At 40.2% G+C, this 50686-nt stretch overlaps 1 protein-coding gene across 1 annotated transcript; it reads right to left on the minus strand.

Moving 5' to 3' along the window:
- Nucleotides 1-762: 762 nt before the first annotated feature.
- On the minus strand, nt 763-35392 carry DIDO1 (death inducer-obliterator 1; the record flags this gene model as incomplete). Its single annotated transcript, XM_079543553.1, has 17 exons — nt 763-4133; nt 9810-10005; nt 10678-10767; nt 11431-11584; nt 12454-12997; nt 13128-13263; nt 13485-13592; nt 13813-13929; nt 14587-14746; nt 15574-16030; nt 26687-26912; nt 27639-27851; nt 30464-30782; nt 31090-31987; nt 32291-32401; nt 33750-33945; nt 35228-35392. The coding sequence occupies 17 exons, from the start codon at nt 35390-35392 to the stop codon at nt 763-765; spliced, it is 7461 nt and encodes a 2486-aa protein (XP_079399679.1).
- Nucleotides 35393-50686: the final 15294 nt, after the last annotated feature.

Raw genomic sequence — 50686 nt, forward strand, 5'->3', positions numbered from 1 at the left:
TACGGGTTTGTAAATACGTGGGATTTAAAACTCCTCACCCTCGTGAAAAGTATGAATTGCTTCTTTGTTGTACACTTAACAGATGGATTTCAAAACACAAAATAACTGTATAGAGAAAGGAAAATAGTGCACTTTAAGCTCATAACATTCCATTTCCAAATCCTCTGTCAAATAATAACACTGTTCTTCTGCAGCCTTTTCCTAAACACACAATCTTTGCATTGTAAAGAAAGACAGCAATATTGGACTCCTTTTTTAAAGCGTGTGCTGTAGGAACAACTTGGACATCAAAATACCACATAAATGAGATGTAAAGGTATGGCTCCTAGGATTTTGATTAAATTCTCTTATAAAATTACAATTCAAGTTACTGGAAAACATAACTTTATAATTTTAAAAAGCAATATGCTCTTCTTAGACTTTTCCCATTTCTGTACTGTAAATGGAAATTTTAAGATAAAGATGCGAGTAGAAAAAAACAAAATTTCAGAACAGGTAACGCTGTGAATCTTTATAATAAAAACGCTATGCACAAAATGCAGCAAGTGAAAGTCCAGTATGTTCTTGCCGTTTACATCTTCGAGTATTTTCATTCACAGTTCTTCAAAAATTACTCATTTGTCAGTACATTGTATAAGGCTAGATTTACAACAGCACTTTTGCAAAGGTGAGAATATACAGTATATACAGAAGACACTGACTCGGTCCTTGCTATGTTGTAAAAGTGTCTTATTTATGGAAAATACAGTAGCAGCCATACTTCTATGACTGAGCAGTGGACGATGAAGCTTCTGCCTCTGTTGGTTTCTGGCTTTCCTTAGGTGTTTCTGGCTTCACCTCTTTACCAGTGTCCCTGGTTTTGCTCCGATCTTTCCGATCTCTTCCTCTCTCACGATCCCGATCTCTCTCTCGATCTCTTTCTTTTTCCCTGCTTCGATCCCGGTCCCTGTCTTTATCTCTGTCACGATCTCTGTCTCTGCTCCTTGATCTCTCCCTGTCACGTCTTCTGTAGGATTCTCTGTCTCTAGTTCTGGCTCTGTCTCGGTCTCTGCTTCTTTCCCAGTCCTTAGCATGCTCGGAATCTTTCTCTCTATCTTTGTTTTGGTTTCTGTCTCTGTTTTTATCCCATTCCTTGTCCCTGTGTCTCTCCCAGTCCCTGTCTCTGTTCCAGTTTCTGCCACGGTCTCTTTCCCAAGGTCTGCCATGTTCACGATCCCTTCGTCTTTCCTCAAACGGTCTACCTTGTCGATTATCAGCTTGCTGAGGCTCTGGCTGATCTAAACCCTTGTCTTTATTTCCTCCCTCGTATCTGTCTCTCTGCCTCCCTTCAAATGTCTGGCCTCTATATTCAATATTTTTGCCTTCTCGGAAGTCAGGTGCTGACCACTGTCCTTCTGACTCATGCCCTTGTCCAGAAACATTGGAAAGAGATGCAGATGGTCCAGCCTCCTCCCACATGTCTTTTCTGTGGGCTGACAGATGGCCTGGAAGGTCTAGGAGTGGTCTTGGGGTTGACTTCATACTTTGTTGTGACTGACCTTGGAAATGAAATCTAGAAGGAGGTTCATTTTGCTCTGGAAACATTGCAGGCGAGGGTCCTCTTGGTCCTCCGTACTGAGGTGGTGCTGGACCTCTCTGGTTGGCAAATCTGGGAGGGGGACTCCCTCTCCGTTCTTCAAATGGCTGTGGCAAAAGTCCTCTTGGGCCAGGTCCGTGATTCGGAGGTGGACCTCTTTGCCCTTCAAATTGATTTGTGTGAGGCCCTCTTGGTCCCCCAAAATGACTAGGGGCCGGACCTCTTGGCCCTCCAAACTGAGGGCCTCCTCTCTGTCCCTTAAACTGAGCTGGTGGAGGTCGCCTTTGACCTCCAAAAGGAAAAGGTCCTCTGTTTCCCATAAACTGAGGTTGATCAGATCCTTCAAATGGTCCTGGAGGCCTAATCATCTCATTGTATTGGGAATCTGAGAATTCCCTTTGTTCCATGTGAGGTTCCATGTGATCTTCAAACTGAGATGGTGACATTCCTCTTGGAACACCGTACGATGGGGCAGGGCCCCTATTATCACCAAAAAGCGGAGATCCATGCTGTGAAGAAAATAAGGAAGGGATGGGACCCTTCTGACCTCCAAATCTTCCAGGGGCAGATCCTCTTTGCCCATCACTGTTTGGAGAACCGTGCTCTTCTGAGAACTGTGGTGCCGGCCCTCTAAAGTTAGGTCCGTGAGGTCCTCCAGGTGCATTGTGTATCGGTGGTTGTGGAGGTCCTCCTTTCTGCCCAGACAAAGAAAATGGAAGTCTGTTTTCCTCAAAGTGCTGTGGCAGAGGGCCACCCTCACCCTGAATTGATGTAGACTCAGTTTGTTCTACAAATTGATGAGGCTGAGGGTTTCTTTGTTCTTCATATTGCAGTGAAGACAGACCTCTCTCTGGTTCATAGTGACCACCTGCATTTTCCTGAGAAGTAAACATTGCATTTGAAAAAGAATCTCTTCCTATTCCTTCCTTTGGCTCATTTGACCATGGTACTTGATGCATATCTTGCAAAGACTGACTGTCATTTGATGTGGAGAAATTAGGCTGAAAACACGTAGTCGGAGGTGTTGGAAGCAGCACTTTGCGTAAGGGTTTGGATGTGGAGGGTTCGCCAGGAACTGTTTGACTTACATTCTCCAAATTAACTTGAGCGGTGTTTTCAAATTTGCTACTAGGTGCCTCTTTCTGTGACACCGTACAAGCCTGTTCACTTGAAACCCAGTTACCAGCAGTATAACTAAGCTGAGGAGCAGACATTAAGGTATTATCTTCCTTACCAAGTGAAGCTGACAAAGCACTTGGAAAACTTGCTGAAAGAATTTCTCTTGCGGGTGTTTCATTCTGTACTGCCTGCGGCTTTATTCGAGCATCAGTATTGTCGTTTATTTCTGTTGCCATTCTTCGGGCTTGTCGAGGATCTCTAGTCTGCCGTGGGTCAGAGCCCTGGTTTAAAACTTGTGCTTGTTGACTTGCAGATGAAGGTAAATCTACTTTTTGTACAGCTTGCTGGCCCTGTTGGAACAATTCAGTCTTTATTAGGGAAGATTTTGGTGGTGGTGACATTAAAGCATCAGACACTGAAAAATGAGCCATTGAAACGCCAACAGCCGCTCTTTGTTGTCTGAGGGCTTCTTCTTGCTCCTCTAGTTGCCTTTTCTGTTCTTCTATTTGTTTGTTTAATTCTTCCAACATTTTTTGCTGTTCCACTAAGGATGAGGATGCAGATAAGTCAGGTACGTATGGAGCAGATGTTTCTGGAGCACTGCTTTTAGCATCCGTATACATTTTGTTAGGTAAATCATCAACAGCAACTTTTGCTTCTTCCAAGATAGTTTCATCTTCCGGATCATAGGCCTCATCCTCTAATACTGCTGTATTACTTGGCTTTTCCACACTGTAAAGTTTTTCACTTTCACCTGTCTGCATTTCGAAAGCTTTCTCTGGATCATATTCTTCCTCGGGATCATATGGTCTGTCATCTTCCTCCTCCTCTATCGCTTTGTCTTTCGACATCTGTCCAAACTGCTGTACAATGGGATCTAACAAAGGAACAGCTGCCACACCTCCCTCAGCAGCTGCCTGAGCTTTCTGATTTGAAGACTGGGCAGTTTCAGAATCCTTAGCAACAGGTTCGAAAGATTTCTTTTTTCCAAACAGCGTCTGCAGGATGTGCTCGAGAGGTGTGGCAGTTTTTGAGGACGAAGAATGCGTAGCAGTAACACTTGGAGAAGCAGCGGCTGAGATTGGAGGCGGTGCAGTAGTTGTGGTTCCACTTTTAATCGAGGACAGTATTTTTAATACTGAAGGTGTAACTGCTGAGCTTTCTGGAACGGGAAGTGGGGGTGGAGGCGGCGGAGGAGACCCAGGGGGTGTTGTACTCACAGCTGAATCTCCAGAATAAAGCCCGTATTTTGGGGTTTTCTTTTCTTGAAAAGAAGCTACTGGCCCCTTCAAGAACTGCGATGGTTCTGCTTCCTCCTGCAACTGAATCCGACTTCGCTTTTCCTCTATTTTGTCTGTTTCCATGCCGGTAGCAAGACGTTTCCCTTTCTGACAGATAACCAATCCAAGAATTAAATTTGGACGTGATGATTCAAGACCTGAAAGAAAACACAAAGACTGTATATGTAAAAACCATTTTTATCAGTGCTTTCAATAGAAATTTATTCCATTTTACAGTGGTAGCTACAAATGTCATAACAGTAAGTTCTCCTGAATTTCATGCGATGACTTATTGGCAATTCTATTAGTCTGCACATGTATGTATCTACATTTATTTACTATTTATATATGTATTCATATGTGAGAAGAAATATTTTAATCCCTTCTTTGGTACTCCTTTAATATTGTAGTAACAGGAAACTTTGCTAATGTTGCTACTGTTCAAATACTAAAGAAAATTGTCATTTTTGTATTACTATTTTATTCTTGTCCACTCCCACTCCCTACTCAAACATCTCCAGTAAAATAGTTTGTAATAATGTTGTATACACAGGTATGTTGGACAAGCAATCTACCTTTCTGTAGGGCTAAGCCAGAATTTAAGAAGCACAGCTGAACAAAAGTAAGTTCTAACGCTATTAGAAAACCTTCCTTTGTTTTTTTCTTACAGATAAACCACATGGCACTATTAAACTTCACAACAACATCCTCAAACAGGCTGTTTGGAAACAATATTAAAGCTTGTAACTGACTCTGATTCCTTTTTCTGTTGTTGTTTTTTTCCCCAGCTAAATATCATTTTTAACACACATTGAGAAGTAGGGAAACTGTTAACTAACACACCAAACCAGCACATGAGCCCTTAAGCAGATATGAGTTTAGCATGTGGGAGAAAAGGACACTGGGTATGTCTGCCTTCTCTCCAAGAAAGCATTTATTTGGGTATGAATTTGGCACGCTTGGCAATTTGGCAGGTTGCTTTTTAACCCTCTGGTGTAGGATTCAGATTGATGCTATGGGCACTGGGAGCAGAACTGCTCTGCTGTGAAAGCTTCTGACTCGAATCTCTGGAAGCGTTTATCTGAAAATGACCGGAAAGTTCCTGGAAAGAGGGAAAACACAAATATCCGTACGTCTGCTTCATGTGATTGTGCTCCTTCCCCTTACATTCACAATTCCCACTGGCACTTGTGGAAAATAAACATGACTAGAACAAAGGGCAGGGAAGGAATCCTTTAACATACATTTAAAGGCAAACATAGAAAAACTGTACAAAGAAAGGCTTTCTTAACTTCTGGATTTAATGACTTCAAAGAATCCCTTTTAGAGTCCACATTAATTCTATCTGCAAGCAGCTAGGAAGCAGAAATACAAAAACACAAAACAAAAGGCCAAGTAACATAATATTCAGTGCGGTTAAATGGCAAGGAATCTAAAACCTACACTGCTCCTTCCACTCATGAACCTGCAACAGTTTTAAAAGCTAAGATACTAATTTACGTGCATCTTTGGTCCTACTAAACAAAACCCTCTGCTCACTAAGAACAGTTTACACCACCAAAAGCTTCTAGATAACAGCAATATATGCCTAAATACATAAAAATCCCACAGATGCAGATAAATACTATTTGTGAGTCATTAAGTAAGTACTTTCGGCGAAACAACGGAATGCAAAGCTTTAAAGGGACTCCTAAGTTCACTAAGTAGATACTAATTGTATCAGCTGCTTTTGTTTATGTAGCTGAACTTCTATTTGTGTTCAACAGAATTCATCTTCTCCAAGTTATGGTTGCTATGATTAAACTCAGAAACCATTAAAATGAGATTAGCTATTTTTAACTGAAGCTTTCTAGGTGAGAAGATTCCATTGCATACAGATGAACCTGAGTTACATTTTGACCAGGCAAGTCAAAATTTCTTCTTCTGTGAAAATTTGTACTGCAAGAACTACATACAATCTGCTAAAACACTGCAAAACTACCACTGCTTTAAACCTAGTGTTGCCAGCACTTACTGTATATTTCACTAAGCCCTTCTTTCTGTCAACAAAGCCTTGCCCCATCATCATCAGTGCTTGCATTTCTTATCCTCAATTCTTGCTCAATTTAAGCCTCACTCTCCAAAAACTTAACTGTAATTAACAAGGCCTGGAAATTTTTTCGAATAAAGTAAATTAACTTGAAAGTCTGATGAGATCTCTTCATAGCTGAGGAATAATCTCTCCTCTGTAATTGTGTTCTTCTGATGGTAACTGGTAACAACACAGTGAGTCTGTTTTCCCCATGTAATGGGGAGAGCAGCAAAATCTGCAGAGGCACTAGAAGTAATCTTTACAAAAGGTCAGAAACAAATTGAGACCGATCTGAATTTCACTCGAGACTTCCTATCAGAAATAGCTCTCGTTTTAAGTACAATGAGAAACAAGAATAATTAAATTTGACTGAATGTATTCTAGATATCCATAGCTGATTTTGCAGTTCAGTGTTTGAGTTTGACGTAGTTCTGTGGTTGAGAGGGTGTTGGCCGTGCTGCTTTCTGTAATAATTCCCAATCTGCAATGTATGTTATTTCCTATTTGTACATTTAAAAATTCAGTGCTCTCTTTATCCTCCAGAAAAAACGTTTTGGTGTTCCTTAAGTGTTGCCAATTTTTACTTCCTTTCACAGTTAGAAAAATTTATATCAAAGTAGCAAATACAGGAAGAAAGTGAACTGGCCATCTGAACCAGAACTAAGACTAGCTAATAATGTAGTACACACACAGCTCTGCCACCATAAGGGAGCAGGGATGGCGAGATGAACAGTGAAAGCAGGCAGGACAGGAACTAAACAAATAATTATCTTCAGCGAATCCAAGATCATCTGGAAAGCACCATATGAATTGTTGGCTCATCCAATTACAAATTCATTCGCATCCTTTGCCTGAAATCAGCTCCAGCCGTTCTGATCACAACGTATTACATGCACATTATGTTATAATCCCAAGGCATAGTCCAAAAGACAACTTCAGTGGGAAAAAGACCAGCCACAGCATATAGTCTGAATGGACTCAGTAGTGAGGTATGGTTCACACTGAGTGAATTTATCAGTGAGTAATGACTCCACACTTCAACACTTGGTCAGTGTTGACCACTGCAGAGCAGCTCACAAATCCTCCCAAAATTCCTAGCAGGCATTCACTGTTCTTCTGTCATTAATATATAGCTCATTTACAGAGAGACTCGTGATTTACACAACCGATCACAACACGCATCTCAAACACTGAATTACTGAATCAGGCAGGTTTCAAAAATCCATCAGACCATATCTCTAAAATAAACAACAACAAAAAAATCATTTCTGAATCCTGGTTAAGAATCAGAGATTAAGAATCACTAAATAGGGTAAAATTTAAGTACACGTTCAAGACAAATTCCAGTGGTAAGTTAATAACAGCTGTAACTGAATCTGTTTTGTTCAGCCAGAGAACAAATCACGTTTTAAAATGTTGAGACTGTAATTTTACATGAATATTAGAAGCTTGGCACAACCCACTATCTGCATTCATTCATTCCAGAGTGAGCAAACAGGAAGAGCTTATTTTGGATGGAAACACAGAGCAGAATGCTGATCTACCTCTATCTCCACATCCATAAACAGGGTTCATGACCCATAAATAGGCTGAACGCCTAATTTTAGGTAATACTGAAAATGTTGGCTGAAGTCTCCAACTACTGCTCAGTAACTCTCTCTCACAAGCCAGCGTTTTAAGTGCTGCAAGCTAAGTTGGCAGAGCTTTCAGTGCTAAATTAGTTATACAATATTTAACTCTTTCTGATTTGAAGTCCATGTGCTGGTTTTATTGCAACTAAAGCCATTAAAGCATTATATGCTAAATATCAGCACTGGACATATATTTGCTTTTCTTGTCCTTGAATACATCCTTTCATAAGATCAGTTTTGCCACATTTACATGTATAATGGCCACATATTCTATCTAGTTTGTTTGTTGTTGGTTTTTTTTTCCATTTGTTGCAACTTTAAGAGCATTCTAAATAGCACGCAGATATTTCAGGCCTTCATTCTGTAAGAAAACCCACTGCCAGTTTTAAACTGTCAAAAGAGACAACATTTGTGGAATCTCCTTTGCTGAGAAAAGGGCTTTCATTACAATTAGTCTATTTTAAATATGAGGTCCTTGTGAGATTTGCAGTACTGCCAATAAAGCCCTCACTCAATACATCACTCTTTCTATTGATAACCGCAATTGATCTTTGTTTTTTCCTTTCTCTCCACGAGTTGCTTTGACATCCACACGTGAGAAGTGCTAAGTAACTTCAGCGTGTATGTGAAACAGTAAAGTAAATTCACATACAGGAAACTATCACACAATGTAGAGTATCCCAAACACACATTACATCCAGTGATAAAATATTTGAGATGACGTAAATAAATGTGAATTTTCTTCCATTTTCCTCTCTTTTTAAATCACCCATGTCAATGTTTTTGGAGATCTTCTATGTACTACAGCAGTTCAGAGGTCCTCAGTCACCTTCCAAATCCAGTTCACCAAAGAACAGGAGAAATTCATAATCTGTGTGTGCCTGATGGAACTGGCTGAGACAGCAGGAATAAATATTAACCAGGACTTCTGGAGTGACAGGGTTTTATTGTCCTCTCCCTCCTCCCCCCTCCAGCCATATTAATCAGCACATCTTACACTGTCTACAGCATAATGCTTTTAAAGTACTTTCAAGTCTTCTGTTAGAAGGCACACGATTAAATTTAAGGAGACAATGACCACTTTGTACAAAATACTTTTATTGAGTATAAAAAAAAAAAAAAGGTGAATTCCATCAGATGCCATTAAAGAGTATGGATTACATGTATTTTATGCTATGGTTTGAATACATACACAAAAAGCAAGAACAGCTTACCTGGTATTTTTTCCCCCATGTAGTGGACTCTGGTTTTAAAGTACGAATACAACTGAGCACAACTATGAGGTAAGGCCTGCTATAGAAGCTTCCAAAAAGAGTGAAGACTAAGTGGGTCTTCCATTAATTAAAGGTGGCTATACCTTTGGAACCTTGCCTCTATCGTAGTGCTCTAACACACTTTGCCTAACAAATGTGGATTTCTATTTGCCTCAAACACACAGAAAATTCAAGCCAAATATTACTTCTGATAATTTTAACTATAAATAGAATGGAATGTAACTCACCTACACCAACTGCTGTCTACTGCCTAACCGAAGGAATATGATTTCCCCACTCCCAACAAACCGACTTTCAGAAGTCAGTGATTCATCTGGTTGGCCCTGCCAAGCATGGAACACTTCAAACAGCTTGTGCATATGCATTGCATGAAGCACAATGCAGAGCAGCCCAGCAGCCAATGTAGTGAAACCACTGTCAATATTACCTTTGTCTTCATACACTTTGACTCCTCTGAAGGCTGAGTCCTGCTTGATGCAAGTGACAGTGCACCACTTGTAGGGACCTAAGGCTTCGCGGATTTGTGGGTTGCCGAAAGTAGGGTGAGTTTGTTGTTTTCTTTGTTTGTTTGCTGTCACTGTTCGGTTGTTTGTTTAATGTGGCTGTTCTACATAATCAATTTTATAGCAAAATCATCCTCCTAATAGCACTTATGCAACTTGGTAGAAAGGCTATGTGAGTTTCAAACTATTTTACTTTGAGACGGTTGACTTTGCAACTTTTCCCTGTATGATCTGTAAAAATGTTTTTATATGAAATATATACTTTTAATAACACGTCAAACATTCAACAACTTGTTGCTGATTCTTCTTTTGTGATTTTACCTAGCGCTTAATCTCCCCTATGTTTTGTGCTTACCTGGTCCCTCAAAGGGCAAGAGTTTGGAAGGTATTGGGTCCTTAGAACTCAGTGGGATCAGGTAGAGATCCTTGACATGTCTGTTGTTATTAGCTACAACACCAAAACGACCACGACTGCTAAAATAGGAGTAGAGAGAGATATAGGCCACTTCTTCTTCTTCTGTGGCAGGATGGAAACGAATCAAACACAATTCCTGTAATACAAAAGCAAAGTGGAAAAATTCAACCTGTAGCATATCAGCAAATAAAAAACGGCAAATTCCAGGGTTAAAAATTAGCTGTGTACTTATTGATCTGCTATTTCTTCAAGGGATGCTCTATCTTTAAGACAGTGCTGTTGTTCAATCAGCAAAATTAAAACAGAATTAGGCTCGGCGTTTCACAAATCCCAATTACTTATGTATCTCACTTCAATCTATTCCTATTGAGGTTCTGAATACTCGATTATGAAGGAAATGGGAAAATCTTAGTTTCATAATTATATCTACATGCTGTGCTTAAGTTGTACCACTTCTAAAGTGGTTTTAATGGTAAAACTAAATACAGACACTTAATGATAATGTCCTGGTTTTTAACATTTGAGTTTCCGTCTTCGATACTGAATATGTAATTGTTTACAGTTAATCATTAAAAAACAGTAAGTAGTATGAAGTCTTAACTGCTGTGTAGGGGAAAGATGACCAGCACCTTAATAGGCAAAGTTTTCTTCAATAAATCAAAAATTTCAAAGTAGTAAGTGGTGTCAGTAGTTTTCTAAGTTTGATCTGTGCCAGTATTTCCTGATTATTAACTTATATTATCAAAAGTTGTCATTTTTCATTGCTGCATATTTCTTCTGTATTTTGCAAAGGATTTTAAGTGAATACCTTAGAAAGCGAAGATTTGAGTTTGCCAACATAATCCCAGACTGTCTTCGGTGAGATCCTCCCACCAATATGAATTGTATCTGGTAAATCCTAAACAAGAAGTATTACATGGTAGTATAAGCCAAGAGACTTTAGCTTTAACACAGTGCAGACTGCCCCATCCCAGTAGCCCAGGGGATAATGCATTATTCTATTTTAATGAACTTGCACATACACATTTCTGATTTCAGACATTCCAATTTCCAAATTTCGAGGTGTTATTGCCAAACAATGACAGCAGTGGAAGGCCAAGTACTTTTATTCACCCATCAGCTATAGTTCTCAGCTTTGTCTTATAGGAAAGCTGTCATTTATAAAAGCCAATAAATTAAAGACAAGATTTTTAATAAATGGCTAAAGAAATATTTTTAACAGATCACAACAGTGATCCAACTGGTTGCGAGCAGAAGGTGGCACCTATTTTAAAACACTGGCTATAAAGCTTCTTTTCAAAACCTGAATCTGAAATAAAGCTGTGATTCCATGGTAGATACTCACATATACATATACACATTTAATAAAAGATGTGAGACTTCTTCACAGATTTGTGAGGAATTTTTTAAAGGCTATTTTTTTCCTTTAGCTACCATTCCCCTACCACACCATGCCCATTCACCACTGTCAGACTTCCAATATAATATATATAGCGACCATAGCTTTCCTAGCAACTGGAATTGCAACGTATTCTGAACACACAAACACGTCAGTGCTAACCTCACTAAGATAATCAAAGCACCCGGAGACAGGATATGCTTTAGTGACAAATTTGGCCACACTTTGCATGTTAATAAATCCTTTCCAAATGGTGTTGAGTCGAGAGAGGAAGAGGGAAGTGTCGCTGTCTTGAGGTGAGCGTGGCTCTGCAACGCTGTAAAACAAATCCAAAACAGAAAAGTTACAGATCACAGCAACAATGCTGCTTTCCTTTTTCTTCTCTTGCCTACTCCTAAATAACAGAATCCTTTGTAATTGTTTTGTTAATGTTTTCCATTAACTAGGGATTAATGGGAAATGTCAGGAATAATTGAAAATATACTTGTAGCTACAGACAAGCAAAATGATGCTGAAAGACATGATGTTTATAGAACTAGGGTTAGCACTGTGAGCATTGTGATCCTGAGAATGTAACAACTAAATTGAATTACGTAACTTCCACTAAGCGAGACAACAATATGCATCTGAAAGAGAATCTTATATATAGGGAGTGGGTATGAACAAAACTATTTTAACTGCAGTTCCATAAGCATATCCTTAGCAACACTTATTTTTTCTATTTTATATATATATATATATATTCAGAATACATTAACAATGTGCTTCCTTCCAAGCTGATCAAATGGTTCATTTTAATTTATATTCATAAAGTGAGACGTAACTGTTCTGTGTTCATATACTTATTTTAATAGGTGAAAATCTCAAGTGCCTTTAAACCATCTCTCATATACGCTCACTTGCTATATTGAATGTATATGGAGATTTTACCACCAGTTACTTTTAAGTTTTATTTCTCTGTTAAAGCACATTGTAGTGTCTCTGCTGTCAATTTACAGTGATGCTCAGAAAAAATTTACCAACGAGAGAAGGTAAATGAGATTATCAATTAAAATTCTGAATCAAGTTATTTGAAGCCTTTTGATTATTGGCAGAGGGGGAGTGAGAGGAAGAGGAGGATAAACCAACTTTGAAGGTGACTAGGCTAAAGATTCAGTAACTTAGCTTGCTATTAAATATACGCACTTGATACTGGGTAACTGATGAACAGCTAAGTATCTTGGATCTGGTGAAGACGATGGTTTTGTTAATATTGATTTGGGGACAGTCATAACTGGCTTTGATGTTTCCTGCTTTGATTCTCCCACTGAAACTTTCTCAGATGCAGGACCAGATCGTGGGGCAGTTGCTGCAGTACCAGAGGAGGTACCCAAGGCTGTCCTTGGGTCTCTACCAGAAACTGTTACAGTTGTGACAACTCCACCAGCACAAACAGCAGGAAGAGCTGAAGCTTCTTCAGGGACAGAGGAGTCAGCATTGTTCTGGACTTGAGTCGTAGGAACATAAGATCTTTCTACATTTGACTGGGAAACCACTTCTGCTGCAGGTTCAACATCAGTTTCCATTGCATCTTCAGCTACTGCCTCTTTGGCAGGCTCTGCTGCTGCTGGTGCAGAACTTTCGTACTTTGGCTGAACTTCTGGTTTTGATTTTGTCTCCACCTTTTTAATAGAAGCCGCTGACTTTGACTTCTTAGCAGGTACTTCATCTTCAGATGCTGAAATCTGACCTATAAATTCATTTAAAATGCTTTCGGTCACTATTTAACACTGAAAATGTTCTAAGAGAAAAACAAATAAACATGCAGACAAAGCTCTTAAGAATTCTTCTAACATCACACATAGTCAACATGTAGGTACCTGTACAAATTTTGCAGTTTAAATCAAAAAGATGGGCTCGGTGCTGACTTGTTGTATCCTTCAACATACTGCTAAAAACATCCAAAGAAGGAGCACTGTTTGATTTCGGTACACTTCGTGCTGACTCTTGCTGCTCCTAAAAACAAACAAACAAACATTCTGGCTGATCACCAATTTCAATCACAAAGAAATACTTTGGGAATGTAATTACAGGAAAATGCTCACAGCACACCTACGAGGTAATGCTCTTACAGCTCAGTGAAACAGGTCACATTTCTGAGGAAAAATGTGAGGCCCTACTTAGTTACCACTGACCTCCTTTGAGGTCTTCATGCTAAAGCAACAGCTGATACTTACATCGGAATCAGACACTGGTGGAGAGTCTTCCATATTAAGATCAGGTGCATGTTCCCGTTTCACAGGTACTTTCTTGACCTCCTGTGATTTTTTTCTCGACTCCATCACCTGAGAGAAACAAAATCACTTCAATAAGAAGACTGCACACTTACTTTATAATTGCATTCTGTACTTTCTTACTAGTTGGCTAGTGGAAGAGAAAAAGCCTTAGAAACTTAGAATTATTCCTACTTCATTATGAAGAAAACAGTAACAGGAGTGCTAAGGGCTGGTGAACTTGCTTTTAATTCATACCTAAGCACATACTGGAAAACTGTACATCACTTACTGCTTTGGTTGGTTTCTCTTTCCACACAGACAGTTCTTTAGATAGAAGTTCTTCTGGTTTCATTCTCACAAGTTTTGACAGAGAGATTTCCCCATGAAGAACACGATGAAAAAGTCCCTATAAACAAAACACACTGTTGCTATGCTGAAGATAACAAAAAAGATATGCAGTGTTGAACTGTCAAAACACGTTTGGATTTATTAATTCCCTATTAAAAATATTAATTAATTATAAGCGAAGTGGGAAAGGTGCAGCAACCAGAAAACAAGGATGAAATAAACATCAAGTACAAATTGTCCTGATTATCATAAAAAAGTCAACTTAACTGAACAGTTATTTCAGAAGTTGAATGGCCACTTCTGTTTTAAATCTATTGCAGAAATTAGAGGGAAAAGTCCCACAAAGTTTGAAGTGTTTTCTAGTATATATTTCCACCTACAAAAGGTTTTCTTCCTTTTAAAACAATCACGTACAGAAGCAGTATCTGATACATACTGCAGAATGTCACAGGAGGAAGAATGAAGCCTATAATTAAGAATGCCATTCAGTGAATATTCCACTCCAAAGGCCCAGACTGAATAAATACACATGATCCAACTGAAGTTCAATTCCTACTAGATTTTGTTAAAGAGATTTGGAAGGATTTAAAATAATCTTGTATTGTATAACTCATAAATTGCTATCTTGAAACTCACAATTTTCAGGATAGATCTTAACATATTAAAAAAATATTAATGTATTTCAGTACATTTACTGCTTAAGGAAATTCCAAACCTGGTTTTTTGGGTCCTTGAGATTGAACATGATGCTGCGGTATTTGCTCTTGTATCGGTTGTCCGTAACTTGAAACAAATTAAACATCTCCTTCTCAATATTTAGCGCTACTTTCCCCACTTCACTCTCTGTCATGACCAGATCATCGCTATCGTTGACTCTGTTAAAAACAAGATGTCCATGCATTTATGTTAGGCACGAATCTTCAGGTAGCATTCATTAAAAAATAACCTTCCAGAGGAAGGAGCGAAACTGAGCTCCTCTGCACCCAGCAGGGACTCAAGTCTCTTTTAAGACATCTCAAAATCAAAGCGTATTTCAGGACCTCAAGCTGAGAAGTAGGGCAGCCTCTTGTCTCTGTCTACAGAAGACAGGAAAGACAGCCTGGATGAGCTGAGGTCAGCCTCTGCGACCGCTCCTGGCACCAAATGGAGCTTTCTGCCATGAGCTACACAGGAAGCCTAAGCTCTTGAGTTTTAAGCTCAGACTTCCCGCTGTGAACATTTCTAGTTCAGAGACACTACCACAACGCAGTGGTGCACGCCTTGACAGCCGACCACAGCTTTAACAGCACTTGTGGGACAACATTTCAGCATTCTTTTTTTATTTATACATATAAGTGCTACAGTTCCTAGCTTTTCACTGTGACATTCCCAATACTATTTTTGTACCACCTCTACATCTGCAAGCACCGCCATCGCCAGATTTTAACTTCAGATCACTGCACCTCAAAAGCTTCTGTGCTGCGGTTTAATTCTTCAGATGTCACTGTCTCAGCAGAAATGGGGTAGGGGCTTTGTGGCTTTTCTTTAAAAGCCTTTTCACCTGCACATTGATTTTAGATCCGGATTTTTTAATAAACCTGAAATGCTAAATGTATTTTCAGTTTCTAGTATATATACCAGTTTCTAGCATAAGTTAAATCCTTCAATTTTGCTTATTTTCAGATATAGCTTCCTATACAAAAGAAGTGCTCTGAATTCCCACCTCTTCCACAAAATTTCTTTTAGGGATCGCCGAATATTTTGTCGAATCTGAGAGTTGGGCTGTGACTGGATAGGAACAGCCGATACTTTCACTTGACTACTTCCAGATGCAGTGGGAACAGAAGATGGAGCAGGCCTTTTGAGTCCTGCACCCAAACTGGACGATGCAACTGGCTTTTTGGGTAGCGATGAGGCAGGAGGAGGAGCGGAAGGCTTTGAAGGAACGCTGTCTGATGAAGGCCACGGCTTCTTGGGAATTACGCCTTTGAAACTCCCAGTAGAAGACTTCAGTGGCTGTTTGGCTAGTGACAAGCTAGAGAAGGTTGGGGCCTTCTTGGGAAGAAGATTTTTAGTGAGAGATGTCTGTTTCTCTGCCACAGATGTTGAAGCAACAGCTCTCTTTGATGCCACAGTGTGCTCTGCTGCTTTGTCTTCCTTCTTTTTATCTCCCTTTTGAGCTGTCAAAACAAAGAACAGTACAATACTAAATACTTACATTTATGGCTTGCTGTTTACAAAGACCTTTTATCAATCTATAAGGAAGTCTGTGAAACGACACTTCTAGAGAATAACTACCAAGGTTACAAATATTGGGAGAAGAAATTTGCCTTGAATGCAAAATAATATATCTTGCCAGACTGAAGAGTTTAACAGCTCCACTTCAGCTGTGCAGACTGCAAATCTTATTCACACACTATACAAAAAAAGTCTGACAAAGGCACCACCTTCAAAGATTCCCTAGCTGGATTTCATGATCAAGCTTCAAAACTCCACACTCACACAAAGTCAAAACAACCCATATCTTATATTCAAACAGAAAAATTCTCATAGTAACTTGTAGAACTGTTTCACTGCGGAGGTTGACTAGATTCCACCAGTTCGTGGCTGAATTAATGTCACCCCAAGCTTAATACTCTTGAAGTTCAAGAAATCCCTTCTACAGACTTTTTAAGGAGCAAGGAAAGAGAGCCAGGTTACATAACACAGAAGTTGCTGAAAGTTTTAACTGCATTCTCCATCTACTTGGTCATTACCACAATTAAATTATGATTAGATCTTCCTGTTCAGTTTCCAGCTAAACTCTAGATTTACAGAATTAAACATTAAAAGCTGTGGCCATCTAAATGCCATCATGTCATTCACCATATCCTAAACTTGCTGTTTAAACTAATTATCCTTTCTACCGTTACTAAACAGATCAATAGCCATAATCTCACGTTTAAGTTAAACTTCAGTGGGACACAAAGCCAACCATTCCTTCAGTTTTTCATCCATTCACCTTCTGGCATCAACAGAAACAATTCAGAATAACAAAATAAGCCAAAAACAGCCCCTTGTACAGCAAACAAGATTTGTTCCACCTCAGCTTACCAGTAATATTATGTTTACAGTGGGCTAGCACTAACACATGCATCACAACAGTTCAAACAACGATGGGCTCTGAGTGAACCTACCTACTGAAATACAACACTTCCAATTAGAAAAGTCAAACTTACTCCCTCAAGTCTTTTTTCCCCTCTCACAAACCTGCAGTTAACTACCAACCAATTAACACACTAATTTTTATCTGATGCTTTCAACTAGTAAGGATTTGTCAATGGAAGAATTGGCCCTGAAGCTCTAGATGCAAAAAGCTGTATGCTTTCTGGAAAGGATTCAAAAACTTGAGATAACTTCACTAAAGACCAAATAAGTCCCTCTTCATCTTCCACACCTGCTACAACAAGAGCAGCAATTATCAGGAAGGGTCTGATGCATCCAATTCTCATGGGTTCTGAAATAGATTTGGAACGGACAAAGGTGGAAGCACCTTTGTAAAGCCTGATCCAAGAAACGCCAGGCAGCATAGATTTCGAATGGAAATACAGCCACAAAAGGGGAAGGCTTGAATTACTTAAGAAACATGCTGCAAACACTCCTTTTGTGAATGAAACCCCAGATGAAACAGCCTCCTGACTTTTTTCTACAACCCAGATCTAAATGACCCTGAACACTTGTACACTCCTCCAGCAGAAGGAATGCTTCCAACAGCTTTGCTATGTTGGCTCTTATCATCGTAGTTTCACTACAAATACAGAAACTGGTGGTTCAGATCAACTAAAAATAAACGCTGCACCTGAACTTCTACAAGGCAAAGTGCAGAAGTGTGTCTAAACTGGAACACAAAGCAAAGAAGCTGGAAGAATCATTTATCCCGCTTTCTTTTTAGTGTGTTTGTTTGTTTTGGAAACGTGTATTGCTTCAGTTTTTCAGAGCGAAATTTATCTGAGGTGTAAAATGAGACAGCTACCAAAATATATTGAAACCTTCCAAAGAATGTGGAGATCTTACTCTAAAGTAGATCGCTGTTCTCAAGCTACTCCCTAGAGGCTGTCCCACTCACTGTCAGACTGACCATGGAGCTGGGGAGAGCCTCAGCAGGACCCACGCTGACTTTTCTGATGCTCCCCCCACGTTATTTGTCAGGAGGTCTTCAGCCACCCCAAGAGGGATTAGAAACTATCGCTGATGAGTTTGGTTTGGTCAAATGAGGCACCCAGAGCTAAAAGAGGTAAAAAGGCAGTATTAACGTTATTGAGAAGAGAGAAGATGAATATCCAGAATGTGTGCATGATAAGTCTGCAGGAATTTCTGTTTCCCAGCTTACTGCATCTTCTGCACAGACTTGCATCTCTTCAGTCAAGTGGGACAGCAGCACCTTTCTGTGACACACTATGGAAGGCAGGACAGCACAGCTCAGGTTTCAACAAAATGACCACAGTACAATCCAGTCCTCAGTGCTAAGAGCTTTAGTTGTGCACAGTATAATTACAAGCCATTAAATACTAAAGTTATATTTAATACCCTATCCTCTCCAGTCATTTGTTCAAATTGGTTAACAAGAAACACGCTGATAAAGTTAACTACAGCACTGCCAAGATGTTGTGTTAATCAGATGATGTATATGTTATAAAAAAATAATACATCCATACTCTAAACCTTACGATCCAAATAACTACATCATGGGTAAGAATACGTACATGTAATGTACACAAATGGCAGTAGTGCAAAGGTAGATTGAAATTCCCAGTACAGAAACAGGTGCACTGAAAAGGTTTCCAGCACAACGTGTGCTATTTTAGCCAATAGAGAACGTGCAAATATTTCAGCTTTGTGAAAGACTAATGGTTTCCACAAGTCAAAATATTACCTTACACCAACTGTCTACCTAATAGTACTTGATGGTAGTGATTCTGTGAACATCTCACTGTATTTGAAGATTATTAAAATGGTGTGTGCATTGACAACAAACCAGGGGTACTTAAATCCTTCATATGCTAATAACCTGCAATGTCAGCAGATGAGCCTCATCTTAAAAGAAACCCGTATCTCGTAATGACTTTGAGAAAGCAAGTTTGACCTATTGAGGTTTCAGTTCCACTTGCAGACAGTCCAGCCGCACCAACTCCCTCTGCCTTTGGACAGGTCTTGCAGTCAATGCCCAGGAGGCAGAAGCCGCAGCCGAGTGCAGGGAGGGAGCAGGACTGCCTCTTCAGCCAGCAGCTCTCTGCCCTGTTGCCTTGTCACAGTGGCAGCACAGCCCCAGGACTCGTGCTATCACCACAGCACGTTTGGGAAACTTGTACAGTAATGTGCACTCTTTCCAGCGAGCAGAATGTCAACATTTGTGGAATTTAATTTCTGAACAGATGTCACCGTTGCTCAGCAAACTGATGGAACAAAAACAACCCGGTATTTGTTTGGACCACGAGTTTCAAATCACTTCGCCTTGTGGATCACGAACAGCTTGAAGACACAGTCAATGCCTACCACTCACAGGGGCTGCTGTGCTTTGTGCTGTGATGCTTTCAGTCCTTTTTTAATCAGCAGCTCCAGCATACCTACAGTAAATGCTCTTAAACCAATTTTAAAATAAAGACTACTACAGAACATCAGCTTAACCAGCCTGAATGAGGTTTCACCAGACAAAAGATCAGTGCCAGAAGGAAGCATCTGGTGACTCTTCTATCCAACACTTCCGAATCCCTGGGCTTGATGTTAAGGATACTTGAAACAGAACAACTCCCCCATCTTCCCCCATTAAATTCCCACATTACCCGTTCTGTCTTGTGAACCACTCAGACAGCAACAGGATTCTTTTTGACCAAAGAGAGGCATAGGCTAAAAAAGACTGAGGTACAGATGGAGCTAATGAGTCTGCTCATTGCCAGTGAGACCCAGTGAGCACAAAGCTAGAAAGGTGGGTTTGTTGCTTTTTTTTCCTCTTTTTGTTTTTAAGGCTTATGAAACAGCATTACTGTTATCTTAACTACAGACATTACTACAATCTCTCCCACTAGATGTCATCAGATAGAGAATACCTCCCCTAAGGAAATTCTTGTTAAAGCTAAGCCAAATATTGCAACACGCAGCTAAGAACGAAACTCCTTTAAGTGGTGCAGAACTGCCACATTATCTGCTGTGTTACAGATGAGCCGGTTGAAAGTTAGATGTTCAAGCATACTTCTAAGGTTCAGCATTGATGCTTCATATCATAACACGGGTTAGATCCAACTCAAGAATGATTTCCACAACGTAGCACCGATAATTTTCGGTGACGGATTTGCAGGATGCATTTGTGCTGTAATCTCTCACCTGCATGGAGAAGTTGTGTTTTGCACCACCACCACCAAAGCTATCCACAGGAAATTTCGTTCTTCCCCCAGCCTCTTCAATAATTTTTCTGCAGAGATAACGCTGAAGCCTATTTCAGGTCTCTCTTCTTCTCCTCCCAGTCTTTGCAACAGTCGCTTTAAAAAGCCATTTCAAGATATCACATCACAGAATTGTAGGGGTTGGAAGGGACCTCCAGAGATCATTGAATCCAACCCCCCTGCCAAAGCAGGTTCCCTACATGCACCATCCCCTCACAGCTCAAATTTAAATTATTTCATTTGTGACATTATTTTGCTGGAGACATCTAGTTACTCCAGTATTTAAACATCTGGAGAAGTGTGCTATATTTTAACATCAACTGGATCACAGCTAAGATTGCCAAATTTCTTGCTCAAGTTGTAAGCTACGCTTTAGATGAACCACGGGTGACTGAAAAGTGTTTTGCAATCAGTTTGTAAGGCTTAGATTTAAAACAAAACCTCACAACAACGAAGCATCACAACTAGCAGCCCAGAACACTACAGAAATTCTGGTTGTGAAAAGCATCTTGCAGTCATGGAAGTTATTTGCTACGGAATTGAAAACCTTGGCACAAGGTTGCTCATGCACAGAACTACTGCCTCTTCTACCATCTATGCTGTCTCTTATTAGATGTGCTCTTCCTCCTCCCCTGCCTACACTAATGTTTTGGGTTCTTTCCCCTCCCCTCTATGGTAAGAGCTCCCTCAACAAAGCACAGGGAAGATGGGATGAGGGGTGCATGTCGTTCAGCTTGCTTAGAACTTTTTACTGTCACAATATACTGACAAGTGAGCAGGACTTCACCAACGCAGCATTACCTTGCAGATCAGTGAGCCTTTATGCGCCCACAGTGCAAAGATTGGTGGAGCATGCATGGGTTCCATGGATACTCTTAATTCTCCCTGCTCACCAAAATAAAGGATTTTAGAAAAAAGTGTACAGCTACTTGGGATCCACCTTTGGAAGTGGATTGGTTGTTATATCCAAAAGGATTTGGCATCCTTTTCAGAAAAAAAAATAGAGCAAACTCACAATATTAGTGAAGTTTTGCAGTTAATAAAGCAAGAATATCTATATCAGGATGTATTCTCTGAAAACCTGTGTGAAGATTACCCTGAGCCGAGTAATCACACACTGTCTCTAAGGGCCGGACACAGCACTCGCCTTAACCACAGCTTAAATGTCTGATAGAAATTCAGTTGTGAAAAGAATTATTTAAGAATTTAAAAACAAAAAACCACAACGTACACCAGCGTTAGCCTATGGAACAGTGAACCTGCAGATGGTCGTGCTGCTCCTTGTTCAGAGGAAGGCAGCAGCAGCACCATCAGTTTTTGTTGTATCACTTAAGTACTGCAGCTGTCCAGTCTGCATGTGGCTCCGCGATTAAACGTCTCACCCCTATTTATCGATATTTAAGAGCTCAGGAACAGCAAGTTTACCTTTCTAAAATGCTCAAATGGAAGATGGGAAAAAAAACTTCCCCAGCCTCATTTGGAACTACTGTTTTCCTAGAAGCTTCTCTTCATTCATTCTCTTCATTCAGCCCACGTCTTGCACAGACTTGGCTCATGCAGTTGTAGTATGACTGACCCCTTTCTGTATGACTAGTGACAGAAGCAATCTTAGAGCAGAATGTCAGCTCTGCACTCCAATGCAGTGGCTGTTACAGAGCTTTAACCCATGAGTTTAGGTGAGATCTTCCGATGCATTATCTAACTAAAGACTGAACAAAACACATGGGTGAGCTGGTGCTTTAGATGTCAATTATAAAGCACTCTACAACGGGAAGTTACTTACCAGTCAAGAAGCACTCCTCATGTGCAGCCATTGCAGTCACACTGCTGGGATGCATGCCTGACATCTGAGCCTCAGAAACTCGTCGAAGAGTCAATCCTGTTAGGTGCCACTGAAGCACCCTCTTGTGGCACTGAGCACTCAATGCCCAAGGCTGTGAAGGTGAGGTGTAGCTTGTAACAGCTTCTATTACAGGGCTGTGCAATTGCTGCACTCCTGAAGCTTGGGGCTTTTTCAGGTCTGCTTTTTTTTGGCCTTGTCATTTCTCTCAGATAGCTTAGGATTAGTTTCAAGTCATTCAGAAGATCTGAACTATTCTTAAGCAGGTTTGGGTGTTAGTTTCCACTGTTAATTGCCTCTGAAACAATGTGAACTCTGCCCATTTTCACTTTTAAGATCAAATCAAACCTCATCACCAAAAACCAGCCTTTTTTTTTTTTTTCCTCCAAAAGCATTTATCCATTCTGATCTACACAAGCAGTTCATAATTAAACTGATTCTCCATGTCAAGCCTCCACATTCAGGCACACAAAGTGAATCTGCCATTAAAACTGATTTAGGAAATCAAGAGAAGGGGCTTTTTTTTGTAGTGGTGATTTGTTTGCGCTGAAGCCAGCACTGTAGCTATCCTCATGCAAACCTGTAACTTAGACGTGCAGTGCTTTGCTTTCATTTACATGAAATTATGATTCATACTAGACAGCTACTTCATAACTATGTCAGCTCCTGAGAGAAAGAGAGGCACCGTCCACTGTTAAAAACAAGAGATCTCCTTGTTTTCAAGAACCTTTTCTGGATCAGCACCATCATTCGTTGGAGGGACAGGCCATCTTCAGGGTCCAAGTTCAGTACAGAGATCAGCACAGCGAACCATCAGCACCAGTATCAGCAGCAATACTCGACTTCAAAGTGCAAGGAGATGGTCTCATTAAAACCCTTTTATTTGGGGACTATCAGAGGAAGATCTTTTTCACCAGCTCTCCAGTCAATCGAGTTAAGTTCAGAGAACTAAAGCAATATTAGTAAAAGAACGCAAAACAGCAATAGAGGGTGGTGAGGTTTTTTTTAATCAAACTTGCATCACTTTCAGTTTTGGTGACAAGAGGTAAACCACCCTGATAGTCATAGTGCATCTGTAGGTTGTACCACGTGTCTCCCCCATCCCAGCCCTCCTGTGACAGCTCCTCACACTGAAACCAAGCACCCATTATGGCAATTCTGCTGGCGTTCTGTTATCCAAGTGCCACAAGGATGCTGGGTGCTTGAAAGGCACAACAGAAAATACGCTGTCAGCAGAGACCAGCCTTCCTAACATAAGACACACGGCAAAAATCTTCAAGTGGCTGACAACCACAGGACAGATGTAACATACCTGGTAGAGCAGAGAAGGGGAGCTCCGGGAGTTCACAGGCAGGAGATGGTAATTGCTCCCCAAGGATACCACTGCTCCTTTTAAGAGGATGAGTCCCAGGGGATGTTGGCTTCAGCAGCCAATACTGGTCTGCCTCACTCCAGAGCCAGGGTTCAGATTGCCCAGCAGCCCCTGTGCCAGCACAGCCCCCACCACGCTCATGATGCAAGTTTGGCACTGGAGCTGTGCTACACCAGAAACTTCTGCTCTATAATCTTTCCACAGCCAACTCCAACGTGAATTTCTCAGCAGTTCTGGCAGCTTCATTGTTAAGTATTCAGATCATTATTTTATCCCTCAGAAAGCTCCTATAGTTACAAAGGGTCAAGCCTAGACCACATATGCAGCAACCACATCCTAGGAAACTGCTAGTAACAGAAAAGTAGGAGCTCTTCTTACTCCTTCAGTGCTGTTCGATAGTTAATGCCCCATGGAACAGGCCTGTTTTGCAGAATAAATGTAGTATTAAGCAAAGATACCTTAGCTTTCAGGTCTTAACTGAGGTATCTGAAGTAGTTTAGATGTTAACAGTATGGAACTTGGCCCAGTATGTCATAAGGGAGCACTCACACAAAAATAAAAGCAAGTTTAACAATAAATAGTGCAGTCCTCACAGTCAAACATACTTATGACTTAAGTAAAACCCTTTCCTAACATTTAAGCTGAACCATACCAGTGTGTCTACATACTCAACTGCCGAGTCACAACATAAGCAGGTACAAACTCGTCTGAACAGGCAGCAGTCTGCGCAGAAATGGCCTTGTTTTTTCTTTCTACAGTGATACTTACATACTCTAACATTAATTCTACCACCTGAGTGATAACTCCTCTGGTCTTGAGTATAAAGGTTAAGGAGAGAAAATGTGTTATAAATGGCATCTTTCCTGCCTTAACACAGCATTACAAAAATCACATTTTCATACACCCAAACTTTCTGATTATCAGATCCTAGCATTACTGTATTGCCCTGAGAGTCTCCATGTTCTGTTGGAGGTGTATAGGAACAAGGCAGTCCAGGTGTCCTTTGAATGTGGGATCGTAAGTTTATATAAGCAAGCACCAGACTGGGATTAGTTCTTAGATGCACAGAAGATGAACTGCACAAAAAAATGAAGAAAATTGAGAGAGGATAACAAAAGCAAAGTGGTTTTTTTTGTTGTTTGCTTTTCTTTAAAAATCACCAGAACTAGTGCTTTGAAAACCTTGCTATCTCTATTCCAGAAGGGGGCAGCATTCATTTGTTTCTCCCTAAGTACTGCTGTAAAACAGGACAGGTGTACCACAGTTAGTGCACTTTGACCTTCTGAATGGAAGATCTCCCCAGAGAGTCCCACTCATTAACAGCTCTAGGAAATATGAGCACTGGTATCATTCAGTGCCAGGTTAAACCACAACAAATACCCTTGAGGAAGATGCAACAGCAGCTTCTCATGATGATGACAGAATACACCAGTCCAGTCAAAAAGCAGGACAATCTTTTTACCCAAACATACAATTTACCTGAGATTTTAGTAGTGCCACGGTGTCCACATATTAGCACAGCTTACCTTAGTGACAGCAATGTGAAGTTCTTCACTGCATTTGATATGAGAGTTTGTCATCACACAGACTAGGTTGTTTTCGCTACTGAAGTCTGGTATGAACACAGATTTTTTTCGCACTAATGTAACAATTTAGTTAAGGGAGCCCTATTTTCTACTGGAATTGGTTCAGTCTGTGTAACTTTGTGTTGTAAAGTTCAAGAGCAAGCCTCTCAAAAATAAAAAACCTCTTGTCTCAAGATCTGTATTCCTGTCTCTAAGGAAAACTGAACTACAGTAGTAAGAGCATTTTAAGTACTGTGGTTATATCAACACTTGCAATTATACTGAGATAGAGGTGTGACACGAATTTGCATGCAAAATAGGCCCTTGTACTTTCATTTTGGTCTTTTCAAATTATCAGCTGCATTTAAACAATGCTAGTTCCTGATTAAAAAGCAAGTTTCTTTACAAGAAACTCAAAATGCAATTTTATAGAAATTTGTATTTTAAGACTTCATCGTAGAAAAAGGTACGGGGCATTTTATCAACCAACAGTATAAAAATATGTAAGGAAAAATTATAACAAAATTAAAATGCACCTAGTAACTGCCATAGTAGAATGGAACAACATAAGGTACACAGTGCTCCCTGTGTTTAAAAATTAGACTGAGAAGATTTATGAACTTACCAGTTACTTTTATATATAAAGTAAGGGTTTAATAACTATTTTTATTTCTAAATATGAAAGTTGGCTGAAGTGTGGTTAAGAAAGCTGAGAGCACTGAACTCCTGAATTCATTAATTTTCAAGTGGGAAAATATTCGATACTAAGTCATGTGCTTCATAAATGTGCAATGTAAGATTTCATTTGAAGCTCCATCACTGCATCACAAAACCACTTAGTTTGAGTAAAAGAACATTAGCAAGACCACCTGTTTAGGCTACAAAGCAGTATTTACTTACCTTTGTGTGTTACAAGGATGCTATTCAAAACCTGCAAAAATATGCAATATTTCTGCCCAATACCCACTCAAGATGTGTTCTTGTGTGTGTGGATAATGTGTGAAGTATGAACATAATAGAAAGGTAAAAAAAAAAAAAAAAAAAGTACTTCCTCCCCCCAAACTTAAAAGTAAAGAATGGCACTTAAATCATTTCATGTAAAGAAGAAAAGCAGTAGGAAGAGCTTGAATATACTTGACAGTTAAAAGCTGTTTGCAGAAGTGTAAAAGTGCTGTTGGATACCACGCCGAAGACTTCATTTTCGTCACTAACAATGAAAATGTAAGGCCTGAGAGACAGGTGAGAAATCTAAATCACAAAAATACAATTCCAAGTAGTACAGTCAGTTGCTGATTCAAGCTGCAGACTATGTGACCTTTTTGTTAAAACTTTAAAAATGTTGCAATACTTACCTTTTCTACATTACAGACAGGTATTGTCTTTATGGGAAAAATTTTAAGCTTAATCATGAAGTTTGCATTCACAAATCAGCTGTTAATCATACAACTGTCCCACGATACAAATGAAACTTCTGCTAGTGTCTCCATTTATCTCTGCGTGTGAATCTTTGAAGGTGGAGAAAAGCTTTGTGCCACGTTAAACAACCAACCCTAACCCTAACCTCCCTAGTCTCGCAGAGCCAAGAATGGATGGGTATTCAAAGAAAATGTGGTTATTCATGAATATCCCTATGCGATACATACATTTGAACAACAGTGAAGATGATATGGCAGCAGTCTTTTCAGGCTTTACAGCATTGTAATTATGATCGCTTGCCCATGATGGTGTGGTGTTTTCTGCTGCTGGCTCTCTAGCAATAGGTTGAGTGTTTGCCTCAGTCTTGGCAGCTGACAAAACAGTCTTCTTCACATTCGTTTCTTTTTTCTCAGGAAACTGTCTCTTCTGGTTTGAAAGAGGCTTAGTGCCTGCCTGTAATGGTTGAAAGAAGCTTAATTACTAATACTCATCAAACATATTGTATTTCACAAACGAGCAGTGATACAGTTACATATAGGTAAGCAAATTTATTGCACAGTAAGCTCCTGTAAGTATAGCTGACACTATGCAACCTCAAATCCAAGTCTTTAAAGTACAAGAATATACACTGTAACTTCAGGAGCAGGGAGTGATTAATAAAAAAAACTCGTAGCAGTGTTTTCTTTCCTTTGTTTTAAAAGCTACTAATCACTTTATGGGTGCTTCAAAAGGAAAGAAAGGCTTTAGTTTCATTGTTTTGCTTCCCAAACCACACATACAATACAGTAAGACAATAATTCATAGTTTTTATAATTTAATTACTATTTTATATAGTAATTAAAAAATATTACCCAATCCAGCAATTTGGAATTAAACAAGGAAAAACTTGCAATTAACTTTAGAATAAAATGGTATACTACTGTTTGTATTAAATTATACAAAGAGTGTTCCTGTCTGGAGAGTCCTTTCCAGAAACTCTACCTACCTATCAAAATAAACCTCAGGAGAGCAATTCATCAGAACAAAAGGAACAGAAAACAGGATAGAAAAAAAAAAAAAAAAAAAGGATGTTTCTCTTTAATGAACAACTCAGCAATTTTGTTTGCCTCAAAAAGGAGAGCACAGAAACAAGCCACTGTCTTTCGACACAGCTGTTTCAGATCACAAATATTAACTTACCTGGAGATGAGATTTTGTCACACCAGGTTTTTCAGATTTTGGTTTGGTCTTCTCCTTAGGTTTTGGTTTTGTATCTTTGCCTGTACTCAGATACTTCATGGTGGCTGCAGCATGTTTGAGAATGCAGTCACTGCTGCAATACACAGAATCAGGCTGAGCCACATTGAAACATCCAGGACCAATGCACTTGGACACACCAGGAGCATCAACTACCTGAAGATTAAAGTAGAACAAGTTCAAAAATGAATCAGAAACCTTTACAACATGAAGAACTTACAAAAGTTCAGTCTACAGCTATGACAGTGACCTGAGCAATTATCTACATAAGAATAATTTTCATCCTTAACATGCCACAAACAACCCATACAAATTAAAAGCATTTCATTCTTGCAACAGTATTTTTAGGATGTGTTGTACTGGTCATCCTGCTAGCAGTGAACCAATTTTCAGTGCACCCTCATTTTCAGATCCCATGAACACAGAAATGCTTTTGCTCTGATCCTTCACATAACGTGAGGAGCTTCCTTAACAGCACAGAGCTGGTTTCACAAGATGAAGATTTCTAAACCACATTTTGCTTCTACGCCACTCCCAGCAGCTGTTTTCAGCACCAGCCACATGCAAAAAAAGGCACTCAGCTCCTGCAGCATACAGGTAATTCTTGCTCAAGAGGCTTACCAATTTTAATACTACAAGTCTTCATCTGGCATAAGCACAGCCATTCTCCTACACAATTCTGTCATACTCTAATACTATTTACATATTTAAAAGTTCACATACAAAACCTGCATTTCCTTAACACTACTCTCAATGTCACTTAAATCTGAACATTGGAGAAGAAAACACAGCACATCCCTCAAAAACGATGTCCATAAGGTCAGTATCACTTGTTCCATCTTCTAGATTACTCATAAAAATGTTATACAACTGACTTAATATTTGAAATAGCTGGGATGGAAACAGCCTCTCACTCCCCTTCCATAAACTGTGATTTCTAACTACCAAAGTAACAGTTTCAAAGCAATATTTCCACTGGAATAAGTAATCTTTAAATAGCTTAACATCTTTTAACATCTTCTTACCCCAAAGTCAAGGATTAGTTAGTTGCTGTGGTCTGATAGAAGCCAAGTTTAAGAACTTTTCCCATAAAAATTGACATTGTGATTCATATTCTTTTCCATCACATATACACTTAACTAAGAAGTTCAACAAAGAAGGATGAAATTTCCTTAGGAAGCACCTCAAACTTCAGTTAACAGCCATCATTAACTATCAAGGACTATGACTCAGATAATGACAACACTTTCATCACTGATGTTTCTATTTGAAGAATTCCTAAGAGTTTTAATCACAAACTACAGTTCTTAAGTAATAGGTACTTATGGGCAGCAACAAGGAGGAGTCTTTTGTGAAGTGCTCAGAATACTGGTGTCAGAACACAGTAACTGTGTCAGTCGTAGCACAGAGTGGTTTCAGCCCATCAAGATATGAAATAGCAGTGATTTCTTTCCCCAGAATTGGGCAGGGAATTCTGCACAAGAATGGGCTGCTTGCTTCTATACAGAGAGATCCTCACTGGGGTATGAGGGACAGCATGGGGTAACACACAAACTGAACAGCCAAGTCTTATTTCAAAATGTGGACTCATCTGCCAAACATGCTAGCACATTAATACCAAACATAAGTAGCAGCAGTACTTAAAATTAACACTAATGCTGTCAGAAATGCAGACCCCAGCAGTCAAGCTTTCTGAACTTTCTGTGCAAGTGCGTTTACATTCAACACAGCTGAAACTGTAAACATGTAACATATTTACCTTAAGAGAGTACTTAGCATACACTAAGCTCACATTGCTTTCATTTACACTTAGGATCACTATACTGATATTAATAGTTCCGATATTTAAATTGCTGAGTATTTTTTCAAAAGCATTTTTTTCAAAAACATTCTGCATAAAAATTTTCTACAACAGGAAGATTATAATCCAAGTCATTGACACCAAAATTCAGAGACTGTCAAAGGACAAATCCACAAATCTGAACAGCTGTATCCTTCTGATAAAAATACACTAAACATGGTCTTCAAGGCATAGTAAGAAAAGGAAAACATTGGCATTACTATGGTAACCCCAGTAATACAGAGATCGAACTGCAGCACAACGTTTTAAATCTACGTGGCTTGAGCTGAAGCAGCTTCTTTGGCTCTATTTTGATTTAAGCAAGGAACTTGCTAGTACAAAGTTACAGGAATTCATACCAGAATTCTTAATAATTTCCAATGCACATTTTTATGTTACCCTTTCAAAAGGCAACACAAAATGATTTTCTATATCCTAGTAACTTAAAGAAGCATCATGACAATAAATACCAGAACTTCAACTAGAAGTAGAGGTAATTGGAAGAGCTGGAACCAACTCCAACACAGACACTTGCCAACATTAAGTAAAAACTTCCATTATTGCTGAAAATGTAAAAAATGATTTGAGATTTTAAAGCTCAAATGAGATGGTCCAGAACTTCGACTTTCATTTGATTTCCAAAACAGAATTTTGAAAAGTTAAGTATCACAGAGCACACTGTGTGGCATTTCCTTACACCTGAATAAAAGTTTCCAATCACCTCTTCCAAAAACATTTTCTTTGTTTTAGTTAGCTCCTTCACGGATATAATTATGGATAAACTGTTGCTGAACAGTAACATTTAGAGAGCTGGTCAGATCTATATTTAACTTTAATAAGCAAAATTGGATTTAATGCCATACAAGTAAGGTATTCCCTCAGTGTACTCCACAAAGCACAAAAAATACTGAAAACCTGAAATACTTACAGGTTGAAATATCTTGAGTTTTTTCTTCCCACTTGGATTAGCAGCTTTTTCAATCCTACCCTTGATGCCTTGGTCCTCAACAGACTTGTGTTCAACTGTTCCTATGCTCGTGAATTCTGTACCATCCACATTTACTTGCCCTGCTTTAGCTTCCTGCTGGTCTGTTTCTGAAATAGACTCATCCTGTCCCTGTAGAATGGTGCAGTTTGGACAGATATAGTCCTCACCATTCCTTTCCAACAGCCGCCCTCGAGCCTCAGAAATACCCACACAGTCACCATGAAACCATTCCTCACATCTATCACAACAAATCATGAACCTGAAAAAAAAAAAAAGCAACAGTAAAACATTAAAAGACTACAGTCAAAACTTGATTTTTTTTTTTAAACAGTAGATATTAATTTTCCTGCTAAGATATCAGCATACTGTTTTGCCTAGCCGTTCATTTGTTTTCATTAAGACTTCCCTTTAAATATTTGTTACAAACTCTCCCCAAAACTTCAAATAAACCCAGTAACTTATTTACACATATTCAAAAAGCAAGCCATAGCAATTGATTTATTTTTTCCAATCACAAAAAACTCCCAGCTACTAGCACTGCATTTTTAACTGAAAGTTTTGCCTACCTGTTGTTATGAGGCTGACGACAAATACAATACAGTGCATTGGGGTCATAAATCTCAGACTCTGGTTTGCTTTTGGGCAGTTCTTCAGGTTGCTCATCTGTAATTCCTTTTGCTCCAGTAGGAGGTTTGACCTCCTTTTGAACCTGAAGATCTTCAGTGTTTTCCTCAGACACAACAACCTGACTTGCAATCTCAGTGTTATCTACAATGTCAGGCTCCTGTTTCACAGGTAATTCAGTCTTAACTGGCTGATCAGGCTGGACATTATTTGTTTCTGCAGGATTTTGCTCTGAAATTCTTTTTCTCAAGCGATTCTGTATTTCTTTCAGTGTCAGTTGTGTAGGTTTCTGTTCAACACGTTTGTTTCTCAGTCGGTTCTGCAGTTCCTTCAGTGTTAACCCATCACTGTCACTGTCAGAAGTATCTTCCTCCTCCTCTTCATCATCCTCCTCCTCTTCCTCTTTTGTGCACCTGCTTTTAGAGCCTTTCTGATCCTTACTGCTCCTAGTTCTGCGAGTTCCAGGCTTTGTATCTGAAGCACTTTCAACACTATCTTCTGATGCAGTTTCAGCATCTGTAGCTGGACAGGATGCAGGTTCACTTGAATCTTCCAAAGCAATAGGAGCATTTCTCCTCCCCCTGCGCCTCACTGTTGTAAGAAATTCTTCCACTCTTTCTGTTCTCTTTGGTTGTCGCCCACTACGCCTGAGATTTAAGCTTTGTTGCTGTTGTTGTGGCTGTTGTTCAGTAGAGTCCATATCAATGTCTCCAGCACCTTCTCTCTTGGCAATTGTAGTCCTTCGAAACCCCCAGGTTTTCCTGAATTCTTTGCTTGTAGGCTTGATAGATTTTTGTTCCTCCTCATTGCTTTGCTCATCTTTTTCATCCAAAGCTGATGCTAAAAACCAAGAGAAAAGTTACTGAATTAGTAGTGGTGAATAATGTTTTTCCCAAACTTTTTCCCCAGCAGCACAGCATTATTTTCTTTGTAGTAACAGATGAACATATCTCCACCTCATTTTATGGCCCTGAAAACAGATGAATATTCCCCTGTGAACTGCCACAGCAGCAGCAGTTAATTACATAACTACACATTGTACCAAAGTAACCTAAACACTACGGTCTCCTGTGTTATTTGAAAACACGCATATATGATGGACAAATCACCTTACTTTCTGCCCAATTTAAGAAGAAATCTTACCAGGGGAGCTGTTTTCCATGTTGTCAGTATTAGATTCAGATTCCATAGACACCGGCTGTAAGCTTACAGCTTGTTCCATAGTATAGACACCACTCTCCCCACCTCGAAACACTAAAGACAAACATAAGATTTAAAACTTAGATCCAAAAATATATACAGCCTTCACTACTTCTTTAGAAAGGTTTATTTGCTAGATGAAATTGTAAGAAACAGTACAAAAATCAAGATCTTCAGAAGTATTTTTCAGAGAAAAAAATCATTTGAATGATACTTGAGAAAGGTTGCTCACTGATTTCATTATTTGCAAGGAGGTTTTTGGTCTACATGATCTACCAGAATGAGGGAGAGGAGGGGAGGGACAAAAACCTCCATGTTCTCCCCAGTGTGCCAGAAGACTTTCCCACAGGAGAAGCAGCAGCGAGTGACAGGAATAAACAAAGCAAGTCTGAGACTACAGTTTGAGCGTTCAGGAATAATGTAGTTCAAATAAGTTTTTAAAGTTAGTATTATACCAGTGTCACGAGTGCAAACTGCACTCCTAGAATTCAGCAACTATATTTTGCAGTCACTGCACTTACATTGCTCACATAAGATTATAATGTGCAGTACTAAGTATACAAAATGAAATGGATGAACAGAAACAGCACTTTCAAAGCACCAAGAAGAACAGCTAACCATCTCCCAGACATGCTTCTGGAGCAGGTATCTGTATTTTCCTGGCACAAGAGTTATCCAGTTAATGCCAAAGGGCACTTTAAAGAATTCTCACCTAACAGCATTACTGAAAGCATCAAAGCTGTATATATTACAGTCTTTCAGAGGCATCCTTTATTAAACTTTTCAATGTTTCCAGCATTGCAGTGTACCTTGGTAATAAATGCCTCCTTATTTCACACACAGCACAACAGTAATGCAATTGATGCAGTATCACATATGATTTCTCTACGGTGCAATTCTTGTTTTCTATTATTATATTCAATATGGTGTTAAAACAGAAGGTTAACTATCACTACTAGGCAAGCAATAAAGAGAGAATTTTAAAGCCCATATTTATGTTTAAAATGTAATATTTAAATTGCAACTCAAGTCATTCAGTGAAATACTATAAACAGAAAATTACAGATCACCAACTTAACATTCCTGTTAGAATACAAAGAATTTAAACCTCTAGTATGAAATATGAAATCCCTTTAAATCCTTAAATCCCAATCCCTTATCAAAAAAATCATTAACTACAGCTTCTTGCTCTGTCTTTAAAGGCAACGCTAAAATCAGACCCCCATCAGAAAAAGGCTGCCATGGAAGCAAGAGCAGAACAAGATGAAACAGTTAAAATTCACATCTTTGTTTACATCAAAAGGTGAAGACATGCTAAAAATTACAGGCAGAGGTAATCTAAATTGAGATTTAAATTCAAAATAAAATGAAAAGAAATAAGTCTCTTCAAAATGTGCTTTACCTGACACAGCATTAGAGGTTTGAACAGTTTCTCCCTGTTGAGCTGAATTAAAAGGAGAGCCAGAAGAGGGCAGCAAAGGATCAGAGTCATTCAGCATTATCCTTCCAGCACATGCTGAATTGCCTGACTCAGAAGCACCAGACTGTCTCTTCGAGTTGTCAGCAGCAGATACCAAAAATTCTTTTTCTGACGACTGCTGGAAAAGAAAAAAAGAAATGAAATGAGACACCAATGTATTTAGAAAGTGATCTCACCACCGAATGCTTCAGCTTGGAATTGTTTTATCTCCATTATAAACCAACTTTTCTAACTTTGCCTTTTTATCAGTTCTCCATTTTCAGAAAGATGTTGAAACAGGAATGAAAAATTTAAGTAAAGCAACACTACCTCCACTTACCAACAGATGAGACTCATCAACTCATGGAGAGTCCATCAAGATTCCAAACAGTAAAAAGCTGTATTTGACAAATTCATCTCCAGTATTTAAAAGTATTCTGAGAGTTAAGTTTACTAACTATATATCACGCAATGAAAACACAGAAACACGATTAAACTGTGTCAGCACACCAAGGTTTACCAGCAGGGAAGATAAACCAGTTTGTGAAATTCATCACAAGAATTAAGGAGCATTCCCTATCACCGTCCCTTTTGCTGAAGACATTTGCAATGCACAGCATTTCAGAAGCTTCAAAGAACAGAAGGTGACATTAATAATCACATTTGTTACCCCCACAAAAAATGAGCCCAGAAAACGTTTCAGAATCAGAGCACTTAAAGTACTGAAACAAGTCCCATCTTTAGTCCAAGGGTTCACATTAAAAAAGTGAAACACAAACACTGACTGTTTGCTTCTGAGTTAAATAGGCTGAAAAACCTCAAGGAAAAATCATTATTTCCACCACTCCAGAGCAACACCGGAAAAGAATTTGGGAAGAAAAGTAGGACCTGATGAATGGGATAAAAAAGTCACTTTTCAACTGGCCTGTAAAGAACAGTGAGAAGGGCCAGATTCTGCATGTTAGGATTCTGCAATTAAACAGAGGGGAATAGCCATAGCAGGTGTAGGAAATCCCTAATACACTAATAACTGCTTCAAAGCAGTACAAACAGATTCTGATAACCATCTGCTGTTTAGAAACACTTCTTACTTCCTAAACAAGAATTATCTCTAGGTGAACACCAATGACAGGGAAAAAAGAACCCCACCCAAAACGTGATTCTCAGTGGACCACTATTATTTCATGAACAGTAAATGTCATAATGTGCACAACTGGGGCAAAGTGGAATTCTGGGGTCAGGAAGGGAATGGAACTATATTATATAGCTAGATCTACATCAGCATCTCCTGCCTCTACACTTTCTCTACAGAGGGCTCCATACATTATATACATTGTGCCAACTATTCCCACTCAAAGAAAAAAAAAGAGAGGAGAATAACCTAGTTTGAAGACCCTACTGTAACTCATGACATTGAATACCTGCTCTAATTCGTATTTTGCTCCAGAGTCTGAACCAGTGATTACATCCGAGTCTGTCAGTGATGTCTGAAGACAGTCTGAGTTATTCTTAGTGCTTTCTTCCACGCTGCTGCTCTGCAATAACCTTTCAATCTCCCTGTTCAGAATCTCCAACTCATCACACATCACGTAATTTTTAAGTGATAATCCTAAAGGAAGAGGGAAAGTCAGCTTCTTGTTCAACTCTAACGTTAAGCTATGAAAATAAACTATTTCTTAAACACTCAAAAGGAACATATTATTTGAATAATTTATCTAATATATACTAAAGAATTGTCGACCAGAATACTGCCCTCATTCTGCAGTCACGCCTTGGTGTATGAAGGGCTGTTTGAGCAACACGCTCTTCACAATTTCCGTGCTGAGCCACACAGCTGATATCACTACCTTGTTCTCCAAATGCAATCAGCATCTTCTCAGGAGATATTCTGGCTCCCTGAACACAATCTGATTTTCAGTCTGAAGTCATACCCCACTGAGAGGCATGGCTACAGAGTACACACACAGTTCATAGTTATTATAGTTTAGTTCATAGTTTAATATAACTTTTTTTTTTAAACACAATTTTAAATCAAGAAATTCTATGCAATAATAACATGGGTGAGGTTTTTTGTTTTAAATAAAGACATGATATCATTATTACCTCTATTACTTATTATTCTCTCTATTACACATAATCTTAACAAAATTAAAATTTTAAAATAATTCCAAGGTGGAAGGCTTAAGAATTTAATGTTTAAACTATCCCCTACATTTGGTATGAAAATGCTTGGTTTTCTAATAAAGTATCCTTGAAGTAAGCCTTTAAGGCTACCTACACATAAAGTTGGACAGGTTATGAATTTCTTTAAAAGGCAATAACTCTTTCCCTTCCACAGATGAAGCAAGCCTTAACAATAGAACTTCAAGCTTTGTAGACTAAAACGTAACAAAACAAAACAGTTCCTCATTAAACAATGGATTCAAATGCTTATTCAATTCACAGTTACGGACCATGAAAAACAAAGAGCAATGCTAACATTACTTGGGCTGCTCGATTATGCTGCCTTCCCCCCAGCCACCTCCCCCTTGGTGAAAGGATGAAGAATTAGTATCAAAACTGCAAAGACATACAAGAGAACAAGAGCCCTTTTAAGCAGCAACAACAGCTCAGCTGCCACTCAGCACGAGCTCATCACACCTTACCCAGCTGTACTGCCCCAGCTGCCCCTCAGCCAAGATTGCCTTTTCAAACTCTGATCAATGTATTAAGACTGCAAACCACAGTGTGAGCATTCCAGTGAAACAACAGTCACTTGTCTAGAAGTAGAGCAAAAAGCTACACAGAGTATCTTGAAAAATAATATTTGGTCAAGAAAGCATTTACATAGGTTTTTTCATACTCCGTCACTTTTCAGGAAAATGCTCTTATATCCCCTGAAAAAGTCAGGCTCTTGAATTCATCCTGGACCTCAGTTTCAGAGGCAACCAAAGTATCCTAAGCATTAAAACAAGAAATAACCTTGTTTAAGAAAACACATACACAACTGTCACTAAACAAAACACGCAAAGCCCTAAGCTGAAGTTTTCAGCTGAAGGAAAAAAAAAACAAAACAGTAAAGCCACTGAAGTCCTTATGGCATTATAGCTTTATCTGATAGAAGTTTACAGTTCCAGTGTGATCAACTACTCTCAAAAAGTGAGGAGAATAGTGGAAGCCAGCACTCCCATTCAGCATCCTTCTCGATGCAGTACTGTATCATTCAGCCTATGAATATCAGCAACTGATTTAACAAGAGGCAGAAAAGAAATTCCCAAATTCCAAATCCTGCTACTGTGACAGCAGTTGTTCACAAACACACTGCGTACATTAAAACAAAAATGGAAAATCTATGATTTCCTCTTTCTTTCCTGAAAGTCCACTCTCATTCTCACCTTCAGCCAAAACCTCAGAAGCTGCCATTGCTGGAACCAAACAGATGACAAACGTCACACACAAAAGTCAGCTACAAGAAGTTACCTATGGCTGAGAGATGGCAACTGCAGGACAGGCAACCTGAAGATACCTGTAGCTGCAGAAGGGTAATTAAATTAAGCTGTTCTAGATGTCTCAATATAACATCTTAAGCCTGAAAATGACAGAACTTCTCAAAGAACAGCTACCTTTCCCCATCTTTTCTGTGTTTCTGTTTTTTAGACAAAGATCCATTTAAAAATTACTTTAATTATCTCCAATTTACTGGCCCTAAAGAGGTAGTAAGCATTCAATGTGTCCACAGACTGCATAAAGACCTTGTCTTTTTCAGAACTTATCTTAATTGCACAATCAATTTCTTGTCTCAATTAACTGGGAAGATCTCACTTGACAAAAAGAGATTGAAAGACAACTTAGTAATATTACCTTTAACATGAATTAAGAGCAACCAAGAGTTTCTCCTTCATCTGAGGACTTGGGTACAAACAAAAAGCAAAGGCAAAATTCAGGGTAAATTCTCCAATTCCAGCTTATGAGCTATCTAATTCCTGAGGAATTCATTAAGAATAATGTTCTTTATCTTCTCATTAGTGCTAGGCCCTGTTAATGGGTTCACTTAGCAAAGTATCCTGCATCTCTTCCTGCATGTTCTTAGATAAGAGCTACTCTTCTACGCTCCAACAATATGCTGTAATCTGTACAAGTTCCCAAACCTACTAAATTACAGGCTACACAAACATCCTGCTAAGTGTTTTAGTCCAAACAATGACATCCAGCTGACATCCAGCTTAGTTCTCATCTCTTTATGTGCCTTTAAATCTCCTTACAAAAATGTATTTGGTTTTGAAACGCCTCACATACAACACACCCCACATAAACACAGAAAGCGAGTTAACTGCATACTCAGACACTTTACAGGCTTTTGCACTTGATTCATTTAGCTCTCTTACTTAACAGTGGGGACTTACTTCTGCTCTAACAGGAATTCACAGGCTTTGGCTGCTTTGCTAAGTCCACTAAGACACCAGTTAATGCTTCAGACACATCATTAACACTCAGTGCTATGACCCAAAGACAAGTCAGAGATCTCCAATAATCACAAGGATCAACGTAAGATTCAGCAACTCTCCAAAACCTAGAGCTAATAGGAATACAGAAAGGTATTTCATCCACAAAGAAATTTAAAGCATAAAAAAAGTCTTACTTTTATTAAAAGCTATTAAAAGCAAGTACCATTAATCAGTCACCAATTTCAACTCTGTATCCAGACAAGAAAACAGTCTTGGCCCCAACTTAAGATACTAGCTTCAACTAGAAGACTTCAAAAACTCTGAAGTGAATAGGTTAATTATCACATCATATCATGTGATTGTCTGAGAAGTCAAATAAGGACATCATTTCTGACGCAAATGAAAAAACTGCTGGCATAGTTCAGTTAATGTCACTCCCAGTTGGATGTTTGATTCCACTGAAAATCTCTTTTTGTCCCCAACTTGTCGAAGATGACATCGAGGAAAACTTGCACTCTTTCTACTTCACATTAGCAAAATTAATTTGTTGCATCTGAAGCATCACAAAAGCAGCTTGGAGGAATTCAGTAGGGCAAAACTTATTATATACATAGATCAGAAGTTTTATCCAGAAAGCAGAGAAAAGGTAAACTTCACTGACCCCTTAGAACAGCAGGAAATAGGTTCATCACTAGCAGTGGAAGAAGCTGCACACACACACGGCTGCAGTGCAGTTCTCTCCACCTGCTCCTTCAGGAAAGCTGCAAGAGCAGACTACTTCTGTGAGAAGCAACAGATACTGATGGTAAATGTGATGTGTTCCACCACTTCTCTGAGGACTCACTCAGTCCACACCTATCTCAAGGCTGATGGAGTCCCTGACACCTGCAGGTGTATGTCAACACGTACAGATCTGGCAGAATGGATACACCTATGCTAAGAAAGCTTTGATTGCACAGTGTACCATCTTTTCTCCTATATGTTCAACTAGAATATAGTCTATTTTAATATAAAATATACCCACTGATTACTAGTTCTGATACCTCCCTTCTGAAAAAAGGAAACCGCCCTTCCAAGAGTTGTGAAGTGGGAACACTGCAACAGAAGAGACGCAGCAAAGTGAGAAAGGCAGTGACCACAATGCTGAACTCCCCATGTGAGGGAACTGATCTGTTGTATTTCCCAACTCCACTCCCTGAACAACTATCTCACTGTTTGACTGCAACAGATACAGCAGCCCAACAGTGTAAAGGTCAGAAGCCCAGACATTCCTAGTAAATACATTTTATACCAGTGAAAACTCAGCATTTGAAAGCTGTTAAAGACACAATTTGCTTAAGAGCTCTTCACTGCTTATTATTAGATGTAAGAGTATAAAAAGCAATCAAAAATAATGCTGCAAAAATCTACTGCAGTACTAACAGCTCAGAAGTAGAAGTTAACTTCTTCCTACTCCAGAATCAATACATTATTTCCCTTTAAAAAAATGAACACATTAACATACTCTAATTTCAACAACGCATATTCAGTAATGTACAGCTCAGTAATACAGCCATATTCCTCATAAATACCCCCACACTAATAAAAGGAAGAAGAAATTTAAGCTGCATGAAGCTGTAATATATCTAGGCAAATATCAACTCTGCACACAACAGCACAAAGCATCAAGATCTACTTTCAAGGTAGCATTTACTACCACAGATGTATTCCAATCCCACGTACAGGACACAATATTTACTGGTCAGAGACGGCAGCAATAACCTCCACAAGTCTCGTCCTACATCCACTAAGAGCTCCTGTGCTTCTGCCTCACCTGCCCACCCACCTTCACAAAGACAGGAACAACATTCACAAAGCCCAACTGCAGTAACTGCGAAGTGTTGCATAGCACCCCATCTAAACTCCTAACAAAAGCAATGGAAGAGAACAGACACGACTAATGTGAGATTATGCTGATCCAAGACAGAAAGCGATGCACTGCAGGACAGGGGAGAATTTGTACCCTTGGAAGATCAGTTCCTCCACTTAAGAAAGGTATCAAGAAACAGAGAACAAAATCCACTGGCAAACGAGACCAATTTGGCAGCTTATGTAAAAAAATACATTTATTACAAGAACACATACTTTAATGTGGTGTTTGCTCTTGTAATAAAGAAGCTTTCCAAATTAAAACTGCTTCAGTCATTCATTATTTTAAGTCCCTCCACAGTGTGTCTACACCATCATCCCTTCCCTCCCATGATGTGTGTCAAGTTACTCACTTACCGTACACGAGTCTAAGAAAGCCACTGCCACAAACAGGACAGCAGTCCTGCACACTGCAGTGAATGTGGCCTACCTCTGGAGGCAGTGAATTTAATGTGTAAGCACAAAACCATGTTACCACAGACACGCAGTGGACTCCAGTCAACGATAAGACTCCGAAAAGACAATGAGCAGTTGCAGAGTATAATACAGCTACCCAACTAAAACAAGTGGTGTAGGCAGCTCCCTGGCTTATGCAACACAGAATACAGAGACTTAAGTTTATTTGGATGTCTCAGGCCTTAAAATAATCTTCCCATGAAAAACACTGGAAATATCCTACTTCTATAGGACTACACTCAAAAAAAATAAAATAAAATAAAATAAAAAGGATGAACCACTCTGTAATGCCCCAGAATGAACACAGCACCAAGTATTATAAGTTTATTTTCCTGAACAAGTAGCAGAAATACTCTTCTTTGAATCAAAGTGAACTTCTCACAGCTAAATTCAGCTAAACTCCCATTTCTCACAGAAGCTTTCAAGGTGCTTTAGCAGCAAGTCCACCAGAGTCCTGGCAAACATTAAAATATTACTTAGCAGAACTATGAAAACATCTGTACTATTTATTTTCACCAGCACAATCGCACAAGTCAGAAACATTAAGGGGTGCAAGTTCTTAACGAACAGAGCAGTGGTGTATGTTCCTCACACAGAGGTAATGGCACCATTACAACTGTACTTTCACCTGCATGTTGTTTTCACAGGGTGGGGTGGCAGGTATGCACCATTTCAGGGCAATACAGCTCCATCAGTGCAGCTGCACACTGACTCTGAAAGCTCTACCAGCACATCAGTACAGGCCCTCCTATGTAAAGAGGTTTATCTCAGGATGAAGCAAGTTCACACATTCTCTGAATGAATAAAGCTGCATCAACAGAGCCCAATGTTATCTGTGTACATGAGTGTCTGCCAGCTGTTAACAGCTGGGAAAAGAATTGTAACCAACAATACCAACAGAATTTTGATAAAAGCCAAACCTCAAGGCACTCTGACACACTGCGCACATCTTCCAAAGTGCAAGCCATAATCACTTCAATAAACAAAGCTGATATTTCCGTGCTTCCAATTTAAGGATACAGGAACTAAGAAAAAAATATTATAGAGCTGTGACTGGTATTTTCTACCCCACAGCTTCACACAAGGCAGACTTTAATGGCTTACTACCAAACTTTTAACTTTCTTAGTACTCCTGTAACACCATCTAAAGCTTTTCTTCACACTCTTCTGTGCAAGCTACACATCTACTCGACTCTAAACCAAGAGTTTACCCAAAGCAACAAAAATAAATGTGAAGTTTTTGATCAGGTTTACCTCTCAAGTTCTGAGCAGTACAAGCACAAATGACACGGCCAACAGAACATTAGGAACCACTGTAAGCGCAATCCCAAGCAGCACACACAGTTCTGCTCTTTTTTCCCCTTTTATATAGAAAGTGGGGGGCAGGAAAGCACTTTCCTGTGGTCAAAAACTTGTATTCCAAGAAGAAGAAAAAAAAAAAGTCTCCTTATGGCTTCAAAACCATGAAGCCAATTTTGTAAGCCACAGTTATGTTTAGCAAACAGAGATATCAACTACAAACTTAGATTGTCACTGCTTATTACTCACTGCACAATAATCTTTACCATTCCTTTTCCACCACTTTGAATGGAAATATTTGACAAAAACATACAACCTACTTTTTTTAGACATTCAACTTCTGCTACAAAACCTGACCTCCTCAGCACCACAAAAATGTATTTTCAGCAACCACAAAGGAAACAAAGAGCTTTGGAAAACTGATTCACGCCATCTGATATTCCTCCACTGAAGTACCAATGAAATCAGTTCTTTCTTGTGACTTACGAATACTGGGCTGTTAAGTGAATGGAAACAGTTTAACTCTTCAAGATCCCCTTGCTTGTTTATTTTTAAACATTGTCAAGTTTCAGCGTGAATATTTACACTATACTTAAAATCCCCTCTTCTCCTTCTCTAGTTTTATACTAATTTGTAAAGCTGTGCCAGCTTTTTCTCAAATTGGCACTACTACAATACACTAATTATACTTCCTAAAGCATATGCAAAACCCTTAGTTTTACACTAACCTATCTGTATCCTCTGGCATGTCTAATCACAGTTGTCAGCAGAACCAAGTGTACAGAAATAGACTCAGAGCAACTGCAGGATTACAATTTCTGATCCTACCAGCCCAGCTGTTGAAGAAAAATGCTTCATTTTTACACCTTTTTCCCCTTCTAATATGAAGTAAAAAGTGTGTTAAAATACATCTGAAACCAGTGATCAATTTCATTCTCACACCATCAAAAAGGTGCCATTATATAACATAAAAAACACAAGATCTTCCTTCAGCATACAGTCAAGTACATTAATTACAGTATACTGATTATGTTACTACACAGTCAACACTTCAAATACCAATTTCAATTAGGGTTGACCACAAGAGCACACTAAATACACATTTAATTTTTGTGTCTTCCCTAGTGGGAATTCTAAGATACTAGTTAACCTTGACGCCTAGCAATGCCTCTAAGAGAACTCTACTGAAACTCATTATTTTATTAACTTATTTCTGAAGTTGTATTATAAAATCATGATAGTAATACAACCTTCAAAGTGTACTTGACAGTGGAACTAAAATGGTCCTAAGGAGGAAGACTGAGAGCAATGCCTGCATAAACGGGGCAAAATTTACTTCTGCCACTGTCCTGCTAGCTCAAGTACTACAGAGACATATGGCAGAAAAAGCTGAGTGTAAAACTAACACAAACAGACATTGGCACTTCTGTCCACAAGAAGCCACCTAGTCTTACTCTGGCTTAGTACAGTCCTGTCTCCTTCCATTTCTATCAGTTACATTTCATAATCCTCCAGCCTAATCCTTGTAATCCTTCCCCTTCCTCTCTCCACTTAATATTTCTGGCTGAAGTTTCAGGTTGTGCAGACTAAAAGCATGCAGTTAAAACTCTAAAAGACAGAATCTTAAACTGAAATTAAATAATATAATCTACTCCCAGAAAAATCTTAGAATTAAGACAACATCTTTCATCAAGTCCATCATACACTGGAAACATACTCTGTTTTGTTTGCTATTTTGTGCTCTTAAGCATTGCTTTTCAAAGTTTGAGGTTTTTGTTCATGTTTTCCTGTTGGTTTTGTTTTGCTTTTTAAATTCAAAGAACAATTAAAAAAGCATAAAAAGTATTATATGAATTGTATACATCAACTTACAATTATTTTTTTTTTAAATCCATATTTTGTTGTATACAAAGTATACAAATTTGCAGCACGAAAACAATGTTCATCTGCACACCAACAGAAATTAAAACACCCCCTATAAATCAAACCAAAACATTTGGAAAAAATATTGAAACTCTAGTCTTGAATTCAACTGTTATCCGATTTGCAAATCTCTGGACTCGTGCAAATCAAAGCAGGCTGAAGGCCAACACAAGTCGCTACTCTTCCACCAAAGTTTTGTGCAATATCTTTCTGCAACCATAAAGGAAAACATCTTCAGGCCCAACTCCCAGCAGCTATTTGGAGCATACTTCTGTATTTACTCCTATAGAAAGCTTGAAATGTCAAAGAATGAACGTAAAACACAAAGCACAACCCGAATATCTATTACAATTAACATAGTAAATCCTACACTTGTATAGTAACTACATATTGACGTTTTTCATTATTCAGCAATCCAACTGCTTAAATGGCTGCTAAATTTCATTCACAAATGTATCAACAAGACATAGCTGAAGCTATACTTCTAGACATTCCCACTTCAAAAAAAAAAAGCCTTATATAAAATAGTTGTAAGAAGTGGAAAAGTTTCTATAAAATTAAAAGACAGCTGAATATCAATTGCCAAAGAATATAATTAAACAAGGCTGTGATGGTTAAGCACTGAAAAGAACTACTTTTGCAGTCTCAAAAAGATTACCTAGAGTCTAAAATACTAATAATTTTTGAAAAGAATCTTAAGAATCCTACATACAACTTTGCACATTAAATGAATCATTATTTCTTCCCATCCTGAAGTTCCCAGGAAAAAAAGGAAATAAAACCAGTGCAACAAAACAAGAACATTACACTGTTTTTAAGTACTGAATATACAGAAGAGTGTAATCCATATACATTTTTCAGTTTATTAAAGAGACTGAAGCGTTCTTTCCAAGTTAAAAATGACAAGCAAAGATGATAGGATCTTATTCACCCACTGCTAACATGAAGTTACTGCTTGAATAACTGTACGAAACAGAATTTGGTCATATTCAAAGCACAGCTTCATGCAAGGCACATAAACAGCTCTAAAACATCATTACCTCCAAGGGACAGTATTGAAGTACACCAGTGGGGAGGGAGGAAGGTAGACACTACCAGACATTGACTAGTATAAGCATTCAATACAATATTGGCATTAACTGCCTAACGATGCAACCCCTCCACCTTCCTCTGCAAGACACCAGCACATCTTAAAATTCTGCTTTTCTCCTTGAACTCACCACAGAGGAGCCTTCTGTATCACCCAGTGCCAGACCCCGTAACCTCGTGCCAGGATCCACCCCTAACCCCGGCAGCGCTCAGGCGGCATCCGGAGCAGCAGCGCTCAGGGGGCATCCGGAGCAGCAGCGCTCCGCCCGCACCCGGCCGCTTAACGGACCAGCGGCGGAGAAACCCTCGTCCGGTAGCGGGATTCGTCGTACGGGACCGAAAATGCGGTTTATGTCGGTTGCAGCGTCACAGAGAATCTCGCCGCCGTCAGTTGGAACCGTGACGTCGCTCGGCTCATCGCACGCCTGTCCTCTGCTCGTCTCTCCCCCAAGATGGAGGAGCCCGCCTTCCTGCCCGCTCCGCCCGCGGAGGCCGTCCTCTCCGCCGCGGCCCAACCACGTTAGGAGCTTACGGGGCGGCGGCTCGGGGCTTCCTCCGGGGCCCCCGCAATGTGTCGCCGACCTCCTCTGGAAGCGGGCCAGGCCTCCGACGTGCCCTCGCCCCGCAGCTGTACCGACGGTTCACTGGAAACGGGCCGCGCCGCCCCCTCCCCCCCCCCGTCCCCGTCCCCGCCCGCAGCCCTGCGGCCGCCCGGCCCGCACCGCACCGCCCGCCCGCCTCCATTTTCTCGTCGAGCCCCGAGGCCTGAGGTGGCGGCCGTCCCTTTTCCGTCACCCCTCCGCCTCGGCGGCGGCCCGGCTCCCGTTCTCCTCCTCTCGCCGGTACTTCTCCCCCTGCCTCCCTCACTCACCGTAGGGAGCTGGATCTGGGTGCGGGATCTCGCCTCCGCCACCGAAGGTCTCAGCCGCGCCGCGCCGCCATTTCCTTCTCGCAACGGCTCCAGAGAGCTGGGCGGGGCCGCTCCTCCCCCGCTACCATAGAGACGGATATGGCGGCCAACCGCTGCCTAGAACGGCCACCGCGCCTCGCTTTGCGCACGGCTCCCGGAGGACTTCGGCCGATACAAGCCCCACCCCCAGGCTCAGCAGCGCGCGCGCGCTCCCTCACAGCTGGGCGTTGGGCGGGAAACCTGCGGCCCTTCACTGCCTGCCCCGAGCCCTAGCGCGGGGAGCAGAGGTGCTCCCTCATGGCCCCGCCAAGCAGAGCTGAAGTGTAGCGAGTCCTATATACTGTTTTACTCACAGCGACTTGTCTTGCAGAGCAGGAGCTATGACAGGATTAACGTGGCAGAGAGTTTGCCCGCTGCTTGCAGACTCAACTGCTCCATCAGCTGTGCTCCACACCTCTGCTTATTCCATTTTTCACCTTAATTCCACCTGATTCGGAAAAATCAAGTAGCAGCTGCTGCATTACTGCCTACCTGTGGATCTGGATGCTGTGGAAGGGCTCACTGCATTAACTGACTTCATGCACAAAGGCCGCTCAGTAAACACCCTTCTATCCCAAAAAACACCCTTTCAAAATGTCTAGGCTCCTAAGAAACACCAGGAGCCAAACTTTTACAAGCAATTACATTTTATAGAAATCTACATTCAAGAGCACAGTATGAGACTCATGGGAATAAAAGCTAAGGATGGTGACATTAAATTTTCCATTAGCTTTTTTTTTTTCCTAACAACATAGGAAACCTCTCCACCTGCAAAACAGGACTGCATTAATACTTACTCCACGCAGGAACACCAAGATGTGAGAAGCAGGTTCCTGTATGAAAGTACAAGACAAGCAGTAGTTTTTGTTGTGCATCTACAGAGCTACAATAAAACAAAGGCACATGGAATGGAAATAAATACCTTTTGATGTAGTAGATCAAGCCCCTCTGTGATTCGTGCCTGAAAAAAGCTAATGATATCATTAATGGTCAACTCTAGCATCCAGTGATGCTCATAATAAGGAATCTATACCAAGGAAAAGGGAATGTGCAAAACAGGGACGTGCACATCAGTAGTGAACAGGGACCCAGCAGTGAAAGAAGTATTAATCTGCTCTTACACACATTTGGTAAGAGGCTTGTATCATCTTAATGTGATAATTAACTCAGTCTGCACACCCAGCGAATACCAACTAAAGCACATAATGCTTTCATCCCACAAAACCCCTACATCGTTGTGTTAAAGACTGCCTTCTCACCAAGTCCATTATCTATCCTTGCTGATAAACACCTATGTCACCTTCACTTGACCACTACATTCAGCACTTCAGCTTTTTTCTCTGCTTCATTTGATTCCTTTCCCTTCCCCACTGTTTTCCACTTTTAAAGCCTGATTTCCCTTCATTAAGGGAAGTTACTCCTGGCTGGTTTATGTCTTCTCTTGCATAATGTAACTGTAGCTTCTAACAGAAAGGTAATTATAATTTGGGCTGAAAAAAACAAAAACCAAAAAAAAAACCTCACAAATCTGCCGAGCAATCCTAGCAAAAAGATTAATGCATATTAATTTGCTTCTCAAACAGTTTAATAAGCACCTTATCCATCTATCGTTAAGTACCGGAAAGCTTATGCTAGGATATTTACCAAGCCCTCAGCACTACTCTCCTTAAAACCTTTTTCCACTGCTTTCACAGATTTTGTCTACCATTAGGCTGTCAATACATTGAGATTTTCTTCTGCAGCTAATACATATGTGCTTGACTATCCCTGGGGTTTCTCTAACTGTATTTTGATTTATTTGTTAAGAACAAGAAAACAACACCAGGTAAAAACTAGAGACAGAGTTAGCCCAGTGAAAGGGCTAAAAAAGAATGAAAGCTAATGAGCAAGTTCTCATCCCTACTCCATTGCTTTTTAACATGAATATTGATCACTTCAAGTCAGAAGAGCCTAGTTTTTGTTGGCTGTGCTCCAGCTTTACCTTCTTTGGTTTACAGAAAAAGGCCTGTGTCCCCAGAGTCCAGCACATCAGCCAGTACAGATACTCCAGGTGCCAAGTTAGCGTTTGATATTACCGTCACAATGCTGGGGAAAGCATTGGTAAGGAAAGAAAGAACATAGCAAATCACATTGCCCTGAAAATAGGTTACAAATTTATTTTTGTTAACATGAAAGTCTTAAAAAAGGCCTACTCCTAAAAATGTCTGCGGAGAAAGAAAGCCAGCAGTATGTCTTTTTTTAACAAAATCAAGGCTACAAAACAGGAATAGTTACTGGCGCATTTTTTGCATTTCTTAAGCTTAGAGACGAAAAAAAGGAAAGAAAAAAAAAAGGGACAAACTGTTGCAGTTAGCTGAATATCCCAATCTGTGAAAAAAAACAGTGCCATCGCTGCACCGTCTAGCATGCTGCCAACTAGCAGCTCATGCATTTTCGGTTTACTTACTCAGTATATTATTCTACTGTTTAAAAAGCAATTACGAGCTAATCTTTGCTTTTCACCTGTAAACAGCAGCTACAGCAGCTCTCACGTGTCTCCTCTTTAACCAGGGTGCTCTTCCCTCAATACTGAGCTCAGGAAACCCTTCAAAAGAGGGGCACTCTGTTACTCCCTCTGTCTTTATGGAAGTCTCCTGAGAAACTCCACCTTTTGGGGGAGGAGCTGACTAGAATCAGGAACAAGAATCTAAAGGAAAGGTTCACAAGGTGGCTGATTCAGATGTATAAGAAATAGAATTGGAACATTTTGTCTTTCCCTAAGTATCAAATTTGTTGAGAGGGTTGGGTGTTGTTTTGATTTGTTTCTTTTTTGTGTTTGACTGATTGCTTTGATTTAAACTGGTGAAAAACTCTTTCCAAACAGTATGAATCCTTGCTGTGCTGTAGCTTTCTGTCCTGTAGATAACAACTAATGGTGTGTATTAGTTTATATTTGAAGTTCTCTATCCAAAGCTTTCTATTGTTTATAAACGATGAGAGATTTTTTGAGAATTTAAAAAAAAAATTAAACTATAGAGAGTATCAATTTCAATGTAGGAACAATTGTAATGGGGAAAAAAAAAAATTGGAAACTGCATCTTGTGGTGCAATTACCAAAAACAAAAACACAAAAAAACCAGGAGTGAAAAATGAGTCATTGTATCCATATTCCCTCTCAGTAGAAGAGAAATTATATGTTCCCTATTACTATCATTTGCCATATTTCATATGCGAATGCATCTCTTAAGCCCTGCTCTCTTATTTAAATACACAAATACAACTGTTTAATTGTCTTTGTGCCTTGATTCATAAACCTTATTGGATCTAGTTGCAGCAAGTTTATTAATTCTCTGGAGCCAATATAGATTTTTTTACAGATTGTAGATCAGAGTCCTCAGCCACTACATTTAGGAGTCCAGCGTGGCAATTGAAGAAGGTCTGCAGCCTGCAAGTTGGCTGTCGCAGAGTAGGCTGGCACTGTTGCTTGAAGCACTAAAATACCAAGGAGGAACAGGAGACAGCGGGCCCTGCAGCTGGGACAGGCGGCATGATGGAGTCAGCAAAGGCCCTGCCTGACAGGTGAGACCCAAAGAAGGGAGATGAGGAACAGATGAGAACTGCTCCCCAGCCCCACTTCATGCAGCCTCGCTGCCTCCAGCGCCGCTCACCCTGGTGGCAGGGTGGCCATCTTGCGGCCTGCCCTCGACCGCTCTAACTCTATGGTACTCCCGGCGGGACCAGCTTCAATCTAGCGGTACTGAGGCGCCTCAGGTCTTCTCTATGGTACCAGCGCCCCACTGCATGTGTGTGTGTACATACGTGGTGTACACTCTGTCCCGCGGCCCATCTCTATGGTTGCGTTTTCTCGCTTCTCTCCGGGCGCCGATTGGCTGAGAGAGCAGTTCTCGCGAGATCCGCGCGCCAGAGGCCTGGCAGAGGCGGCGGTGGAGTCCGCGTTCGTGCGTTGAAGCCGGTATCGTAGCGCGCTCGGTAAGATGGCGCCAGCGAAGCCTCTCCTTTTCCGGGGGGACGGGGGCTGCCGCGGCCCTCGCCTCGCCTCGGCGGCTCGGTCCCTTGCCGATCGCTGCGGACGGCGGGGAGGCACCGGGCCTGTGGCGAGCGGAGCCGTGCGCTTGGGTGGCCTGGGCCCGCGGAGGGCCGGCTCGGGGGCTGCGCCTCGGAGGGCCGGAGCCGAGCGGCGCGTTGTGAGGCGGGGGAAGGTCAGGGTCCCTCAGCGGGACTCGGGCCGCAGCAGTTCGTGGGGAGGCGCCGCGTTCTTGGGAGCGCGGGCCGGGAGCGCTCGGTCCTTGGGGTGGCTCCGGGCTCGTCCTGTGCCCCGCTGCCTGGCGCTGTTGGGGTCGGTGCGACTTTGGTCGTAGAGAGCTGAGGGAGAGAAGGAGCCGTTCTGATGGGAAGGGGCGGGAGGCGGTGCGCTGCCGCTCGGGGCGGTGGTGCCTGTTGCTGTTGTTGCCGCCCCTCCTCTCCCTTCCGCTGCCCCTGTCAGAAGTGGACAAATACCGGCTTCGGTTTTAGCGGCGCGCACTGTTTCCAAATCTGAGAGAAAACACCAGGAAATAATTTAGTAGCGATGGTAGGAGCGCTTCTGGGACGGTCACATAAAGCCGTCTGGTTGTGCACTGGAGTGAGTACTCACTGCTTTTTGTGGCTGTATGACAAACACTGCTGTCCAGTCAGCGTTCTTGTTTTTAACAAACTTTAAAACAAATGTTGTTTATATAGATTTTGCTTTGGAAATTTGTTACAGGTTTTCGGGTTAGCAGTAAAACTTTGATTCATTTGTTTTACTTTGTGATGCTGTGGGTCCTGTATAACTTTCAGACAAGATTTTATTT

This window comes from Tetrao urogallus, assembly GCF_951394365.1.
Source record: "Tetrao urogallus genome assembly, chromosome: 16".
Classification (NCBI taxonomy): Eukaryota; Metazoa; Chordata; class Aves; order Galliformes; family Phasianidae; genus Tetrao; species Tetrao urogallus.